Below are 72,089 nucleotides of genomic sequence, written 5' to 3'. Positions count from 1 at the left end.
TCTAAAAGGCTTCCGTAAAATCTAGTATTTACAACATTCAAATCCACAAACACGGAATACAATGAAATCATAAATCTGTTCTTGTCGAGTATTTATAGGCAACACATCTAATATTTTCCTTTCTTTTGATTTCATCTCTTCTATATTTGTCGTAATTGTCAATAACGAAGTCCATCTTTTCTTTCTCTGGCTTACGTACCAGTTGATGCGGGCATTTCTAGAGTTCTTATTTTAACATACGTAACGGCCTGGATTTGTTCATGTCGGTGATGGTAAAACAAGTTCAAGGTATAGTACATGTACAAGTATTCACTCACCTGTTTTAAACTGTAAATGCACTTAAGAGCAAATATATAATCGGCGCCATGAAAAAATGAGATCGGCGCAAATGAAAAAATGAAATCGGCGCAAAAGTCATACGCCCTTTTTGTTGTTAGGAGTACAGAAGTAAATATTTTTTGCAAAATTAATAAATTTGTTGTTCAGAGTACGAGTACAGAAGAGAAAATTTATCGTCATACTAAATATTTATCAAAGGTGGTAATATTTAAAATAATGTTTATATATTCGTTTTTCCAGTGTGTGTTTGTGTAAAACTGATAGTCGAAATTCTGTTTCAAAATATATTTTATGTTTTTCCCGTCGTGTATATGCATGAAATATTTGCCACTGAAACTACACCAACAACCAATCAACCATGTAAGCATCCAATCCAATTAATCAATCGATAAATTTATATCTGAAAATGACGCCAGTTTTCCACATGATAATCTTGTTTATCTAAATATAGTTCAATAGTCGAAGTGAAATCATGTAAAATTTAATATTAAAGGTTGTATTCAAACTGTGATGCTGGTTTCAATGGCGATTAAACCATAAGTCTCATGTTATGCAGTTTGCTATACACGTGTAATAGCACAATATGATTTGTGAGGAATTTGACATTGCAGTCTCTGTAATAATTATTTTATTCCTATTATCAATCAATCAGTTAGTATGAGAATCTTCGCAGGACATCAATCTGCGAAATTATTCTGTGTCGATATGCTTATTAGCGTCACTGTTTTAAAACTTTAACATCTGTTACAAATCTTAAGGTCAAATTTGTTAAAGGTTCCTGTCTGGTGAATGTTATCTTAGTGTAGTGTTAGCAGACTGTAGATTCAATAATAACTTTGTCACGGAACCATTGATACTAACAATACGGTGTAAATGTAATATATTTATTATGAATATTACACTAAATAAAATGAAAACGTATTTTCTGTACTAAATATATAAAACATATTAAATTGTTTGGCCTTGGGAAATCACTCAACTATCTGACGAATAATTTTGCTCCAGGACTTTGTCAGGAAGCGATTCTTTCGTGGAAAGTACACCAGCTGACAAGCCACTACACTCAACTTGAACAACACAACTGACAAAAGAATGACAAAGCGAAGCTTCATCTGACGGCCCATGCGTGGCAGTGGACCAGCCCCCGCGTGACGGTGGGCTACAATGTTTTAAGGTGTTGAGTTGAGGTTGGAGATGTTAAATGAAAAATGCTTGGAAAATGAATGAAAATTATGAATGATAAGTGAAATATTTGAAAAGGTTCACTTGTTGAGTTCTTTCCATTGTCATTGACATATTGAAGGTGAATCATGCGGTGGGGTAGGATGGAGGTTGTTTTGAGAATAAGTTTTAAAAGCTGTTGCCACGAGGAGCAATTACTAAGACTGTGATTCAACTTGTATTTCACGTGACACATTTCTTATTAAACTGCAAGCACGCAACTTTATCTAACCTATATGTTTTGTGACCTCTTAACCGATATTTAATGTCGAGTAACGGGTTATGCAGAAACGGGTTAAGAAAAGTCATCAGCACCATTTAACAGCTGGGAATAATCAACTCGTCTATAAACCATGATTATACAATTCTATAATCTACCATTTATATATTCGTTTTTCCAGTGTGTGTTTGTGTAAAACTGATAGTCGAAATTCTGTTTCAAAATATATTTTATGTTTTTCCCGTCGTGTATATGCATGAAATATTTGCCACTGAAACTACACCAACAACCAATCAACCATGTAAGCATCCAATCCAATTAATCAATCGATAAATTTATATCTGAAAATGACGCCAGTTTTCCACATGATAATCTTGTTTATCTAAATATAGTTCAATAGTCGAAGTGAAATCATGTAAAATTTAATATTAAAGGTTGTATTCAAACTGTGATGCTGGTTTCAATGGCGATTAAACCATAAGTCTCATGTTATGCAGTTTGCTATACACGTGTAATAGCACAATATGATTTGTGAGGAATTTGACATTGCAGTCTCTGTAATAATTATTTTATTCCTATTATCAATCAATCAGTTAGTATGAGAATCTTCGCAGGACATCAATCTGCGAAATTATTCTGTGTCGATATGCTTATTAGCGTCACTGTTTTAAAACTTTAACATCTGTTACAAATCTTAAGGTCAAATTTGTTAAAGGTTCCTGTCTGGTGAATGTTATCTTAGTGTAGTGTTAGCAGACTGTAGATTCAATAATAACTTTGTCACGGAACCATTGATACTAACAATACGGTGTAAATGTAATATATTTATTATGAATATTACACTAAATAAAATGAAAACGTATTTTCTGTACTAAATATATAAAACATATTAAATTGTTTGGCCTTGGGAAATCACTCAACTATCTGACGAATAATTTTGCTCCAGGACTTTGTCAGGAAGCGATTCTTTCGTGGAAAGTACACCAGCTGACAAGCCACTACACTCAACTTGAACAACACAACTGACAAAAGAATGACAAAGCGAAGCTTCATCTGACGGCCCATGCGTGGCAGTGGACCAGCCCCCGCGTGACGGTGGGCTACAATGTTTTAAGGTGTTGAGTTGAGGTTGGAGATGTTAAATGAAAAATGCTTGGAAAATGAATGAAAATTATGAATGATAAGTGAAATATTTGAAAAGGTGCCAAGAAACTCTGACGAAATAGTGATGAGAAATCAGATGAGTCTGAGTGACCCCAAGTATTTAGAATGAGGAATCCCCCGGGATCACCTTCAATAAGTCAACGAATAACACAATAATAAGGTAAACAAAAGAAACAAAATATACATATAAAGCAACCATGCAGTTCTCCTGTCAATAAAATCGAAGTTGACTATAATATAATCAATGATAAATAGATTCAGCAAGCTGCTGTTGTGCATGTTTTATAGAGGTTGGTTGAGTGCGAATATAACGCACATAGCAATCTGAAGACCAACGACCTAATGTTTTGATCATGTGATCCTCTATGTTAGCCTGACCAGCTGCGGTTCCAGCACCTATTCTAAATGAATGACCTGAAAAGTTTTTAGGATCATAACCGCATAACTCAAGAACATGTCTGACTTTTGTTATAAAGAATTCTCTTTCCATGGCTAAATTGCCAATTGATACAAAAAGAGGGTCAGTGTTTTGATAAGACAACATAAACGTTTTCCTGATCTCTAAATATCTTTTTAAAACACGATAAGGACAAATATGACTATTAATTTTGTGTAGCTGAATATCTATACCCTTACGGAATGGATCAGTTTTTGACTGTTTCAAGTGAAAGTTAGCAACATTGTCTGTGAATGAAATGTCTGATATACATAAATTAATTGCAGGTTCAAATTGTTCGGATTTGATAACAGTTATTTCTCCGCATCGGAGAAAGCCAAAGAAAGAAATCACGCTAGCTGTTTCTATCATGAGGTCAATGAACTTTGAAAAAACTCCCTTTCGTAATCTCTTTATAATTTGTTCAAGAATATCAAAAGTGATAGGTAGCCTTACTCTCTTGTTTTGATTTTGAGATCGTTTGACAGAATTTAAGATCAATGTAAGCCTAGGAAATGGTTTGCCGTTATATAGTTCTAAGGGATCACTACAATTTTCCTTCAAGTAGTTGTACCTGATTCCACAGAGATAAAGTTTAATGGTAGAATAATGAAGTTTCAGAACTGTTTGACAATGGGCAACAAAATATATGAGGATTTCTTCCGAAACTGGGGCCAAATTATTTGTAAATGTCACATTATTTAACAGTAAATATCTCTTAAAATGCATGAAACCAATATCATACACGTCCTTAGTCCTTTTAGATATAGATGTCGTCCATAGTTGTTCGACAGTTTGTTTTAACACCATATTACATCTGAGATTTTGGGACACGGTTCCGGAAAGGGGTCTGCATCTGGTGCCAGGGCTCTGAATCGTTGTATCTGAAATCGAGATAAGGCATCACTTATATCGTTTTGTAAACCTGGCACGTGTTTTGCACTAAAAAAGAAGTTGTTTGTACACGCGCACCATGTTAATTTTCTCATTAACTTCATAATATACAAACATTTTGATCTGCCTTTCCTTATAATCTCGACTGTAGACATATTATCAGACCAAAATAACACTTTTTTTGTTTTCCATGAGGCGCCCCATAAAACAGCTGCCACAACGATTGGGTACAATTCAAGAAATGCCATTGAATGTTTACTGTTTGTGATGTTTTTTATTTCGGTCGGCCATGAAGAATAAAACCACTTTCCACCAAAATATCCACCAAAACCTATAGTTGACGATGCATCTGTGAATAATTCCATATCGTAATTAGATATATATGAAGAATTATAAAACATATTAATTCCATTCCAATTCTTTAGAAATCGAAACCAAAATTCAAGATCTATCCGACATTCTTTATTTAAACGCACATAATGATGTAATTCTTTTGCTTTGGTTGATAAATTGATTAGATAAGACACAAATGACCTGCCCGGTAATATAACTCTTGAGGCAAAATTTAAATGCCCAAGCAGCTGTAGAACTTCTCTCTTAGAACAAGAGGATTTGACACTTATACTTGAAATAAACTCACAAATTCGATCAACTTTTTCCTGCGGTAAACGGGCTTCCATTTTTTGTGAATCGAGAATGATGCCAAGATATTCAAGACACGTTACAGGGCCAACAGTTTTGTGCATCGCTATTGGAACATTTAAGCGTTTAAAAATCATCATCATTAATGCCATTGATCGCTCTCCGTCAGCGTGTGGCGGATCTATAGTTAAGAAATCGTCTAACAGGTGTAAAATGTTATTGACCTTGTAATTGTTTGTGGCAATATAACATATTGCTTGTGACAAAGTATCGAATATAATGGGACTAGATCGGCAACCGAAAGTTAATCGCACATAGAAATAATATTTTTCCTCCCATTTAATGCAAAACAAAGGCCATTGTGAAGGTAAAATAGGACAATTTTTGAATGCATTGGAAATGTCGTACTTACATAACCAGGAATTTTTTCCGTATTTCAGGATAATATCTATAGCGTTGTCGATCTTAACGTATGACATAGAGCAGATGTCTTTGTCAATTAATTCATTGATGCTAAAATGAGTATCACTTTGATGAGGTGCCGATAAATCCAATATAAGTCGTTTTTTCTTTGAATATTTTCCTTCCGCAACTCCCAACGGACTGACACGGTAACTTGAAAATGGAAGTGTATCAAAAGGCCCGTACATAAAACCATTTTCACACTCCTTCCTTAACAATTCATTTACTACGTTCGGTTGTGATCGTGCAGACAAATTATTACGACATTCAAGGGTTGGTAAACTAGTCACACAAACTTTAGTGTCAAAACCATATTTTAAACCATTGCATAAATAAAATACAAAAGATTTGTCACTGTGATTTCTAAGTTCATTTTGTAATACTTCTACGTTAATCGGAGTAGTAGCATGTAGGGGGAAGTTAACATTTGATAGTCATTTTTCGGAACCGAAGCTGTGCTTTGATGCAGGAGTACCAGTCTTAGCAACAGTGTTTTTAAAAGCGTGGTTCTTTCTATGTTTTGAGAATAAGTTTTAAAAGCTGTTGCCACGAGGAGCAATTACTAAGACTGTGATTCAACTTGTATTTCACGTGACACATTTCTTATTAAACTGCAAGCACGCAACTTTATCTAACCTATATGTTTTGTGACCTCTTAACCGATATTTAATGTCGAGTAACGGGTTATGCAGAAACGGGTTAAGAAAAGTCATCAGCACCATTTAACAGCTGGGAATAATCAACTCGTCTATAAACCATGATTATACAATTCTATAATCTACCAAGACGAGATATAACACAAAATAAGTAAACATTGAATTACAGAAATGCATTACAAATTGTGTCAACGGGTCAAATTAACACGAAAGTACGAGTTGAGAGTACTCGCAGTTACTTAGAACTAGGTAAAAGCCAAAAACAATTAACAATAACAAATTATGCAGCAGAGACTAAAATCAATTAAAGCACATCCCAGGGATTTGGTATTTTAATGCCATGAACAGTCAAAGAAGACATGACCTGAGCAATGCAAAAATAAATGTATCGACAGGCAGTAGGATCGTTAGGATTTAACCTTATCATAAATATGCATCATGTTATATATAGATAAAGCTATCTCTAAATAGAAAATTAATGTGGAACGTGTATTTATACAGGGAATAAAAAATCGTCTCTTTTGTCGTTAATTTTGGTATGGGGTTTCCCTTTAGAAATTGAAATGTCTAAATCTAGAAAAGGACAACTACTGCTGTTTATGTTAGATTTATTTAACGTAAGTTTCTTTGGGTAAATTTCGGTAGTATATTTAGAGAACTCTGGCTTATTTAACGAAAAAATATCATCAATATAACTGTAGGTATTGTTGAATGTGTCAACCAAATGTATCATTGGATTGTCTTTACTGAGTTTTGCCATAAACTGTGATTCATAGCAATACAGGCGAAAATCTGCTATTAAAGGGGCGCAATTAGTGCCCACAGGAATACCTACTACCTGTCGATACACTTTATCGCCGGAACGTACATATATCTTCCAGTAAGTGTATCTAGCATACACTCCTTTTTCGTGACAGAAAAGGCTTTAAACGAGTAACAGCCAAAAAAATTGCAATGAGATTTTTCAAAAGACATTAAATATGAAAACTTTTTCCTTATAAGATTGTGTGGAAGTGTAGTGTAGAGAGAAGAAAATCATAACTGTCAACAGAATTAAAAGGACCATCAAAAGCACGTATTTTATCTAAAATCTCTAAAGAATTGTTAACACTCCAAAAATGATTAATACCATTATTTTCATAAACTTTATTACAAAAGTTAATAATAAGTTCTTTGATAGTAGTAAGGGAGGTAGTTAGAAACACTGACAGATTAACAGTAGAACACATGCAAGATGCGGAGATGAAACGAAATTTACAGTAGGCAGACAAATCGTCTTTAATGACCTGACGACACTTTTTCCAATCTATAATAGATGGAGGACGGTATTTAGCTCCTTTCTTAAGAACAGTTTTGACCTCACGGTCTTCAAAGATGTTGAGGTCGCCTGTAATGACACGAACATAGGGAACATATCTAAAACTAGATGTTTCACAGTCTCAAGTGGAAGGAGCATTATTTTCTATATTGACGTCTGATGTTACTGACGTATAATTAAAAATCAGACTTGTGCTGGTTTTTTTTTGTACGAATATGAAATAATAGGTGGTTCTGTATTATCAAAATATGCAGTTATTTGGCTACGGATGGTAGAGTCATTGAATATACTAGATTAGTTAATAAAATCAAAACCGCTATTTATATATTTTAATTTAAGAAAATGCCGTTTATGATTTTCAGGTTTATCGATACTAGAAAGCAGCCTGTGATGACAAAAGGCTGTAATGATACGGGTGTATTCATACAACGGGCTAAAAAATGACATTTTATCACACTCCAGAAAAAAATCATATAGTTTACTTATTGGTATATGACCAAGTTTGCATTATAATTGATGTCTACCATTATTTTTTTATTATAGATAACAGATCAGCAAGTGTATAATTTGTACGATGTTTAATACGTATTTTACGGTTTTTACGTTTACCATGAGACCTATTATTTCTTAACCGTTTATCGACAATATTCATGACATCGATAGAAGTTTTAGACATGTTCCCCTGTCCCAATATTTTGTTATTGAGACCGAGAGGATAAGCTGTTTGAAGTCTTTTCATCCAAAATATGCTCGCTAACTTCACGGGATTTTTCAAATTGTTTGTGTGATTGTCCTGGCTGTTTCTGAACTGTTTCGAGTGGTTGGAATTTTATAAATTTTAGATTGTGACTATGCTTATCTAAATGTTAGTATATCAACTTTTGAATTTTTTAGGTCTTCGAAAGCGGTAAAGGTGCTCTTGATTTCTTCTGTAATATTCTCGTCCTGTCTGTGCCACGTGTATACATGTTTACTTTTTACACATTGTGACTTGGATGGAGAGTTGTCTCATTGGCACTCATACCACATCTTCTTATTTCTATTAAAGTAATATTGTATTGATTGGATATTTCTCATTATAGCTCTAACTTACAGAAAATCAGATCAACATGCAGATTACATGTTTTATTTATTCGCACAAAAATCTTCTATCTACTGATCAAGAACAATTACAATTTTCCGTCAGAAATTCATGTTTGTCTTTGATATTGTTCAACATCAATGCAAGATATTTAGAAACCGTAGCTAAGATCAAATAAAATTTACTACAGTACGCGTTTTTATTTGCAGACATGATATGATTTAAAATTAAACGTTATGGATTATAGGTTAATGTTCTAATATAATTTGTAAAATACTATTCCTAAATCAATACAAAAATATTCAAAATAATAGAGGATACAAAGGGGGCAGTTCAACCAAAGGGATACAAAAGAGGCGGTTAAACCAATAATAAGTCGAGAATGATAGACAAAAAAATGACAATTTTAGAGAAAAAAATTATGTGAGCTATAAAATGTAATAACATGTCCACACTTAAATGAGAAGACCTTATTATTCTAAAAGATTATCATTAAATTTTTCATGGTTGCGAAAGGTTGGAGATGTTGTTTGATTTTTGAAATTTTAGGGACAAAAATAGCATATCCTCTATGTTCATCCTCCATTATATCTGGTAATGAGAATATGACGACTGCACACTTTTTATCAGTAAAGTCCGTTAATTAAATATATTTACATACCTTTGCTTACGTTCTGGACCTATCTGAGTTAGGTATGTATAATTCATACTATTAACGGAACGAATTAGCAAGATTTTCAGAAAAGTGTGGCTCAAACTGAAAAAATAAGATTTATTCTTTAAATTGTGCATGTTGTTCCCGCAACAGCATTTAAATCTTTACAAGAATAAATCGTTTTTTGCGTTTATTGTCAAATAAATGTTATATGCACTTTTGAAAATTAAATTCTCTTGTCCATAGAATTTTCTAGAATTCTTGACGACACACATATTCATACTAAGTACTTAGTTTTTTAAACGTATCCAGTGTTTTACTGTTCTTTAGTCTGCAAGTTACATCCATCCAGATCATTTTGTATACTGACAATTAACGAATTAGGATGTTTTTTTTTATACCTAATGTTATTAGTGCTGCATCTCTTTGCATCAAGCAAGTTCTAAAAATATTTTAGACTGGCGGGACAATTCAATTTCTATGGTATTCATTATTGTTGATCACTAATCTTTGATAAACGCTACCGCTGTTTGTTTGAATCAAAATATTTTTATATATACTGGTTATTTTCTTTTAACTAAGATTAAGAAAAAAAAAAGAAAGACTTCTTTAAAAAAAGGGAAATAGTTGACAATTTATACGACGTGAGTCAAAATATATACTAGTCAACAAAAGAAACGATACACAAGTTTGAACTCCAATTTATCATAAATTTTAATAAAAAGGAAACACTGTTAAATTATCCAATGAAAAACATTCTTTTGAAAATCAAATGCATATGATTAAAAGAATCTGACCAAATTGGAAAGTTAGAAAATACCGTGTTAATGAACACAGGGGTCAAATTTATTTTGCGGAAAATAATGACAAAAGTCGGCACTTAGTTTTGAAGATGAGAATTAAGTATTCAAATATGTACAAAGGCATTCAAAATTTTAAGCAGACCATGTTTAAGATCAAAGTTTTAACTTCTAATATTGATTTTTGAATTTTTGGGTGAAAATACGATTTTTGAAATAACAGAAATTACAAAAAAAATATAATCGCGTATTTGCCTTAAATCAATGGTTTTGGTAAGAAAATAACACTCTGAAAATATTAGACCAATTGGGGAATTATTTACCTTGGTACAGTGTATACAATTTCATTATATATGGAAAATACATTGCCTTGTATCGTTTCTTTTGTTAACTAGTACATAATTATTGTTGTAATGGAAAAAAACGACGATTTCGAATTGGTTCCAAGTTGTTTATTTGGTGCTAAAAATTTTGAATAAAGACGGGAACCTTTCGAGAAATGATTGAATCAATGCAGCCAAAACTTGCGTTTCATATTTTAAGTCATCAGAAATGATATCAACACAAGATCATGCATTTCCTAGACTCTTTCATCTAAATCCGTTGGATGTGTACTGATCGATACTTTAGTCTGGGAGAACATGATTTATTTGTTTATTGTAATTGACTTTGAACTAGCTTTCAGTAACCGCGAGTACTCTTATTTCGGTGCTTTATGTCTTGTTGTATTTTAGTGGTTTTTGTGCCTCGTATCGATCAAATTGAAACTTATATTTGAACCAATTTTAAAATACACTAATCAATAATAATACAAGTTTTACAGCAAAGCACATTTGATGGGGTGAAAGTTTTTATTTGATATGATAATGAATAGTTTAGTGCACACAATTGTTTTAGTTTCGGCATTGTAGAAGATGAAACTTATCATTTATCATCATATTTTCAAACTTTGTTCTTGTCTTGTACTGTTATACCACTAATCCAGGTAAGGGGTGGATTGAGCGCTCACAAACATGTTTGACACCGCAACATTCCTTATGTGCCTGTCCCAAGTCAGGAGCCTGTAATAAAGTGGTTGTCATATTTGTTTTTCGTATCTTGTTTTGCTGTAAATTAGGCCGTTAGTTTTCTCGTTTAAAAAGTTAATTCACATTTTTCATGTCAGGGCCTTTTATAGCCGACTATACGGTATATGGTTTTCTCATTGTTAAAGGCCGAACGGCGGCTTACAATTGCTTACTATCACTTCATTTTATCTCTGATGGATAGTTGTCTCCTTGGCATTCAAACGAAATCTGCTCATTTTTATATTTATGGAAAAATAAATATTGAAGTAATTGGAGAGAGAAAAATATTTATTTCTTTATAGCTGAATGATCGTACAATAAACACTAAACTGATATGTTGAATACAACCTTGTATAAACAGATAATTTAGATTGATTGATACAATATGGTGCATTTTAAAGTACCGGAGGCATGCAGTTGTAAAATATGTTCAAATTTTCTAATACAAGCCTTGTTGAAAATGAGAGTGGTAGAATGGCGCATAAAACACATCCAAAGTGAATAAAGTGACCATCTGTCATAAAAGAAGGTTCATTCATCACGCAAGCGCCTTTAAATTCTCTTATAGTAATTTCAGAACTTTACAATGTTATATGTCATAAATGTTGTTATGTCTAGTGCATTTGCTTTCACTCACGGTTGGATTTGTTCAATTTTAAGTTTTCTGTGAAATATTTTATGAACTATAATATAGTCGTGTTTTTCCTTCCTTCTTTTAGTCATGGTATTGTCTGGCCTTCTTCGGTTGATTTTTATTTGGTTATTTGTATCATCCTATTTTCTTGCAACAAGGTTTCTGAAATAAGACATAATTATATTAACTATGCGGTGTTAAAGTAGTTATCTTATAGATCCCAACAAACTCCCTATCGACGCAACTGGTCTCTCTTCTTTTGAAGTCCATGCCATTCCGTCAGTGTTTGCTTTTTAATTTGATTAATCTTCTTACTCGATATATTAGATTTGAACATCGACAAACTACTTTTGCCTTTAAGTGAACGTTTTTCAGATGCCACCATAACTCATTTTACCGTGACGTAATAACTATGTCACAGATTACCACGAATGTGTTTTTCCTGTCGTAGTTACCGTCTCCTTTCCTAGTTCATTATTTGGCTTTGGCTATGCTGTGTCTGTCGTTCGGAAGATGAATTTGGAGTGCATTCTTGATAGCCTCTATATAATAACATATTTAATGTTTTAGTCAATGGTATTTATAGTACTATGTATCTATGTGTTTTGACAATGTAACTGAACTATAAACAACTGCCATTCAAGTGGGAGGTTAAGCTAGCTATAAAACCAGGTTTGAACCTCCATTTCTTCTGAAAATGCCTGTACCAAGTCAGGAGTATGACATTTGTTTTCCATATGTTCTGTTGGTTCCTTAAGTCCAACGTTTGATTTTGTCAGCTTTTATGGACTTCCCCTCTTTTTAAATTTCCCTTGGAGTTATTTTTGTTCTACTTTTTTCTACTGACATGCATATATTGAGAAGAAAAGTATAATTAAATGTCAAAGTTCGTATGTTTGATTAACATTGTATGGTTGTTTTATTTTAGCAGACGAGTATTACTTTGATGATCAATGCGTAAAATGTCACCGTGTTTCATACATCAATTTATTAACATTCCAATCCAATCCAGTATAACGACAAAATCCATTTATATTGAAAGCAGTTTTACAACCAAGTTATGCACCATGATTGACATATTAATACTTAAATTACTTCATCGACATATGCTGGTATTATTTCTTACAAAAGTCTATTGATTAGTAAATTATTCAATAACATTATTAATGTTCTCTTAGAAACAAATGCACTGATACGAGTTTGTTCTGCCATGTAATTGTGTTAATCCGTCCACATGTCTATTTTTCAACGGTAAACAAAACAGTAATTGTTCTGATTTTTTAATTGTACTTTACAATATTTATTACAATATCTCATTAAAAGAAGAAAACAATTGTTCATTTTACTATACAAATATACAGTTTATACAAAATCAATAGAGAGAAAAATGTTTATCACAGACGGGAATCACTTCGAGCTACGATCTCTCTCAATAATGGAACAGCATTACCAGTTGGTGGTGGAATGACCGACTGTCTCCGCTGTAAGATCATATAAGAAAAAGTATATAACATATGTTTATGACTGTAGAAGTTGTATTAGCAATTAGCAAACATATTTTCTTTCCAAAGAAATACAAAAAACTACTTCAATTTGCGTATGTATCTGATTTGTCTAAATGTTATTAATTCATATTTTATTTTATTCATTTAATTTGTTTTAATATTTTTAAGTAAGAAAATATAAGCGTCAATAGTTGTAAACCTTATATAGCACATTAAACATATGTCAGTGAAACATACGATGAAATGTTTATGTTACTTTATGAATAATGTTATTGTATAGCTTACTGTAAAAAACGAGAAGAAATATATCAAGGGGATATTCAAAACTCATTAGTCGACGAAACACAAAAAACGACGAAAAGAAGAAAAGAACAAAGGTACGAATGTTCCTCATGGTTGAAGGTCGTACGATTACTTGTACTTGATTACATCCGTATCCTTTGGCCTTTGATGGATATTTATCTCATTTACAAGCATAACCACATCTTTACTATTTTTATAATCTTATTTAGAATCTGGTTTGTTTTGAAATATTGTAGTTGCATAGCCTTCAATAGGGACAAGTTATCACGGGAAGGTGTGTTTATGTCATTATGTTTTACTTACAGGACTGTATCATATATACTATCAACAACAAACACTTTTTGTTATTGTCTTTGTTAGATTTATTTGTATGATTGTTTGTTTTTTTATTTAATTTTTATAATTTTGAATATCTATGGTGTATTTTTACACTATGTTGAATGCTGTATCCCAGTTGTAGTCACGTTAAACAATTATGTCTGTTTGGGTTGCTCACCCAATTTTGTTAATAAAACGGAACTATCAACAACTGTCATAGATGGGATGTTAAGCTAGCTATAAAACCTGGTTTAATCCACCATTTTCTTCTAAAAATGACTATATTAGGAATATGACAGTTGTTTTCCATTCGGTCAATTGGATGGTATAGTCGAGATTTTGTCAGGTTTTATGGACTTCACCCTTACCTTGGAGTTCGGTATTTTTGTTAATCCTTATTTTACAGTGAATCTGTAAAGAGATTACTTTGCTTGTGGATTCTGTTAATCAACATTTAAGTATATATCTCCCACTTGATACAATATTCCAGAGCTTTCATTTTCTATCATGATTTCCCTGATAGAGGACTGCTGCTTACAAGGAAGCTATTGAAGAGTTCCAAGAGGTGAAATTGAAATCATCCCTTCAAACATTTTACGGACGCTATCACGAGTTGTTGACCGTTATGGAATATTTGTTTCACAGATGATAACGGATATGTTCCAACAATCGTAATCACAATCCCTTACTCTTATCCCCGAATGTGACCTACCGAATTAGACTTATCGCCGGTTGTGTACTTACATGAGCAACACGACGGATCCCCCTTTAGAAGCCCATAAGATCACTTCTATGTTTTGGTAGGGTTCGTGTTGCTTAGTCTTTAGTTTTATATGTTTTATATGTTGTGTTTTGTGTACTGTTGTTTGTCTTTTCGTAGTTTTTCGTTTTTTTTTGCCATGGCATTGTCAGTTATTTTTCGAACTATGAGTTTGAATATCACTTTGGTATCTGTCGCCTCTCTTTTACGAAGTTACGAATAGATAATTCTTATATATGATTTCTATATCTACAAATACTTAAATCGGATTGTCGATTAGAATTTTTCACTTGGCTTACACTTCGATAGACCACGTGTTGCCAAAACTACCTTTGTATCCTTTGTAAAGATTATGTCGATTTCACTGTGATCTATTTATGTGTGATACACATGCATGAGATCCTAGGTTTTCGAGCAAACTGAGTAAAAAAAAACAGAATTCTATTTCATAACAAAAAGAAATAATGCGTTAGAGCTTGGAAAATGTATAACATTAAAATAAAGTGGAATTCCGCTAAATTTCATGAATGGTCTTGGCACATGCACGTCATGGCAAAACTTATGACGTCATACGAATTTAAACTCATCAGCTGAAGGTTATTTCGTTACTTGTATTCTTTAAATTCGGATAATATCTCATTAAAATTGAGTTACATATTTGTAGGTGTTATTTCATTTTAGATACTTTTGCATTAATCGAACATTTATAGTTTTAGCATATCAATATAGCTGCCACCTTCTTTGCTACGACATATCAACTGTGCATTTGACTAAATAGTAGGCAATATACAAACAAACTGTTAAAAAAAATGCAAATGATTAATAAGGATTCAACACTTTTTTCTAGAGATTATTGATGATTGCTATGTAAAATTGGTTGCTGAATCACACACTTTACATAAAAGACCTATGGACTTTTATTCAGTTTGTGAGTTATTCATCACAGTTTACACATCAATGACCTCTTGAAAAAATGTGTTAAATCCTATTATAATGACCGAAAACCTAAATCAAATTGATTCATCGTGAAATGTATTCTTATTTTTTTCTTTTATTTAAAAAAAATGAAATCAGCCCTCTTTTATTTTAAAAATAAATAATATATTTCCTTAAAATAATATCGAGAGATATATTCTCTTTCTTTCTTGTGTCGTCGAGTTACTGTCATCTTGTTTTGTTCATATTCTCAAACACATAGAAAAGGGTGAGTTGTGATAATATGTAAACTACAGACATTTTGATACAACTATTTTCTTGTTTTTTTCTTCTTCATTGTAAATGTTTTTTCCTCAGTCGACCTAAAACAAACGGCCCGACATATTCGTAACATCAAACTACACCTCTAAAACTGAGGCTAGGTAAAAAAAAAAGAATGAATAGGAAATGAAAGTCAAGAGAAACTTGACGGTTTGAATATTCAAGCAGGAACTTCTTAGCCTTAAGGAGTAACTGTGTTTATCCATTGTCTATATAAAAAAGAAGATGTGGTATGATTGCAAATGAGACAACTCTCCACAAGAGACCAAATGACACAGAAATTAACAACTATAGGTCACCGTACGGCCTTCAACAATGAGCAAAGCCCATACCGCACAGTCAGCTATAAAAGGCCCCGAAATGACAATGTAAAACAATTCAAACGAGAAAACTAACGACCTAATTTATGTACAAAAAATGAACGAATAACAAATATGTAACATTTAAACAAACGACAACCACTGAATTACAGGCTCCTGACTTGGAACAGGCACATACATACAGAATGTGGCGGGGTTAAACATGTTAGCGGGATCCCAACCCTCCCCCTAACCTGGGACAGTGGTGTAACAGAACAACATAAGAACGAACTATAAAAATCAGTTGAAAGAGGCTGAAACAGTTACTGACAGCTAGTTCAAAGCCACTAACAACTAATAAAAAAAATGATGCATCTAAGACTAAATTATCAATCCGTACACATCCAACATCCAATGGATTTAGTGTAAAGACGTCATAAACAGTCAGAGAAAAACATGACCTTGTGCAATGCCAAGATACAGGTATCGACATGTTTATACATGAACTGTTTCATTAAAACTGTATGATGTTTCAATATGATTTGTTACATTAATAGAATATAATTATTTTTGTTCATGAAAATCAAAGATAAATTGATATAAATAACTATGCTAAAAAAACATTATATGTAAAACTAATATCTAGTCTATATCTACAATGTTCATGCAAAAATATACTCGAACTGAGCTTCCATGCACATTCTGTTTGCTATGTCACATATACTTATAGCAGTATTATATAAATAACTACACAGAACAAACACTGGGTACAAGTGCTTTATTATGATTTGAAATTGAAGTGCAAGGGGAACATGGACATATTTTTTGAAGCATTTTGCTACATATATGTAATTGCTTGATACCTATCAACCATCGTGTTTACAAATTGCATGGATGAAATCTTCTGTTAGCAAAACCAAAAACAAATGATCTTTCAAAAAGACAATCATTAGATAAGAAATACATTTATTATTAACTGAAACATTGCAAATGGAAAATACAATGGTTGATTATGATTATTTTAGCAATGATAGTTTGACATCTAAACATGAACTGATTACATCTTTCTAATATTGACGTCTAAACAGTCACTATTGGTACCTGGTTAACATTGGGAACTTCTGTTATAGATGTAAATATGGAAAACGATCGGCTACCACGCCTAAAACTTGTTGAATGGACCATTCTATTTTGGAGAAATTGTCCCCAGTGTTTGCGTAGAGTCATTTGTACCTAAAGTTACAACAAACTTGTAAAAAATTTAATTGACTATATCATAGAAGTATTGGTTATCGTTTCCTTATATTCCATTTTATGACCAATTTTATTTCAAAATGTCTATAATGTACTACAATCCCCTAAAAAAGTTCAGTTCAATATAATGGGTACCCTTTTGGGCATTTATTGATTTTGTACATACTTTGTAATTTAGCCAAAAAAAAAAAGGAAAATAAAATCGTTCTACATTCAATTAACCAGATGAAGGTCATTGAATAGAAAATATTTCAAATGAGCCAAATATGATTTAGGCCACATATTCCTTAGGGTAGACACCTTAGCGTTTCGGAGGTTTTTAATGTTTTATGAAATTAAATTTACAGAAAATGACAACATGATATATTCAAACCGATACAGAAGTGCTTACTACTTGACCTGTGATGATTGGAATCGAAACAGTGGTCGTAAAATCTCATCGAAGATACCAGTCTCATTATGAAATATACCAGACGCGCGTTAAGAGAAGATAAAACTACTCTTACTGGAAGACTGGAGTATAGCACATAAAATGGAATATAAGTCAAAAACCAATTACAGCTGGATTTCTCAAGCTACATTATCATATAGACATAAAAAAAACCAATCTATATCTATTTAATATGTACATAATAAGTGAAAATATTTATTTCCAAATAATGTAACGCGAGTTAGAGCATTACATAGCATACTTTCTACTAAACAATCATTCTCTCTTTCATTTCATTTTCAAAAGATATAACACGCACTCATTCTACTGCCAATTTCAACTGACCATTTCTCAAATTTGTTAAAACATCATAAATTTTAGGTCATGTTAAGCATTACTATTTGGAAATATATATTTTTGTCTGAACTCCGAACTATGTGAGTTATACCTGCGATTGTTTCTTTGGTGGTGGGTACATGTAAATTCTGATTGAAGTATGAGATGCATCCCACCTTGTAGGACGTTTAAAGCACAAATGACGCCTTATTGTATCTTGAACCTAGAATTATAGACTCATATTGTAAGAACGATAACTCTTAGTATTAAATTCTTATGCACTAGATATGGCATATTTGGGATATACTTTGAAGGGTACATTCGTGATTCCCTATTCTTCAATAATATTGAAAAATAATTGCCAACTTCATGCAGATACTAAAATATAATGCAAAGACACTTTAATGGGTTTTCAATTTAAAGAAAAAGTCCATAACTAAGAATAAAGTAAATCCAATTACATTTTTGAATTGTATATTACATTGCTTTGTTTTCTTCCATTCCTTACTGCAAAAAGTAAAATCAATTCGTTTGAAATGGTATCATTAAAATAAATTTTATCACAACCTATGCTAATTTTTCAGGTTTTTTCGGTAATGACCTTAATCCTAAAATGAATAACAATCCCACGAGGCCATATGAGGTAGTTCTAAATGTCTACTACCCATCATTCAATGTATCTTTTACTCTTATATAGCAACTTACTGATTGTTTGCAGTCTTTGACCGATCTTTAGAAGACAGAATCGTCGCCTGATCTGTAAATTTACCGATTTTGTCCTATTGTAAATTGACACGTTTTGAATGTCGCATTGCGGGGGATGTATGCATAGCATGAGACATTTACCCTATTGACACACCTGGTTTCACTATTTTTGAGCTGATGCGATTTCCTCATGTGTTTTTTATGTTGATTTGTAAGTTTTGAGAGGATTTATGAGATTTAAAAAAACATAAGAAACTACTGTTGCTTCTAGTTTATTGATTTTTTATTGTTGGTATCATGGTTGATCTCAAATTGTTTTGATTCATGCTTAGTGTAATTTAGACATGCTAGAAACAAAGCTTAGTATTGACCTATTTAATTGCCTTTAAAGAGAAATTCAACTTGATGAAGGTATATAACTTCATTTATATGTGCCCTAAACATTTATGCAAAACTTCGTATTTTACATTTATGAAATAAAGAGATAATTTTACCATTGTTATTGGTCATAGGATTGCGATGCAACAGTACGTACGGAAGTATCGTATGTTATTTATAAATCTAATTAACAATTAAACTTTGCTGCGTGAATACCGAATAATCGCGTAATTGTATTACTCACACTATTACAGTTAACGTTTGTAAACCGATACTTGTACATGTACGTATTTACTTGTAAAAAATATCTAACTTATTACATTTGGGTGATAATTATAGTTACTCACCTCCCCATTCAGGAAACAGTAAAGTAATGAAATAAAGAAGCCTTGGAATGACACAAGGAAATATGTAGTAAACGACCAGATACCAAACGCAGTGACTCCAGACGGTGGATCTGTCATTACAACAAAGTTTGTTATGCCTAATAACGGTAGAAGAATGATTGCTGCTTTAACTGCTTTCCTTTAAGAATAAAAGTAAACAATTTGAAAAAAAAAATCTAAGTGAAGAGTTAAAGCACCAAAGTGCGACATTTTATTTTAAATGTGATAGCAATATTTGTTGCTCATAAATATTTTCCATTACAGTCATTAATAATAAAGTTGCTGTTTACATAATTGTTACAAAAACACAAGAAACTACATGTATATAAGCTGGTTTGATAACCCTTGTCTGTTTAGGGATAAGTTTTGTTTTGCTCAGTCTTTGGGTTTCTATTTAGTGGTTTGAGAACATGTTTGTATTTTCGTTATAGCCGTGGTATTGACCGGTTTTCTTCGATTTTTGATTTTTATTGTCCCTCTGGTGTCTTCTGCTTTTTTATCTGCTTTTTCCTTTTTTCGAGGCTTTAAGAAAGCTGCACCTAAGTACAATTGTAGGTTGTCGATTTCCACAAACCAAAAGATTAGGAAAATCAATTTTTTTCTCTTATCTTTTGTATTTAGCTAGTTTACGAAATGCATTTAAGTTTTATTGCTTCAATCATAATGATATTAATAAACTTAGATACAGTATAAGGAAATGTGTTAACTTACCGTACTTTTGTAACATGTGGTTCATTTGTTTGACTCTTTTGCAACTTTGTTATTAATACTCTGATAATGTTCAACAAAAACAATAAATTCACCTACAAATAAAGGGAAACCATGTAAATTTAGGAAAATTACCAAATCATTTTATACAAGTTTTATGATAAATGACTGCCAACTTGATAATTCTAATATGTAAAGGAAAGAAACTTTATATGCGGTTTTGTGCGCTATGTTTATTTTTGCATGAATCCATATTTTCAGATGAAATAAAATGTCATAGTTGTAAATATTTCTAGTTGCAGTATACTGTTGAGAAACATCTGTAAAAAAAAACTTGAACATAACTAGTGACTTTCCTTATCAGTATTGAATCATTTCGTTAAAAGTGTGATAGTCTTATCGCGATTCTGAATACTAGTAAATTAATATCAGAAAATACACAATTGGAATTAAAACTAAGGAAAGTGAATAAGTCCCCTTTCAATGAGATATGATATTACACCTGCTTCTATTTGTTATCATAAATCATAAAGTGTTATGGAAAAAAATGTACCTAAACATGTCATTTTTCCCCCCTTTTGTCTGTATTGCTTTATTTATTTCATACAAATTCAGGACGCAAATAAAGAATTGAAATAAAAATTACTGTACAACCAAATGTGCCTATAAGGCCTTGCATTTGACTGCCAGTAGGAGATAGATGCATTTTTAGATATATGGAACTTTGCGTTAGTGAGATTCAAACTAAGTGCATTTTTATACTGTCCGAAATCAGACCTGCCTTCGACGTTTATTGACACATTCCCAACACAGCAAAACAGTGTCTAGCCTTAAGGACATGTCAGCACAGGTAGCGTTTTATCAGTTCAACTAACTCTCGCTTAATCATATATAGAGCGAGTATATTTAGTATGTTAAAGTAAAGCAGAAATTACAAGAAATGATATATTAAACTGAATTAACGAAAATTTAACATAATAGATTCTACTTATTACAATTGTTATAATACTTTTTAAAACAAAGCTACTATTTTAATGCAAAACCAATATAAGTTGTGATGTAGTTTTATAGTAGCCAAATTATGTATATTAGCGCATGAATGTCTTTCCAGTATTAATAAATCGGACTGAAGAGTAACAAATCAATCTCTCATTCATCAAATCGGTATTTAAAATCATTACCGTGCACTTTCATTATTCATTTCCAGCATGCATTGATAAATTCAAACAAGATATGATTAATGTTTACCAATTTGCATGTTTTATTATATAATGGTTGGCATTCAATGATGAATGGCTAGCTTAGGTTGCTGTTAAATTCAGTTATTCTCCTAAGTAATACAACCTTTACATTATGACCATTATACAATGTAATAACATTATAAAAACATAACCAATTTTACTTCACCAATTGCGCATTTCGACAAATATTATATCTTAAGTAATGCTCACTGTCAAAATATTTGGATATCATTTTCTTGACAAAATCCATAACAATCATAAAATAAATGAGATCAGGCTGGCAGAATACAAAAATATGATATAAAAACCTATTAATTTAAAATTTCGGGAAAAAAAAGACAAGGGAATACGCCATATCAAATGGTATAGGTTTTAATAGGGCATTTTTGCTCAAAGAAATACAGATCGTAATTGCGTATAAAATAAATGTTTTCGACCAATCTGTTGTCTTGTATAAGGTTTATAATCCTCTTGTTTTAGTTCAAAAATTGTGTCTTACCTTATTTAAGTATATCAAAATCATCAAAAATTCATTCAAAAGGTACTCTACAAACGGTGCACTTGAAAATCAGGGAATATGCGATAAGCAAGTAACACAATATAATTATTAAGCCCGCCGTAACGCAGTGCTTTTGAAATATCAATGTCGTTCGTTTTCACGATAACAATTGTATCCGAAACTGCCTCCTAACCGATTTAAATAGTTTACGTTTTTTGTTTTTTAGAATTACTTCACGCCTAATATATCTTTGCACCTTTTATCCCTTTTAATCAACGGAATAATTTTGCGGATAAACTTTGGGTCACTGTCATAAGTGCTCTCTAAATTACAATTGTACCGGTCTCGGATCAATAGTAACTACTCGTGCTTCGATCAGACCAGATCCACCCATGTTTATGGGAGAGAAATAGTTATCGACACCGTGAAATACCGTCTATACTCAAATGATTCCCAAGATCTCTATAAAAATTGCACAAAAAACAAATAACTCAGAACCCGGTAGTAATTTTTACCTGCGACGCTTAAGGCGAAGGCAGGTCTAGTACGCTCGGCTCTGTCCGTCCGTCCATCTGTTCAAAACACCTTGCGTAAAAAACTTTCCTCAAAGTTTTCCTGGCCGCGTCTAGAGAAAGGAATAATTTTATATTTGGTCTGCAGCTAAATAATTTGTGAGTTGCAGCGCGTATGCTATTTGTACATCTGTCGTGCAGCCACTTCCTGTTGCCGATAGTTAATTTTATAAGTCTTATTGTTCAGGGAAAGTTTTCGTCAAAGTTCGATGCAGGTCTAGACCCGGTATTAGTTTTGTTCAATATAAGAAGATATAGATAGTAAAATTCCAACTTTTTGAATACTCCTATTTTGCATTTAAGAAGAGTCTGACGAATATTTTAAATTATAAATGCGATACAAAGATTTTCATTGGTAACAATGTTGTGTTTTTTTTTATATTGCGTTTATAATGCCACCAAGAATAAATAGTTCTTAAGCACCCAACCTCTGTATTCCTTCTTTTTCTTCTTTTAAAAATATGGAAACTATATGTCTTAGCATAAACATTAAATATTGTCAAAATGCTCCTTAGTTGATCGTCCTTTCTTTACACTAAGTCTTGTTGAAATTATTTTCTAATTGTCCAAACCTAGCCAACGACAATACGATTTTTTTTAATGTCTCATGTAAATTTATTAAATGCTGATTTTCCATTTTACCATACTCCTTACATTTACAGCATGTTGAATCTGGATAACACCATGTACAATAATTAATGTGTACATATTACTTCATATATTTTTTAAAAATTCTGTTGTTCAACTATAGAAAAACATCATATGAGCTAGAATTTGTTTTGAAACAACGGTTTATATTTACACTTTGAGACGACCAAAGATGTAAATGCTACCTGAAAGTGTAATTGTAATCCTAACCGTTAGGTGTATGACAGTTTCCGCAAATGTTTATTTGTCAATAATGATACGTGTGCATACTATTGTTTTATTATAGGATGATGTTGAAATCTATGTCATCAGGTAAAAACAAATAAAAGTAACTACATATTTAATATAATTGGTATTATAACAGATGTTCCTTAGAAGTTTTAGAGAGAATGCAATTTATATCTGCCTGCAGAAACATGCTGGTAATAATGGAGGCTTGATTTTAACTTTTGTTATAAAAAAAAAACAATTAAAGCAAAACATTACTTTTAGCTTAATAGACTTACAGCGATGACTGCAACTCTCGGAGTTTCTATGATCCAATAAAATGGTGTGAACGTGTATGAAAACCAGCATCTAGAAAATAACAATTCAGTTTTCATTACTATGAGTAACAGACAAACAGTGCTAATTAATTTAATAAAGATAAGCATGTACATGTATCACTTATTACAATGCAGAAATTATGAAAGCAAGTCATTTCTGCAATGTTTTACAACATATTCGTATGCTTAAATTATCTTTTAAAAACATTGATACATAGGTCTGAACGGTCATTCTGGTTCTAACTTTAACTTCCAAACTGAAGAATGCATGCATTTATTTACAAGAGACATTAAAAAAATCTTGAATCTTTTTACACATATACGATAACTTACTCTAATGTTTATGGAAAATGTTGCGAAAACATGGGAATTTTCTTTAATTTTTCCTTTCGTGTATTCCAGTCCCACAATTTTATTCTTTAAAACTGATGTTTTCCTATGTCTATAATAAGATGAATACCAAGAGTTGCCTCCTGTACACCATGGATTAAATAAACTATTCCAGGTCTCAAAATTAATTGGAAGTAAATTTCAGTAATCTCCCATTTAGAACAGTTTGTGTGGTGGTCCAATTTTTTTTGGTCACCTATATTTTTATAAGATAACAGCAAATCAACCGACAATGAATGTAAATTGCAGTCAATTACGGATTTTCAAAACTGTTTATGTCAATACATTGACTAAAATTACAAAAATATTAAAATAGATGACAAGGCTATAAAACAGAATACTTTAAATTTTAGACAATATGCGATTCATCAAAGTATTTAAAGAATTCATCTTTGAATATACTTTTGTGTATGTCATAAAAGTTTTCAATGGATAGAAACACATTTAAATTCAATTTCTCCGTTCTGATAAGATAGGATGAAACGAGGGACTGACAAAACAAAATAAAGAATATTAGGTGAAAAAAATAAATAAAACAGAGAATTTATTGAACATACGTTGCTACCTTTTTCGATATCGAATACCTACTTGTTGCAACAAAAGTATTTATCATTTCAACATCAACAGCCAAGTTCTGTTGAAAACAAACTAAGAGGGCTGATTTTTAATCACTATTGTGACAAATTATAAATATCATGTATATACATCGTGTTACTTGTATAGTTACAAACAACACTTGTTGACCATATCTGTTGACTGAATTCGACACTACGTAACTTTTCTGTCAACATCAATAATTGGTTTACCGATACGATATGTCTGTGTATTGTGTTCAATTCCATTTATTTCATCGCAGGAGACACATACCATGTCGACGCACCGAGCTATTCTTTTTGGATTTAGAATGAATTTCATAACAGTAACAATGTAATAATAGCCTTTAAACTGGGTGCACTCTTTTAATGATTTTAGTATAAAAGGTATTGTGCACATATTTAATTCATGAATAGATACTAAAACACAAATTAAAAAATTATTAAGTACAATTCTAAATTAAATCGCTGTGATCCGTCCATTCGTTTTTCAAATCAGCAGAACAGCTGCATTTAACAGGTCGGGCACATTTCCTTATACGGACATGTATTATTTAGCATACTTATGCCCCCGTCAATGCATGTATTAGTGTTTGTTTACAAATAAAGGATTTTTTTTTATTCTGGCGATTGACCAATCCACTGAATGATTTGCAATGCATGATGGACTACTTGTCTATAACTGACACGCTACTTAATTTTTCACTTATTGCCAGAGAAGAATTTTTCTTTATTTTTTTCTCTCTTATTACTTGGTGATATCACCTCTAAACATACTCATTCTTTCAAATGAAACTTTGTGCTGTGAGTATATAAATATATTCAAAACAAATTCATATAAACGTTCATGCAAAAAAAAAAATTATGAATGGACATGTGTAATATAGTAATTATGTATATCCCCATTGAGAGGCCCCTGACATACTGTAATTGCGCGAAGTCTTTGTTGTCGACAGCCAGTGACCTACACGATATAATTTAAATATCAGGTGTCGATATCCACACTGTTATGAAATTCATTCTATTGCGTTTCCCTCAATATGTGTTTGTTACCTTAACTTGTTTTCTAAATCGATTTATGAGATTTGAACACCTATAAAATACTGTTGCTTAAATTAAAACAAGGCTTATGATTGTCTTTCTGATATTGTTTTACATCTAACTAAACTCATCATAGGTACCAGGATTAAAATTTTGTATTTGCGCCAGACGCGCGTTTCGTCTACAAAAGACTCATCAGTGACGCTCGAATCAAAAAAAGTTAAAAGATCCAAGTAATATACGAAGTTGAAGAGCATTGAGGACCACAAATTCCTAAAAGTTTTGCCAAATACAGCTAAGGTAATCTATTCCTGAGGTAGAAAAGCCTTGGTATTTCAAAAAATTCAAAGTTTTGTAAACAGTTAATTTATAATTATGACCATATCAATGATAATTCATGTCAACACAGAAGTGCTGAGTACTGGGCTGGTGACCCCCCTTTTTTTTATATTAATTTTGTATTTACATTGTGTCATAGATCAAATTTATTCGTTCAGTGTATGTTTACTTGTTTTTGTTAATATGTCTTTTGATTAGGTTAAGCCATTTCAATTGATATTTTGTAGTGTGTCTTTCTATGTTGTGATGTTACACTATTGTTTCAGGTAAAGGTTGGCGCCTATTAAAACGTTTAAACCCGCTGCATTTATTTGCACTTGTCCTAAGTCAGGAACCTGATGTTCAGTGGTTGTTGTTTGTTGTGGTTCATAAGTGTTTCTCGTTTCTCGTTTTTTATATAGATTAGACCGTTGGTTTTCCTGTTTGAATGGTTTTACATTAGTCATTTTGGGCCCTTTATAGCTTGCTGTTCGGTGTGGTGAGGCAAGGCTCCGTATTGAAGGCCGTACTTTGACCTATAATGGTTTACTTTTACAAATTGTGACTTGGATGGAGAGTTGTCTCATTGGCACTCATAACACATCTTCTTATATCTACTTACAAGAATATACAGAGTAAAAGCTCATCCAAGATACTGTAAGCAGTACATACCGGTAATAGTGAATAAAGAACATAATAACTTTAAAAACTTACTTTACTTTATGTTTATGCACCATTGTAATGACCCATGCAACTGTTACGGGAATAGGGGAACCTGTAATTAAAAAAATATAGGAACAACTGATATTGAGACTGATGAAAAAGATAGGTTCAAAGATATATATGTTAATTTCTAAAAATTGAAAACGGATTAAAACATACACTCACACATTTCATATAACGGTCGTGCTGCTCTTCGGATAATAAGTGAGCGATAGAGTTATGCGGCTGCAAATCAGGTTTTAAAAAGGATAACGATTTGTGTGATTTCTGTACATATTGTATTCACCATCAAAGATATTTTAAATTTGTAAGGGATTTTTTTTAGATGTCATTGAATCTAACATATATCGAACCCATTTGTCTTTTATGACCACTGATAAAATTCTACTGTGGAGATCCCGAATGCACAGATAACTGTGTGTTCGTTTTGCGCCAAATAAAATCAGTTTTACATAACTCTTACATGCAACAAACTTTCGGAAATATGCTATTTTCCAAGAAACAGAAAAAAGTATTGCAATTTCAGACAGAAATACTTTATAGGAACTGAACAGACTGAATCTTTCGATTAGCCCGTCACAAATCTGTTTGTAATCAGTTATGTCGCCACAATCCTAATAAGTTCTGAAAAGATGTCAACCTTTGTTATAACTATTAATCAATATGTAATGAATGTTTGTAAGACATTGTTCATTTTGGTGTCTACTAGTCTGTGTACATTTGTAGCACCTGACCTTTCATATAGAGTGAGACTAAATAGCAGAGGACGTGAGATTTCTATCAACTACATATCTATACATGTATAAAACACTCTAAATATGTCGAAATTTTGTATGATTATATAATTTATCTTACCTCCTATAGATTTATAGAGATATGATTGGTTAAAGGACTACACGTGGTGACTATGCATATTTGATATAGGGTGTCATAAAAAATATAGGGTTAGCAACCATACATGGTTAGTTACCTATGGGGTTAGTAAGGAGTTACTTCCCTTTCAAAACAAAAATGATGCCACAACCCTTCATAAAAACAACACGGTGTTGAGGAAGAACCTGAAAGGATTCAACAGACGAAGAAATTGATGATGAAAGGTTGAAATAATTTCATAAAACATAATTAAAGCTAACAAGTTGTTATTGTTTGCATAACGGGGTTACTTCCCTTTCAAAACAAAACTTGAAAAAGAAATCTGAAAGGATTCAACAGACGAAGAAATTGATGATGAAAGGTTGAAATAATTTTATAAAACATAATTAAAGCTAACAAGTTGTTATTGTTTGCATAACGGGGTTACTTCCCTTTCAAAACAAAAAAAAAGAAATCTGAAAGGATTCAACAGACGAAGTAATAATAATACATGTAATGAACGATTGAAATTAATCCATAAAACAAATTTAAAGCTTTAAAGTTGCTATTGTTGGCATTTGTTTTCTGTATAGACAAATGGAAGTAGGATCTTAATACTAAGTATTGAAGACTTGATCACTTTGATAGGCTGCTAGTCAAAATACCACCTGTGAAGATAGTCGGTAAGGTAAATTCGTTACACGGTGTGCTAGTGACCTAATACGATATATATGGGGTCAGTAAATTCCATATGGAGTGAGAGCTCTAATAATACAAGACACCTCAAATACCACAAATACAGAAGAGAATATTAAACAACAGTCATGCACACATATTAACAATAGAAGACAGAATTCGCAGATACTGTGATCTATAATTTTACATGTATAGGTTAGAACTTGTACTACAAAACTAAAGCATTTGCATTTTAAAAATTCTTTTATTAATATTTAATCTATGGAATGCTTATTATATTTGCTAAAGGAAGAAAAGGGAATGCAAAAATATGATACAAAGATATTACATCAACCAAACGAGAACTATGTAGTAAACAAAATAACAAAAAGACATGTACAGGACGATAACATATGGTATAGTCTAAAACACTAGACAGGTGGGTTTGCAATATGTAAAGCTTGTAAGGACTTCAACGTATATATGAATTTAAAAACAAATAAAACAAACAAGGCCGTTCGTTTTCTCAATTGGTTTGTTTCATATTTTTCTTGTCGGGGCCTTTTATAGCCGACTATACGGTATGGGTTTTTCTCATTGTTGAAGGCCGTACGATTGTCTATACCGGTAATTGCTTTCCACTTCATTTGAACTTTGGTGAATAGTTGTCTCATTGGCAATCATACCACATCGCCTTATTTTATAAGGACCTGGTATCACGTTAAATTATCAAAATTACAGGCAAAAGCATAATGATTTGACACAGAACAACTGCTGACTTGAGACAGGTTCATGATTATATGTAGGGGTAATATTCCTTTCTTTTATCTTAAAAATTAATGGACAGATATTTTTCTCGGCATTGCATAAGACTGTGTATTCCTATACTGTATATTACATCACTGTATGAAATGCGCGCATTCTTTGATATCGTTTACATATTTGCTTATATAATTATATTGTTGATTAAATGTGTTTGTCATCTATAGTACCGTTATTTTAAAGTTAAAGTGTTACCGTGTTCTGATTTTTATTATATTTTCTTATGTGTTCCTTTTGTTAGTCCACTGATCGGTATTAATAAAGGGGAGGGTTGAGATCTGTAAAAAAAAATGTAACCAGTCACGGACCGCATCAGCAGTTGGCTTATGTCATGTGTTCATGTTTTTTGTTATGGGATTAAGATAAATTAGTATTGATGGAAGATCTTTTAGAGTTTAAGTTTGTGGAATTTTTGACAACTTTAACAACTTAGGGCGATTTATAGCTTGACATATTACATAGACACTTGGCTATTGTCAAAAACTGTATGTTGACCTCATGATCTGACTCCTTGTCCGGTTTGGCTTTACTTTTGGTTCGTTTTTGGTGTTATCCACCTTTTAACGATGGTATACAATTTTGGGTAATCCGATATGTTTGCCTCGAGTATAACTGAAGAGACAAGCATTGCTGACAAGCACATCTGGTGCAGTAAAATTGGTATTGTTAATGTTTAAACTAGATTTCTGTTAATTTTTTGTGCCACAGGATAGCTGTCATACTGTCGTATACCCCACTTCTTCTTTTATTCATAATTGTATTTCAAGCATAAAGTCAGTGTACTAAATGTCAGCTGAGGCGACAGAAACATATACATGTATGTTAACATACAAACATGGGGTGAAAACAGCATTAAACACAGAAATGCCAAATAATGCAGAATAATATGCGTCATATAGCTTAATGTACGATAGGAATTTTGCTCATTGTTAAAGGCCTTAAAGTGACCTAAATTTACATCTACGTCATGTTTTGCTCTGAAATAAGATATGATAGACAGACGTGTTTTTTATGTGTGTTAAAATTTCTTCTAATTATTTAAACAAAGGGTCAATTTCTAACAGTCGTGCATTCCTTATGAAAAGATTAGGGTATTGTTATTGAGGTTCTGGCATTGTGTCATACTTTTATTTTTAATGTGTTGAAATTTTAAAAGCTAAAAAATGGCTCATAATTGTGATTTTTAAGAAAGTTTTCGAAATTATACATTTTTTTCTATTACAAGTATTCATAGATTGTGATACTTAAATATCTAAGATTCGATCCGTTGACTTAATTTGTGAAAGTTCTGTATTCCTTTTTATATCAAAATTGTTAAGCGTTATATTTATACATATTTGTGCGTTTTTCGTTTTATTTTTACTTAAGAAATTTTAGGTGACTGTATAATTATGCATTCTAATGCCAGTGCTTAATTTGTGTAATAATAGTGTGCCAGTCTTACCCCAGCCAAGAAGATAAAATATAAGGTAGTTAGGCTTTCCAGAGAATACGGATACTGCTATCATATTGTGTAAAAATAATCCTTCTATCAACATCCACATGAATTGCACTGTCTTTGTATATTCTAATAATGCATATAAAGCTTCGCAGAATACAGGCTGAAATAGAATGTATAAAACAGTATATAACTTTTGCAAGTTAACGAATGTTATTTTATATACGTACAATATATGTACATTGTAGTTAAATATCAAATGTATTTGTACGAGCTTTGGAATCAGGGGGAGAACAGCTAGGCTCGCCGAGTTTTTCTCCAGTTTCGTAGAGCGTACAAATACTTATATTTCATACAATGTACGTCTTTTGGTGGATAGCAATATACACCACTAATTCGCTAATTAAAGGTGGCTGGGGTGTCTTCCTCCATCTTGGAATTTGAAGTAGCAGATAACAATTGGTCTAGATTTTTAGTAAAATGTGCAAATTTTGAGAGTAGTATGTAATTCATGTGTAAGACTTTTCATTTCAATATAGAAAATTATGTGTTTTATCATATTTACTGCCGTATTTTCTAAAAAAAACACAATATATTTGTTTGAGTAACTTTTTTGTCAACTTTGCCATATAAGGAGAGATAACTCAGATAGTAGGGGAGATAACTCAGATTGAGTAATTTTTATAATAGAATGTGTTGTGAATTTACCTATTTCAATATGTAGCAAGAAAACAAGTCCTGTGACCTCATTTTTTCTTTTTCTTATCTGAAAGCGTGTTATAAGAGCTATCTTCTCACATTTTATCTTAAAATTCTATGGAGTATTTTTCTTTTTATCACATAAAATTGGATTTTCCATGCATAATCTATACAAAATCTGACAAATTTGGACAACCTGTAGCGTGAAAAAAGTCCGGTGACCCATACTTTTTATTATATTTTGGAAAAAAGCATGATAAAAACTACATTTTGACAAATTATCAAAACATTCTATGGATTTTAATTAAAACTCCCAACCACATTAAAGTTTGAATCGATTATAAATATTTATTTTTTATTTATTTTTTTTTTTTTGCATTGTGGTTTTTTAGCTTGTACTGACATTTCACAAAATCGTGTCCTCTTTTTACTGTGTCTGCCTTTGTTGTAGAAATTTTCTAAGGAGTACAGTAACCAATATTAGAATGAGGACGACATGATTCCATATCAGCATGTTAATTACTTTGACCTTAACTTCAATAACTGCGAGCATTCTTTGATACGATATGATATACAAGGTTATTATTCATATCGATTTTTCTTGCGTGTTTGTTGACTAATCATATCATTTATAGTTTTCAGTATTTTTCCTGTACTGATTTTTGGTTTAGTCCACTGATGATGATTAATAGGGAAGAGTTGAAATCTCAAAACTAAAGGTAAACAAGGCACATATTCATATGACTTTCAATTTCTGGAACCGTGTCAATTGTTGTCTTATGCAATCTTTATTTATTTTTATTTGGTTGTTATTTGTAGATTTTCTTGATATTTTAAGATGTTTTATAGACTCGGGACGAATTGATGAAGACTATGTGTCGCCTTTTATATTTTTGTCGTTGGATTGCGGTCTCGTTGACAAACACACCACATCATTTATTCATATGTATCAATATATTGGTATATATACACCTGTAAACAGGCTTAGATTCCCATTATGTTGGAAGTACAATTGTCAATGCAAAATCTTAGTCTCAGAATTGTAATTGTTTAGCTATTAACCAGATTTCCTAACAAAGCAGTTATTTATTCGGTATTGTTATTTGATTGTCTTCAAGCCAAATTAATGTGAATAAATGAATAAATCTTTAATTTAAGGACGAAATAGATTTTGTATCGTATATTTTATTGAAGAAGAAAGGTTGAGGTGTTACAAAGGATAATGCATGTATAATTAATGAAGATAATGCAGATTTAAGGGAGAATGTCAGAGTAAAGCCATAAACTTCAATAAGACGTTTAGTTTAGAACCTTCAGTATGGCAGCCTGCTTTTTACAAAGCATCCAAGTGATTGCAAAGTTGAATCTCATTCTATTACATAGAATAAGATTTGTGAAATTGCCGTTTTTATTCTTATTTCTATCATAACATGGACGTTTTTTGTCATACATATATTACACACAGATATATTACACACACATATTATTGTCCAAGAAAGTCAAGATAATGGGAAGTTTTACAAGTATACACATTTCTTGGCAAAGTTTAAAAATAGAATTACATGTATAAAGATATCTGAGTATTCTTTTACTCAATTTCTTAAATTGCAAATGTTAGCAATTTTCGCAATTGAAACTCATGTAAAGTTATTAAGCAATTTAGTGTAGAATAGTATTATTTACTTTTATAATACTGAACCTTATCTGTTTACATCTTTCCCTAACAAACACTTATATTTCATTCATTTCTAACTGCACAGAAACGTCAAATAAATACTCTTCTATGCAGTAAATAAAAAAACTTTTTATAAAAAATAAGATAAAATTTGATCAATATGTTGTATCAGATCGTTTCCTAGGTGTCAACTACACAAGCTTTCTAAAGTGCTAATTTTTATCATTTTGATTTACGATTAGACAGGTTCCATCTAATTAGAAATACAAGCGTGTTAGTCAATCATTAAGGTATGGTTCCTTCATTTTAAGATATCGTTACTGCAATCTTATTTGTTTCTCAAATGGGTAGAATTGAAGGAATGCCTAACAACTTTAAAATTACACGCATCTATTTTCAAAGATGTGCTTACGTGTAAGTATTAATAAATTATTAGAAAACACACTCTGTTATGAATAAAACGGGGTGATGGCTCTAGTGTTATAATCATTTCAAAATCAAAATACATCATTTACTTTGAACTAAATGGGCTAGTTTTTTCAATGTATTTTTAAGTGATTGGTCTTTTGCATGGTTGTCATAATTATATACCATAGTTAATGTTTATGCTCGCAATCCGTCGGATACAGGAAAAATAAATAGTCTAAAGATTTTGTTAAACGAAGAAATATCATGCGCATTAAAAATCGAAGATGTTTTGTTATTACAAGGATAATAGCTGAAGAAGACATACAACCATTATCGCTGGTTAACTTTTAAAGTATAACAAAGGCATTTATATTACACCTCAATGGTTAAAATTATCAGTATCATTTGAGTGAAGTCGAATACGTACAGTATCAAATATAGTCTGACTATTGGAACCAGCCGCTCCACCAACTTCTCCTCCCTTTAACCGGGCAGCATACTGGTCCAAGTACAAAACAAGTCGAATTATAGTTTGAGCAATTATTGAAACGAATAAGTTTCGATGAATTCGTGTTCGATGACATCTTAAACTCCTGAAAAAGAAACATTTGGATAAGAAAAGATAAGCAAATGTTTGTTTTGTATATTAAAAGGTAAGTTTTCAAACCAAAAACACAAGACAGAATTTTAATCTCGAGTAATAAGTTTTTTTGTAGCTGTTGTTATAACCATGCATTTCCAGTCCAATTCCATGCTTGTTTGATTACCTTATATGTATCATTAGTAAATGAAAGGTTGAATTATAGTATTATAAAACTTCCAAAACCTTTTGGAACTATTTCGGATAAAAAATCTTCAAGCTGTAAGTGTTTTATTAAGTTTGTTATCAAATTATATTTTATCGTAACAAACAACTCATCAACGTGGCACAGTCTTCATGATTAACAGTACTATAGTAATGTCGTCGGGACAGTAATAGTTTTTTTGAAAAAAAGTTCCGTGAAGACCGGTGGTAGGTAACTTATCAATAAAGTAATCTCACCTAAAATAAGTGAATATGAACACTGATATGAGTGACACAACCAAAGATATCGAAAGGCCAACTATTTCCATTGTCCTTGTTCCTGCTGCAATATGTTTCATACACTGAAAAATATATGTTACATTTATTTAATTTAAAAGCTTAGTTTCTCTAATTGTATCTTTGAATATCATTTCCGACTAAATGTTGAAATTCAAACGTTAATAGACCCTTTACCTTCAGTAGATCTACATTTCGAATGATTTTTATAAAAAAAAATATATTGCACTGTTGTACTATTAACGTTGAAGAATTGAAATGGTTCATCAACCATGCATCCTGACAATTCACATCCAAAGCTAAGTAAGTTACAAAATTTAAAATTAACTGTTATTCATTGATCTAAAACAAAGATAAGTTCCAAGACTTGAGAATTGTACCGTTACTTTTAGTATAAATTCACCGAGTTTTCAAGATGTAAACTAGTCGTAATCATAGTTTTGCATTCTTTATGGGATATACATTAAAATACATATTTTAAGTGAAACTGACATTACTTTTTTCTAATTTCCAAAGCAACTTTTCTAGAATGGTCTATTTTTATAAAGTTAAAAACCGAAAGATTGTGAAATGACATCAAACAACTGGTTTAAATGAAAAAAAAACAAACACCCAATAAGTTCAATTGCTGAGTGGTGTTTTCAAAATGTATGTAATGTATTCATGAACTGGTGGCCATTTTATTACTTCAGATGAAGCTATGCCATTTTTATCATGTGTTTGTTTCAAGGCACATAGACAATATAAATACATACCTGTCTTTCTTCAGCTGTTTTGCCTGCCATAAATTTCAGGTATACTTCATAGGCTTCAGGTGTATAACACACTGTATAATTAGTGTAACCCTTTGGCAAACTGTAATCTCCAGGGTTTTTATTTTCCCATCGCCCTCCTGCGCCACATTTACGGAATGCCTCTTCTAATAAAAAAGAAAGATACGATCATTTAAATTATGTTTTAACTAAAATACAATTGAATTAGGAGCAGCAATACACCCCTGTTTCTTTGATTTTTAGCTTTGTAGGTGATGTGAAGGGATTTTGTGTAATTAATAAAAACAAAATATTGTATCCTTATGTCATTCATTCTTCGTCTCCGCCCTCAATTTAAAAAAAAAAAATTTTTTCTTAAAACACCCTTTACACAACAATCAGATATTCGTGTAAGTTTGTCAGTATTTTAAATACATTTTTTTTATCAGGGCTAACCATCAATTACTTGTTCATTAGTATGTATTGTAATAAATCTATCATGATGTTGCTGATTAGCAACATTCCAGCAGTGCATGCATATGGAGTATATATATCCTGGTTGTGTAACGATGTTCTTGAGCTTGCGGTTCCTATAAGGATATCCTTGATAGATAGCTGTTGTTTACAATGAAGTTATTAGAGCAAAGGTTCCAAGTAGTAAAGTGGAAGTCATCACTTCGAAAATGTTAAGTCCGGCATCACAAGTTGTTTGACCGTCATGGAATATATGTTTCACAGTTCAAGATGGATATGTTCCAATTGTCGTAACAACCACAATTCAGTTCCCTTCACGTCGAATGACATCATCAAATGAAACTGATCACCAAATCTTTACTCACACGAGCAGCACACAAATGCCACATGTGAAGCAGGATCAGCCTACCCGTTCGGAGCACCTGAGATTCCCCCCGGTTTTGGTGGGGTTCTTGTTGTTTAGTCTTTCGTTTTCTGTGTTGTGTTTTATAGTCTGTTGTTTGTCTTTGTCCTCCGTTGAGTTTAACAATTATAGTATATGTCCTCTCTCACACACAGCCTTACCAATAAAATTAATAATCTCAGTAAATATTCTTTCATCAATTCCAGAAATGTGAAAAAAAACACTCCTGTACATCAGAGATATGATTGAGGTTTTGAATTGTTTTTCTTGTTACGACAAAGGATTTATAAATATATGCCCAATCATCAAAAATACTAAAAAGTTCTATTTGTGTGCATAACTTATTGAAAATGAAAGTAAAATGATAAGGAAATCCACATTTATAGCAGATGTTTTGATGATAGACATATATTTACTATTCATGATCATAAGATTGTCATAATAAGTATGTTAGATGTGAGTGACTATAATTTTCAAGAACAAAAAATTGAGAGCAAGTATTGAATGAACCTTGTATACTATAGGTTATTGCACTTATATTGAAGACTATTGTGCCGTTTAGTATATCTTATTGCACGAGCTTGCGAGTTTGTTTTGTAAATTAATATTGTAAGACGTACATAAAATGACAGTCCCGTGTAGCATTGAGGTTTTATTAATGTGCATAATTTAAAAACAATTATAAATAAAAAAAATATATATAAAATGACATGAGATATCAAAATATGTAATTTTTATGTTATATGACAATGTTATTATAAAGTAATAGAGCTGATGTTTTAGGATTTGGTATAATAACTATATTTAACTCAATTTAGTTAACCGATTTGTTGTTAAATCATATGTAAATTACTTGAAATTTGTGAAAATGACATAATTATGAGACCTCTACGTATACATATGAATGAAGGAGATTTCAGATAATGTCATGGATTAATTGCCGCATCAAAATTAATACACATCATGATACATAATTTAAAATAATTTTACCTGACCTGACAATGCGCACAAATTGCATAATACATGTATAACGAACTTGTTTCCTTCTCATTTGCATAATGTCACTGAGAAATGAATGACAACAATCCATAACGCCTCATCATTCATACGAAGTTTTCTTAATGGATGTCCTTACGGAGCAGATGATTTCCCTCTTTGGCAGGCTTCGCATTGCTCATAGTGTTGTTAAATGTGTAATGTTTTATTGACTTCATATTTCGAAAAATGAAGGATCATTATTGATGTAACTATTCATTAGATGCCCACTTTCAGTCAGATAAGCCTTACTAATTGTGTAAAAAAAATATTACTCCATATAATAACCTCTAACTAGCACTGTCAAGAACCTATTTGGGATGGGCTGGATATCCATGGACTATAATAAGCTTATTTATTGTTGGCTTAGGATATACATATCAACTAACTTTGTGAATTAATGGACATTGTCAAATTGTACAACGCATTTAAGGACATCTTTGACATATTCATCAGATTAAACGAATTTTGTTGCCACATTAGAAATTAAAAAAACAACATCTAGGGGTCACATACAATGGAACGAGTATGAACATATGAAATGGTTGAACCAGTTTATGTATTTAACGCCATGTAGCGCACATTAAAAGTCATTCTTGAAATATCATTTTATTCGATGGCATCAGTAATTTAAACAACAAATATACACCTGAAAGTTGATAATACCAAACAATGATGTATATTTTAAAGCAAGTATTTATGCAAAGCTAGCACAAAGTATATGTGTGCTTAATATTCCCTTGTTACAGGTACAAACACTCACATTAACAGAGTTCAAAACTTTGTACCACTTTTCATTCATCCTTCTTAACTTAAATTTTACCTTACTCAATAAAGCAAAATCTAACATAAAACATATATTTGTACGTCATTCGGTTCATGTACGACTGAACATGATCGTTCTACATGTATTACCATTACATACAGGGACATATATAAGACATCAAAGACACATGTAGAAATCTGATATATCAAAGAAATTTAAAGAGTAAATTTGCTTTAATTTTTTTTAACAGTTCCATTGCAATTATGTATGTATCTACAATTATCCATAAATATTTCCATATATAAAAAAGCAAAATGGTGTGTTCAAGAGAGGCGAAAGACACCAAAGGGATATTCAAACTCATAAGTCGAAAAAAAATGATCTTTATATATATATATAAAAAAAAAGGAACCGCTTCTTCCCATTTGTAGCATTTATAATATACTAAGTATAATTATTTAAGAAAATAATAATTATCTTTTAAGAGAGTATAACTTTTGTACTAACCCTGGAAAATTCATTTCTGATGGTTTCTTAGAGTGGGAAATATTGAAACAACAAATGACAAGGGTAAAAGGAATAACCAAATATATTGGGACATTACAACAGACACAAGCAACCATCAACACTCGATACCTCTGAGAAAATAGACGTTCCAACAAAGAAAAACTGCACTGAACAACAAAATGAAAATGGTCTAGATATTCTGTGTCATTTGGTCTCTGGTTGAGGGTTGTCTCTTATTTGTGTCTTCTTATTTTCATAGAAAACCTGACTTGGTACTGGCACAAAATGGGATGGGTATAATATATAAATCATGTAATTGCAGTCAAAACTAAACGTGTAAATCGTTCAGCAGAATTGACCTGACATTATCGAATAGACTGTTTAGGGCCTATAAAATTTAACATATCTTGCTTCAAGGACGTTTAATCTCTAAAATATCTGATGAAAGTAATTCCAGACAGAAATTTAGCGCACAATCAAATCAGTTTCATTCGCTTTATGCTTTAACTGTGAGGTTAGTTTTATCACATATTTAGTTCTTGAATAAAACCATTTAATATCTTTAGCTCATGTCCTGAATTTTCCTTCAGATATTGCTGACAATTAACCTGTCAAACTAAAAGATTCTGTATAAACGGTTTACAACAGATAAGGTATAATTTCAGCGGTGAAATTATAATTTTGAGGGATTGGCGTGATAATAACTTCAGGTCTTGTCAATTTGTCCTTAGTACAATATTATATCATACACAGGAAACTTTAATCTAGTATTTTACAAAGAACTTTCACTAAAGTAATTATACTGCAGCTTTTGGGATAATTTAAGCTTTGACAGATGTCTATATCCAAGTAGCTGTCTGCATGGAAAGGAATGGGTTTTATTTTCTTTCTCTTCATAGAATTGATACTACAAGTGCTACAAGTTGGGTTAAATAATGACTTTGAAAAGTTTTTGAATTAAGAGACAGGACAAAATCAGTTGATTACATGTATGGTCAATACATGTATTATAATGTCTTATACAATTTAATCTCTTGGAATCCTGTCAGTACTTCTGCGACTGCAGTTTCGCAATATTATTTGTATTGATCATTTATTAACCAGGATACAGATGGCACAGTTTATAACCTGCAAATCAAGTTAATTCATTCCCCAAGACTGCTATTGTAGTAAAGACGGGGGACTACCTTCATCACAACCAGTCCTTCGCAAATGTTAATTTGGAGCATAACTGCTCATTAAAGGCCAGTTGTAAAGTCATCTTGGATCTGACCTGTTATTCCACAAGTTCTAAAGTTAAGTTGGATGTGAACCGCTCTCACAAGACCCGTTATAAAGTTAACTTCTTTTTTTTTGTTGGCGTCTTTGTTAGTATATATGCAGTTATTGACAATTGTGTTTATTTGTTTTATTATTTAATTTAGTTATGTTATATATCTATAATGTATGTCTACACAATTTTGACTGCTGGATCTCAATTATAGTCATGTTAGCCAACTTTGTCTGTTTGGGTTACTCACACTAGTTTTGTCAATATAATTATATTCAACTATAGTCAGCTATCAAACAAATTGAAGGTTTATCCAGCTGTCAGGAGTATGGCAGTCGTTCCGTTTGTTGGTACAGTCGAGTATTTGGTTTTGTCAGTTTTTATAGACATCCCCTTAATATACCTTGGAGTTCGGAACTTTTGTTGTTCCTACTTTTTGTCATGTCTATTCCACATTGGTTTGGGTTTGATATAAATATACCTGATGAGCGGGTCCATTATTATAGATTGATGAAAATATTCAAACAGTTGGGGTCAGTTCTGACCTCTCTTAAAATCTATTAGGAACTGTCTAGAGAATCGATTAAGAACCGTCTGCAGAACAATCTTACACATAAAGAACAGTTTCTGACAGAAGTGGTTCTACCATGGAACAGTTTTGGACAGTTCTAACCTAGAACAGATTCTGACAGTTTGTTTTGTTCACACATTGTTGTCAATATAATGGATTTGTTTGCGACTGTCATACAAGTGAGAGGTTTATCTAGCTATAAACCAGGTTTAATCCACCATTTTCTACATAAGGAAGTGCCTGTACCAAGTCAGGAATATGACAGTTGTTTCCATTCGTTTGATATGTGAGCTTTTGGTTTTGCCATTCGATAAGGGACTTTCCGTTTTGAATTTTCCTTGCAGTTCGGTATTTTTTTTATTTTACCTTTTTCTGCCCTAGAACAGGTTTGGAAAGTTCTATCCTAGAATACTTTTGAACATTTTGACCCTATAATTGATCTAGAAAGCTCTACCCTATAACTGATTAAGTGAATTATAACAAAATTGACTGCTTTCAGAGTAAATAATTGTTCGAGTTATATTTGATCATTACCACATTTTTACATGTAACAAGTTACTTAAGTAAGCAATTGTGTCTTTTTTTATTAGAAATTTGATTGGTTAGATTTATTACACGATAGATAATATGTTTAAGTTTGTTTATTCCATGTATTCATTTCATCATTTCACTTTTATTTTCACAACTGTTTATGCCTTAAAGTTTATTATTTTATTATCTAGCAAGGTATTCAGAACTAAGTTTTTTTGTCAAGGCCATATTAATTTATTATATACGTTGATCAACAATTTCAATTGTTATTTTTTTCTAAAACAAAGATGAGGCCTTAACTACCACATGCAAACGTGACCTAATTTTTTAAATTTGTTTGTTATACCATTGTCCTTGCTGAAAATTAATCAGACAACATACTTTAATATTCTTGTCACTTCAGAATAAGCTCAACGTTTTCAGATGCAGTTGATATATAACAAACATGAGAAGAAGACTTGGTAATCTACAGATAATTGATGACAAATACGAGGTGAATTGATTTTTGTCAAATTTTAAGCATGAGTGTCTTCTTTTTTATATTGTTGTCAAAGTATATCTTTTAATTCATATTGTCAGTGAAATCTTTTTTAACAAACTAATACTTCGAAAAAGACACATCTATAATCCGTTCAGTATGCCATATCAACCTAGAAATAATGGTATCAATTTTAAACTGTACTGGTAAGAGTCTTGGAAAATATTATACAAAAACTTGTAATTTACATAATTGCTATGGAAAACAGAATCCACCTCCGAGTGCGGGATTTTTCTCACTGCATTGAAGACTCATTAGTGGCCATGGACTATTTTCTGCTCTTTGGTCGGGTTGTTGTCTCTTTAACACATTCTATTTCTTGCTTCCAGAAACTGGATTCAAGCAACTGCAAACGTTTCCCTTGCCAAATATATTCTTCATTATGATATGTATCCTATCATACTTTTATCAATAAGTATTATTGTTTAGATTATCTACAACATCTAAATGTCTGAAATTGACTAAAACTTGAAGAAGTCTATTAGACATGTTACAACAATTCTGTGTCGGAAAGAATTTTCTTTTTAAATTTGTAGCACGATATCCGAAATTAGATCAATGATTCGGATTTATCCTTGTATTTGTACGTCTAATGAAATTCCATTTTCATTTGTTTTTGTCAAGTTTGGCATTTTCAATATACAATTAGAATAAGTCCTTCTTATTGATAGACGATTTGAAGGAGTTTATTGGTTGTTGACATTTGAAAATAGGCTTATGTTTACTTCTGGAATAATCACATTACCATGCGTTGAAATAGAATTCTGTAAAATTGATGGTGTACTCAGAGCCCTAAGAGACCAAGTATATTTAATTGTAAAATTCTATGGTGAAAGATCTTGATACTCCTTTTAAGATCACTTTTAACATCAGAAATAAGTACATTTCAAAATCACCTTTTGGATTTGGTGAAGCACATAGATTTAAAAAAGCAATTGACACGACATGAAATGTTGCAAAAACAATAAATGAATAAGACTTGACAGGAAGATACATTTACATTTAATTGTCAAGGTTAGGTTTAATTTAACAGATTGATTTCAACCATTTTAAAAGTACTAGATGCATGTATGTCCCTTTGTTGTGTGAAGTTGACTGTACTAAGTTCAGAAATATGTCTATTTACTTATTACAATACCATATACCGATTCATTTGTAATACCCTTTCTATTAAAATTTACTGTTTACGGGTTATTCGAGATCATTCAGGTTTCAAATTACTAATCAAAATACAGTTTGACTAAATCTATTGGTTATGTCAAATACATAAAGTATAAACACTTATGATGTATGTTCTATGCATTTCTATGTCTTGTTTATTTTGCTTTTTATTCCTAGAGTATTGTCCTCTTTTCTATGCCCCCGCCATAGGGGACGGGGGCATTAAGTATTACCCTTGACCGACCGTCCGTCCTTCCGTCTTTCCGTCTTTCCGTCCGTCCGTCCCATTTTCGTTTGTTTGAAGCTTGAGCGGGGCCATTCGTGTCCTCATACACATTCTTCTTTTATTTTTATTTTTTTATCCTCTAACACAATTAGATCGGTACAATTTTCTACGTGTTCCTTTGGTAAAATGAATTTAATATTTTATGTTCAAGATATGCGCTTTTATAATTGTCTATTATAACTCCTCCTAGGTTTCTGCATGTAAAAACATTGCTATAGCAAATATTTTAACACATTATAGATCTTGGGTTTTAGATGATGATAAACGAATCTCCAGACAATTTACGAAATGTGAGCATAGAACGAGTTTTACTGATTTGAGATTAATTGTTCAAGAATTCTGCTTCTTCTTTGTCTAGAATATTGCCGTTAGAGTGATAACTTTTTTCATAGAGTATCTGGAGACATGGATATTTGTGATCATTATATAATCTACAAATAATATTTTTGTCAATTGCATAACAAGTAATTTCCTTTATTTCACAACGCAGCTATAGATAATGGAGAGTTTGGTTTGGAAACCTGTGGTAAACGAATGTTGATTTTAATATCAAATTTTTCAATGAATTTTTGATAATTTTGTTCAAAGAACAATGTATAAAGAAAGTTGTCAAATATAAAAATAAGAAGATGTGGTATGATTTCCAATGAGTCCAACTCTCCACCAGAGACCAAATGACATTTAGCAACTATAGGGACCGTACGAAAGGTCAAACAAAACATTGTGTATTACCTGAATCATGATATAAAGTATTGACATTTATTTTCTGAATTTGCGAAAACAAAAATTGCGTTACGAAATAATGCGTGATATACGATTGGGTGATAATTAAAGTGTAGGTTGATTTAATTTCATCAAGAGCGAGAGAGCTCGATAATTTAAAAAAAAACATACATTTGAATATCGGAACGAGATCAGAATATAAAATAGAGACATTTTGCTTTGTTTTATGAGACGAGAAGTAATTGGCCGTACACTAATTGGTGCATTATATAGAAGGAACCGGCAATAAATCAATTCAGACAATCTTTCAGGACCTTATCTTTTCTATTAATAAAAAGTGATAGGATTTTCTGGAAGTGCTCTTGACAAGCGACAACGACTTTGTTTATTCCTTTAGTAGATTGAAAATGGAAATGCAAACGACATTGCTTTTCTTTTATCATGTATATCGAAATTACAAAATATTCTTTGTCAAATTCGAACGTGCTCTATTAAATTTAACATTTCTTTTTATTGATATAGAATTGAAAATGTTTTGTTTTTGCTCTCTCTCTCTCTCTCTCTCTCTCTCTCTCTCTCTCTCTCTCTCTCTTACGTGGTTAGGGGCTTAACGTTTATATATCGATAAAATGATAAGAATAACTTTCATACTTTCGGAGTTATAGAAAATTTATATCCACGTAAAAAAACCTGTTCTACAAATTTTCGTCAATAATTTTGGTTTCACTGATATGAAAATAATATTCGTATTTGCAGTACAAATCATTCAAGTGTATCTGTAATATCTCAAACGTCGAAAAATAAGATTTTGATGCATCACAATGCAGTCACAACATCGACGTTGAATTTTGCAGAATATTCAATCATTCATTATATAAAAAAACGAAATTGGTTGGCAATAAAACAAAATCAGTTGCAATAACATAATTTAAAAAAAAAAAAACATTCGTAGGACAGGAGTTTGAGAAATAATAGTTTAAAGTCAAAATTGCTAAACTTTTGAACGACATTAAGGTGCTTTATATAAGTGCTTTCTTTTCCGGATATTTAATTTAAGTTTTGCAATATCTCAGAAAGTATAAAAGTTACATATATCATTTTTTTTTAGGTTGAATGCATATTTTTTTTTAAATCCGTGAGATCACCCATTTACGCACAGTTGAAAATACCGGTACACTAAGGTACATGTACAGTAATGAAAGTAACTAAGCTGTTTTGACGTTAGTAATATGACCGTTGTCATACAAGGTTTGTGAATTAGTACCATAGACACAGTTGATCATTCATGGATAGTGACGTATCTAGCCTGACCGTTGTTACACAGTTGAGCATGAATGGATAGGGACGTAAGTTATCTGACCTTGCAGACTCAGTTGAACATGCTGGTACATGTACAGTAATGGAAGTACCTTAGCCGTTCTAACATATTTGAAATTGCACGGGCAGTTACGTAAGTAACCTTGCCGTGCAGACACAGTTAATGATACACATACAGTGGCGTAACTAATGTTATCGTTGTAACACAGTTGAACATACATGTAATCTGACTTGTGTGAAACAGTTTATCATTGGATGGTAACGTTAGAGATCTGACTGTGCTCATACGATTGAACATACATGTAATCTGACTTGTGTGAAACAGTTTATCATTGGATGGTAACGTTAGAGATCTGACTGTGCTCATACGATTGAACATACATGTTATCTGACTTGTGTGAAACAGTTTATCATTGGATGGTAACGTTAGAGATCTGACTGGTCTCATACGATTGAACATACATGTAATCTGACTTGTGTGAAACAGTTTATCATATATGGATGGTAACGGTTAAAGATCTGACCGTGCTCATACGATTGAACATACATGTTATCTGACTTGGGTGAAACAGTTTATCATATATGGATGGTAACGTTAGAGATCTGACTGTGCTCATACGATTGAACATACATGTAATCTAACTTGTGTGAAACAGTTTATCATTGGATGGTAACTTTAGAGATCTGACTGTGCTCATACGATTGAACATACATGTAATCTGACTTGTGTGAAACAGTTTATCATTGGATGGTAACATTAGAGATCTGACCGTGCTCATACGATTGAACATACATGAGTAGTGGTGTGGGCAACTAAGCCGTTCTAACATAGATGAACATACATTTTGAGAGACGTAAATACAATGACAGTGATGACACAGTTGAACATACATATATGAATATAAATCCTAACCTGTTCTTATCTAAAAGAGAGTAAACAGATTAGTATCTTCAAATAAGAAAGACCAACACACGTTCAACGTTTTGTGTGGATGTAGGTAAAAGTAAAATAACAAAAATACCGAACTCCAAGGAAAATTCAAAAAAGGAAAGTCCATTATCAAATGGCAAAATTAAAAGCCCAAACACATCAAACGAATGGAAAACAGTTGTCATATTCCTGATTTGGCACAGGCATTTTTTTATGTAGAAAATGGTGGAAAATGTAAGAAAATATACAGTGTAGCATATCTGCATAGTTCTTTGCTATGCAATGTGCTGATGAAAGTCGATTATACGTACAACTGTAATGGAAACAAGTTGGTAGTTGTGGATATTATAGATGCAAGAAAATCATTAATGGCTTATCAAGCCAAAGCACAGGAGTCGAGGTATAATTGTATAATACTCACTTGATAGGCTCGAGTCTAGCCATGTTGAGTACAGTAATGAGTACTTACTGGTTGGGTCCAAGCCTGGTAGTGGCGGGCATGGTAAGAACACGGTAGTTTCAGCGGCCACTGAAGGCCAACACAACACTTTATCCCAGGTGCCGTTACAATACATTTTACCTGCAACAAAAAGAAACGAGTTGCTGACAGGATTTCAAAAATTCAATGTTTATGTCAATGTCCAATCGTTTTACTATTGTAAGCATTTTACAAGAACAATGACAAAATAATCATAACAAAAGTTTCCTGTCAGTTATGTTCCGTTTTCATTTTTTCTAGCATATATTTACCTGTTTTTGGTATTATCAGTATTGCTTAATAGTCACAGACTCCATTATAAGTTACAATTACAAAATCGTGCTGGATTTTTTTTTAGCTCGTCAGCGCGTAATTCTAGAAAACTAAAATACAAATCTTAGATATAGAATATGTTTGTAGATGAAAAGAATAGTACAGGTTTAAGAAGAACGGTAAATAAGTAATCCAAATTAAGTTCCAATAAGAATAGTGTCTTTGGGTCAGGTAAACATAATAACAATTTGTTCAGTAGTTTTTTTGTAGTATTATATGTCTTACAAATTTGACTGAACATGCTCTCCGAACAATACCATTATCATTTTTTTTATTTTATTATAAGTTGATTAAAACTAGACATGAAGGCATCACTGTGACTTTGAGATGAAGAACAGGTTTTTGTGTTTTTGCTGTACACATACTGATTTTGTGTCATTGATGGATACCCCATATCATTTCTTTTCTATTAGAACACATGTGCTCACTAGAGGAATCGTGGTACGTGACTCAAGTGAATTAGTTTGCCTAGTTTTAGCCGGGAATTTTGGTTTTATATAGTCATCTGATGAAATCGCGTAGTGAATAGGGTGGAAGTCTTTATTGCTTGCAATAGCTTTCCATCTGAACCCGCCCTTGTTATATTACTTGGTTATATTACTGGAGTCCGGTCCTTTTAACATGGTAAAGATTGTAAACTAACTTTAGGATATAGATCAATAATGATTGATTTGATCCAGAAGACGGAAAATCCACAAACAAAAACAGATTCCCTCATTTATTTATTTCATAGATTTCACTCCTTTAACTCGTCGGGTGTCTACACATAGTATTTTTTTTTATCTCTAAACACTCACAGACAATTTCTGTAGATAATTCTATTACAATGTTTTGACACGACATGATAATTGTCACGTCGTAACATAAGGTATTTTAAGACTCCTCTAATGTCATGGTCCACGAAACAAAGAAGACCAGTCATCTCATTGAATGTGAGTACAAAATATACTATATCTCCATTAGTCAAACTAATACCGTGTTGTTTTACTTTTTTACAACCATTATTTTGTCAAAAAGGCGAACATAAATATTCAGTTGTATGTTTAATATGTGCACGATTTTTTGTTTTATTTGCTTTGTTTACGTTTTCGGTTAAAACTCACAAGAATTCAAGTTTAATTATTTTATACTATGCCGAATTCAAATACAGTTTACTACGTCAATTTCTATAATTCTTTAGATAAGTTAGTTATCTGACTCAAATTTCGTGTGTTTCCTTAACGACTTTTCTGAACAAACGTTCCTGTGTCATGATGATATAGATTGAAATACACCCAACATCATGGTTACAACGGAACTTGTCGAAATCAATTTTATTTTGAACCAGTAATCCACAGCATCTACAATAATGATGTTGATGTAACTGTGTCCCAAAACTATTACAATGTCAGTATATAAATTATATTGTTTCCACTACAATCGCACGCCAATCTATATCATAAAGGACAGTTGATTGGATAAATGTAATGGATTGCCACGCCTATATTAAACTGATGTCTTATGAACTGACTTCAGATAGCTGTCAATATGGGGGGAAATATTCCAAAACGGATACATTTAGACATTTAGTTGGGAACTATTGTTTGATATTTGAAAAAAAATCATTGATATCTCTAATTGTTTCAGTATTAAAAGTGTTGAGTATTAAACGTTGAACATGAATTTAAAGATTAAGTTGGGAAGTCGTGTACACCCCCTCCCCCCGTTTTTTTTAGTCATTCCACATAAAGAAATGCAAAAAATCTGCAGGTTTTGTGATTTTATAAGAATTGCAACTATTTAACAAATTCAAATTTCAATACAGAATGATTTTTTGATATTTTTCTCAACATTGCCTGCTGAAGAGAGACAGAGAGAATGATAGGAGGAGTGTCATCCCGAATTTCCGTAAAAAACAAAAGCTGAATACCGAAACCCCGAAAAATAAAAACATTTTTCCCGAATCCCGAAAAATTAATCATCGATTCCCGAGTCCCAATAAGTGTAAATCCCGAATTCCCGTAAAAATTAAGGCCCAACCCGACGTCCCGAAAAGATCTGTTCTAGAGTTCAGTTTATTTAGATTTTCAGGAATTCAAATCAAACAAAAACATTTTACACAAATTCGTCTGCAGACACGTAAATTGATATAGGTTACTAACTGGTCTGGATTTTGATAGAAAATAGCCAATGAAATGCATAAAATATCGTATTACATGGATCACGCACGGACTGTCTTACTTTATAGGGATGCGTATGCGGCACATCAAAGATAAGATTAATTTTTAACCAGACATTTAACCATTGTACATTAGAATATATTCACTTGAATACATTGGCCTCTTATCATGTCGACAGACAGTTGGCTTATAGCCACAGTAGTGACCTTATAATGTCTTTTGGATTCAAATTAATTAAATTTGGTTAGCGATTCAAAATTTTACAAAAACATGTAAAATTTGCACTTTTGTATCAAAATATGCCTTTATCAGCGACAGATAATATTTTAGATTGGGAAACAATATTTAAGAAAATGATAGACTGTTTGATAATCAGTTTCCAGTAGGATTTTGGAACTTTTAGATATTTACCTTGCAAGTTAAAAAAAAATACAGGGGAAATTTTCCGCATCTTTTTGTATCGAAGAACATCCGGCGAAAACAATATATGTTTTATCTATCATATTTTTGTTCATAAAAGATATCGTTAATTTTTAGTAAAAATTGACATTTAAGACTAGTGTGTGCCTCTTTTACAAATGCATATTCACGCACGTAGCGAAAATATATAAGTTTCAATCGACAAAGAGAGACACGTTTTCAAGTTACTGACTTTTATCCGAAAGAAATCTTTCCCTTTATACACAATATTTTCAAGCAAGTACAATGTAATCTTACATTCATACAACTCCTGATCACTCTTTTGATCATATTTAAATGAAATCAATGGACCTCATAAATTTTGCGACTCCAGAATATCTTTCACAGTTGATTAGTATTTGAATCATCGGTACTAAATATATCATGCTGGAATTTTCTTTCCTATGCACCGATTCTTTTGTCCTTTTTTGGAAGAGGGATGCATTTTTAAAAAAATAAAATGTTTGACTAAATGTCTTGAAAAATGCATTGCTTGTTTTGAAATAGAATGGAAAAGGTAGTTTATTTCTACTGAAAATTATTTTAATTTGATAAATTTATTTTAAAAATATTTTCATTTAAGTTGTTCCGAGATGACGTTCAAAAGACGATTGTCAATCAATTAAGAAGGCGGGGCAAACAGTCATTGGTATCCAATGAATGGTCCACTGTACAAAGTGTTGAAGAGCGGTGATGCTCAAACACATCGAATAACATTGTCATAAATGAATGACAATGTTGTATAAACAACAAAAGGAGCTACTACATAATCATGATTGTATAATCCTAATTCAAAATTCAAAATAAAGTTGAAATTGACAAGTAGCATTGCAACCACTGTCATGATGATGGGTGTATCATATATTACATGTAGGCTGAAAAATATTGCATCATTCGAAGCCTTATGTGATATTTGGTATAATATCGGCAACATGCTCTTTTTTATTCAATTAAATCAAAAGGGTGTATATGACATCAAAAAGCGCCCAACACACAGTGCACTGTACGTGTTCGAAACTTTTAATTGTTTTTATTTATTTTCTTTTTTTATTTAGGTCTTTCCACTTTTCTGTGAAAAGGCCTATTGAGTTTGTTCAGATTAATAGATATTTCCACTTTTCCGTAGAAAGACATATTGATTTTGTTCTGATTATTGTTTTTTTCTTCTTCTGCCACATTTTTTTCTTGCGGTATATAGTGGTTTCGCAAGATGTCACTTAATTTTTTTGCATATGACATCAAACAGTTATTGCTCTTTTGAAACTGACCCTGGTTAACCGAACACTTTTTATTGTAAGAGTTATCTCCCCAAACACTGTTTTTCTTGTGTGCGCATCTCCTTTGCAACCGTAAAAGTTTACGACAAAATTATTTCACCAATTTGCATGTTATATCCTCAGGATCTTAAGAATAATTTTGACCGAAGCGTTCCGGAGACTCCATATGAGAGTTATTTCCCTTCTCCATTAAAAATAAGTGAAATGTAATTGTAACTGTTAAAGTTATAGAGACCTAGGGTCTTTTGAATTGAGGTCATTGGTTCACCATTAGAAAATGAAGTCAAGGTCAAAGGTCAAGGGCAGCTTCTAAATTTTGATTTTGGCTTCTTATTGCTTCTTTTCAGAAACCGTATAAGATATCGACAAAATATTTTTACTAAACTGTTAGTTGCGACATGTCGTAACATATATTTTGGTAAAACGGTGTGTTGGCATTTGATGGGAATTTTCTCCCCTATAATACTTAAAATTAGCTGTAATAGGATAGAACTCATTTACCATATATAGTGGGAACTTAAGGATGTACTTAGGTCAGGTTTATGATTTTTTTTGTCAGATGTTCGGACTACTTGGGTTTGTTACTACGATACAGGGTAATATATTTTGACCCATATCACCCATTTTCTTTCCATAGAAGACTTCAATAGCTCATAAAAAGGTCATTACCAAAATTGAAGCAGATTGTAGATTTTTTTTCTTCCGATTTGAAACCAAAATAATGTCAATGCTAGATATAAGTTAAAAGTCCGAGTCAGCCTTTTCCCGCCATTTTTTTTTAAATCAAACATCGCAAAAAGGAGTTCCATAACCTATCAATATTTTCAGCTTATTTTGTTCTTTAAATAATGCTCTTCTGACTTATGGTATCAATTTTAAATTCTAGATTTTTTTTAATTTCACCTAACTACATCCTTGAGGTCATTTGATTTGAGGTCCTTGCTTTATGACCTTGAAATTTAGTTCAAAGTCAAAGGTAAATTTGACGTTCTAAATTTTGACCTTTGCTATAGATTCATATTTATACATGATAAGCCATGGGGTCTTTTGCATAAGGTTAGTAGACATATGACCTTGAAAATGTCAACCAGAAATGATCTTTTGTAAACCGGAAGTAGCAACTTATCGCCCTTATTTAAAGCAAAAGTATATAGGGGTAAATTCAGTAAATAAATATACGTCATCAGGGACCGCCCATTTGGGGGAGAGCTTTTTGTATAACATTGAAGTCATATGCTCTTCTGATTGGTAGATAATGTTTGGAGTAAATATTTTTTGATAGATAGATCAAAACTTAGAGTTAAAAAATATAAAAAAATAAATGCTGAATGCACTTAATTTTTTTACTACAGGGTTGAAAAGTAATGGGGGTCAGTAGAGGAATTAAGTGCGAATTATAGTGTTTGTAAACAAGGCCATGTGAATGCCAAAAAAATGCCACATGACCCTATGTTTTTATTGTTGCAAAAGATGGGGCTACATTTGTACTTTAATGAATGATATGATAACTCCAGACATATATATTCGAGGGTCACGTGACTTCACAACATCATCTCGCGCGCGGACCTAAATTTAGAATAAAACATTCCATATCCAAATAAGAAAAATGAAACTTCCAAGATAAAATTTACTCCGTTTTCCTACAAATTTAAACAAAATGCATACACAACAAATAGATGAAAAATGGAAGTCCGAGGTAACATATAAACTAGAGAAAATTTATAAACGAATGATGCTAGGATCAATTTTTATGAGGACATCTCTCAGGCGTCCGTTTGGCTGTGCGGGATGTATAAGTACGCAGTCACGTTCGGTCAGCATATAGACGTTATTTAAGTTAGCTGCGTCACACAGAGAAAGTGCCATGCAGGCAATCAATCAATCAATCAATCAAGCAAGCAATCGAACGACCAACCAACCAACCAACTTACCAAACTCATGCAGGTGTCTGGTCCATGTGTTTAATAAAGGATGAGGGATCTCCTTTTGTTTTTTAGCATGTTCCTACAGTCTAGGTCCAATGTGTTTTTTTGGCAAACCAACCAACCAACCAACCAATCAACTAACCAACCAACCAACCAACCCATCCATCCATCAATCGATCGATCAATCAATAAATTATGTTTTAGAGGGGACAGACCGCCGCTAACAATTGTTTACAAAACAATTGATTTATTAGGTCTTTCCACTTTTCTGTGGAAAGACCTATTGTATTTGTTCTGATTATTATTATTTTTTTCTTCCGCCAAATTTTTTTATCGCGTAAAATTTTTGTTTCGCAATATGCCGCTAAGATATTTCTTATATGGTATCATACAGTATATGCGCTTTTTATTTTCACCCATTCTAAGCCGAACAATTTTCTTTGTAAGAGTTATCTCCCAATTCACTTTTTATCAAGTGTGTACATCTCCTTCGTTACAAAAAAAGATATCGACAAAATTCTTTTTCTAAATTGTTCGTTACATCCTCAGAATATTTTTGCTAATTTGGATCGAAGCGATTCGATGAAATTTTAAAGGAGTTATCTACTTTTACTAAATACATTTGTCTGTATGTTTTTTTAACTCATAAACCGTTAACCGTATAACCCTGGACTCTTTTCATTTGAAGTACCTAGTCCTAACTTAGAAAATGAGGTCAAGGTCAAAGGTCAAGGTCAAGTTCTCAATTTTGACTTTTCCTTGTTTTTGCATTTTCTCAAACACTTTTAAAGATATATATGAAACAACAAGTGCAAAATGTTTGCTTTATTGTAATGAAGATATGTAACATTCGGTCTGAAACAATCTAATGGCATCTTAAAGGAGTTAGTGCCTCTGAAATGTCCAATTATAAGGTTAATTGATTATTACTTCAACTTGGTTCATTATAAAGCCATATGACCTTATACAAAAGGTTGGATGACATATGACCTTGAAAAATGACAACCGGAAGTGACCTTGAGAAAACCGGAAGTAGCCATTTTTGCACTTTCTTCATGGAAAAGTACTCGGAATCCATATATTTTGTAACTTTAATACATTAACTTATCACTGAAGACTAGAAATGACTTTCGATAAACTGGAAGTGGCCAATTATCTCCTGGTTTACAAGCAAAAGTATAAAGAAACTATATATTTTTGGAATCAGTGTAAAAGAAACCATTATATGAGACCGGATGTGACATTTACTTCACCGGCGGAAGTAGCTAATTATCCCCCTTATTTCACTCAGAGGTATATAGAAACCACTTATTTATCGCATCAGTATGAAGAAATTGATGATAAGATGCCAATTTTAACTTTGAGTAAAAACGAACTAGCTTCTTTTCAATAAATTAAAAAATTGCTGTGGAAAGGCCTTTCAATTGTTCTCTGAACAATTGGTTTTTAATATTTATTTGTTTTCTTCTTCTGAAACTTTTATTTCTTGCGTGTAAATTTAGTTTCGAAAGATGACGCTTAGATGAAATTAAAATAAAATTGAGAATGGAAATGGGGAATGTGTCAAAGAGACAACAACCCGACCATAGAGCAGACAACAGCCGAAGGCCACCAATGGGTCTTCAATGCAGCGAGAAACTCCCGCACCCGAAGGCGTCCTTCAGCTGGCCCCTAAACAAATATGTATACTAGTTCAGTGATAATAAACGTCATACTAAACTCCAAATTATACACAGGAAACTAAAATTTAAATTGATACAAGACTAACAAAGGCCAGAGGCTCCTGACTTGGGACAGGCGCTAAAATGCGGCGGGGTTAAACATGTTTTTTGAGATCTCAACCCTCCCCCTATACCTCTAGCCAATGTAGAAAAAACAAACGCACAACAGTACGTACAGTAAAACTTAGTATAAGAGAAGTCCGAGTCCGATGTCAGAATAGGAAACAAAAGAAAATAAAATACACAAAATGCATAAATAACAACAGACTACTAGCAGCTACAGACCTCAATTAAACTGATTAAAAGATTATGTCTTCATCATATGAATATCAGGCACAATCCCTCCTGTAAGGGGTTTAGTATTATACCGTCATAAAATATATGAGAAGAACATAACCCGTGTCATGCCAACAACTGGTTTTAGAATAAATGTGTTTAATTCCGATGCAAAGACCCTACAAGTGAATTAATATTAAAGCCAAAATATGCAATCTTTAATGACCTGACAACAGTAACGTAACTATATCCTTTCTTAATAAGTCTGTTTAAAGGTTTTGTTAGCTTTTAAGTGAATACTGACATGTTTGTGCTTTGTAAAGAATATTACCATAAAAGATTGGAAGTTAAATACCAGAACGTATAAGATATATGCATGTTGAGTTATATTTACGAATGATGTCCTTATACCGATGATAAAATTTAGTAAATGTTTTGACTAGTTTATGATATCGAAAACCCTGGTGTAATAATTTTTCAGTAATACATAAATTTCTCTCGCTAAAATCTAATACGTTGTTACATACACGAGCGAATCGTTCATATTGAGATATATAAACACCATAAGATGGTGACAAGGGAACGTCACCATCTAAAAATGGATAATTAACGATAGGAAATGAAAAATCATCTCTTTTATCATAAATTTTTGTACTAAGCTTCCCGTTAATGATATAGATATCAAGATCGAGGAAAGGGCAGTGGTCATTGTTAGTATTAGCTTTATTTAAAGTAAGTTCAACAGGATACATTTCTTTAGTATACATACTGAAGTCGTCATTATTGAGAGCCAATATATCATCCAAATATCTAAAATATTGTTAAATTTTTGTATCAGATGTTGTTTCGATGGGTCTTTGCTGATTTTAGTCATAAATTGTAAGTCATAACAATACAAAAACAGGTCCGCAATAAGTGTTGCACAGTTAGTCCCCATTGGAATTCCGATAACTTGACGATATACGGAATCTCCAAAGCGAACAAAAATGTTATCAAGTCAAAATTCAAGGGCAGATATAGTATCAAAGCATGTCCCATTGACATAATTCTTTTGTTTGTTGCTACTAAAAAATGACCTAAAAGAGTTTGAACATATGTATTCGCATTCCGACTTTTTAAATGCCCATTTAATTAGGTGTGTCAATTTTTTCTTAATAAGAATATGAGGCAAAGTGGTATATAGGGTAGAAAAATCAAAACTTTGAACCAATTCAAAATCACCAATATATGCATGCAATTTGTTTCCAACATGTTTTTGACACTCCAAAAGTAATTAATTCCACTATTTTCAAAGGCCTTATTTGAACAATTTATTATCAGGTTTTTGATTGTACCAAGTGTACTAGTAAGTAGAATAGACAATTTAGGAGTGGTAAAATGACTTGAAGACGAAATAAATCTATATTTGTAAGGTGATTTGTGTAGCTTCGGAAGCCAGTACATAGTTGGGACTTTCATTGTATTTGGTTCTGCTTGTAAAGAAGTAGCTAATAGTTTATGTTTGTTACAGATATCGTTTTCTGAAAATGAAGTCAGTTGGAATGTTGGTGAATTGGTGATTTCCTTTTGCAGAACCTCAATGTAAAATTTACGTCAAACTATAATAATATTATTAGCAGCTTTATCAGCCGGGACAAAAACATATTCCTTTGCTAGTTCTTTTAGTTTATGTTTGATACGAGAAATAGGATTTTTATGGTTGTTGTTAAGAGTAAAATGTTCTTTAAAATGTTGTATACGTATATCAACTATCTTCATTACTGAATTATGAAAAGAGTCCAAATATTTTTTTGTCAGCTTTTTCCCGTTTTATCCATTTCAAACAATAAGCACGAAGTGAGTCGTTGATGATATTACGACACTCATTCCAATTAATAATTGACGGGGGACGATATTTAGGTCCTTTACTGAGAAATGATTTTAACTCTCGGTCGCGAACGATGTTAAGGTCTCCTGTTATAACATGGGAAATTGGGCCATAAGTGTATTCTGAATTACTACAATTACATGACGTAGGTGTATTTCCACTGATATTTACATCTTTACAGACTTGGCTATAATCACATACAAATTTCCGGGTAGATTTCTAATAAATATAACAAATAAGAGGGAGTTCAGTATTATCAAAATATCCAGGAATTTGTTCTTTAACAGAATGGTCGTTAAAAATACCGGCAATATTTACAAAATCAAAACCTTTATGACATACTTTATTTTAATAAAAAAAAAATTATGATCTTCAGGGCGATCAATTTTGGGAAACAGTTTAGAATAACAATATGCCATTATAATTTGAACGATTTCATACTTAGGACTGCAATATGAAATTGTGTTGCAATCCTCTAAAATTTTATTTAATGCTTAGATGTTTGATATATGATATCGCACAGTTTATGCGCCTTTGGAACTGACCATGCGTAATCGAATACTTTTCTTTGTAAGAGTTATCTCCCCAATCACTGTTTTTCTTGTGGTAGCTTCTCCTCCTTAATCGTAAGAGAAATCGAAAAATTTATTTTACCAAATTGCTCGTTATGTCTTTTGGATGTGTTGTTCAATTTTGACCAAAGCGATACGAAGACTTCATATGAGAGGTATTTCCCCTTCTGTATTTGACATAAGTCATATATTAATGTATCGCATGAATGGTAAGTGATAGAGAACTAAGATATTTTGATTTGAGGTCCTTGGCTCACAAAAATGAATTTGAGGTAAAGGTCAAAGGTCAAGGTCATGTTCTCGAATTTAGATTTTTCCTCTGACATATTTAAAGATATATATTAAAGACAAAGTGCAAAATGTTTGCTTTATAGTGACGAAAATATGATACATTTGGTCTGAAACAATCCAATTACATCTTATAGGATTTATATCCCCTGAAATGTTTTAAAAAATAAAATAACAAAAATACCAAGCTCCAAGGGAAATCAAATTCAAATCGGAAAGTCCCTGATCAAATGGCAAAATCAAAAGATCAAACGAATGGAAAACAACTGTCATATTCCTGCCTTGGTAGAGCCATTCCCTTATGTAGAAAATGGTGGATAAAAAAATAGCTTTATAGCTAGCTAAACCTCTCACTTCAATGACAGTCGCATAAAATTCCATTATATTTAATTTAAGGTTAATTGACTATTACTTCAATTTGGTACATGATAAAGCCGGTAGGGTCTTTTTGCAAAATGTTGGATGACATATGAACTTGAAAAATGTCAACCGGAAGTGACCTTGAGTAAACCTGAAGTAGTCATGATTGCATTTATATCATGGAAAGTACCGAGAAACCATATATCTTTTAAAAAGGCATACATAAACCTATCATTTAAGACCGGAAGTGACCTTAGATAAACCGGAAGTAACTAATTACCCCCCTTATTGTAGGCAAAAGTATTTAGAAACCATATATTTTTGGAATCAGTGTAAATAAAGCTATCATATGAGACCGGAAGTGACATTTTCTAAACCGGATGTAGCAAACTATCTCCCTTATTTCAGACAAACGTATAAAGAAACCATATATTTATTGAATCAGTATGAAAAAATATATAATTGGACACCAATAGTAACTTTGAGTAAACCGGAGGTAGCTTCTTATCAATTATTTAGAAAATTGATGTGGAAAGACCTTCAATTGTTGTCAGAACAATTGTTGTTTTTTTTTTGTTTTTTTTTTTGTAATGCTTCTGTGTCTTGTTGGTAAATATATGAAACACATTTACTTTAATAACTAAACCATGTGTTAAGAAGTACTAATAAACGAATAAAGGGAAAATACTATAAAATAGACATACGTCTTGCTTTTAAATAAAAAAAATAAAAAAAATGATTATGAATATTTTCATATACGATATGAAAAAGAAAGGTTAACATCAACATTGCCTGAAGCATGATTGTATTAATAACGTGTGAATTTATTTCTTGTCTCTTGTGTATAGCTTACAAATTGATTGAAGTTTTATTTCCGACATAAAGCTCAAATGACACATAGAGTAGGAACTGAAACCATTCAAATTCCTTGCTTAATTTCGTGGTCGTAGAATACCATCATCAATAGAAAATTAAGCTTAACGACTGTATATGTCTTCTGTTTTAATAAGTGACAATCAAATTAATCAAGGCAAGGCATATACGCATAAATATTTCTATGACAAATAATATATCGTTCAGAAATAATTCCACTAATTGCAAGGCTGACAGCCAGAATTATGATGTAAAATTTAACTAATGTGTTGTATAGACTTCAGTTATGTATATTGCAATTATAACGGCTGAACAATTATTGTGAATAAGAAATGTATGGCATCTTTAAATGAAACTGAAACAAAACGATTCCAAATCAGAAAAATTCACTGTTTAAAAATCAATATATTAATGGCTGGCTGTTATGAAAATATGAAAAAAAAACAAAGAATCGCATGCTATATTTCTTTGATTTTGAATTCCTCAAGAATTCAATTAAAACCTGCCTGCAGATCACAGAAAAATACACAATTCCGACCAAGATGTCAATTGTAAAATTTAAGAAACCTTCAAGCAAAAATCATACAAACAAGTTAAACGGGAAAAAGAATGAAAATAAAAATATACAGTATATTACGCCGAATAAATTCGTCTGTTTGTTTGGATAGTTTTGAAAAACTTAAAACACCGACATTTTATAAAAACTAGAATATCAAATCGCATATTGAAAACGAAAAAAGTAAGCGACTGAAAACTTTTATTTGGTTAACAGGAAAAGTGCTAATCGCAGATGTTTTTTTTTATGTCAGCTTGAAAACTAAAGGTGACTTAAAACAAAACGTCGGTGAAACAGCAACCAATAAACTGTAAATAATTTGCAAAATCATTTTACAATGCAAGCTAAGTTAACCAATTGTTTCGATAATTTCATCTTCAGCCAAACTAATTTGTACTGAAATGTCTTATTTATTTAAATTCCACTTTATTTGAAAAAAATGTGTTTATGTGCATTAATAATGTATGTGTTAGATTTACTGAGTACATCATGTATTGTTGAAAATTTTAAAGACAACAGCGACTTATTTGTGTTACAATATAGTAGAAAAATCTAACTTTTATGTGTGCAAAACTCATAGCCAGATAGAATCATGTGCAAAACAGTGTAGGCGAGACCATTGATTGGCGCGCTAAAATATCCAATTGACTGGGTCAGATTAGGTGAACGTTCGTCTGTAACGCCCACAACTCACGACGTATTTATTATTAACATTTAAACGGTGGGGTTGCCAAAGGGTCTCAGTATATATACGAACTACAGTGCACAGTATATTATATACATATTTTATTTGCGATCATAAAATGTACGAAGTCATCCATTACTATGTAAATTGGGTCGATTAAAAAAAAGCTGAATATGTTTCTGTTGCCAAGGGTTTTTCACAAGTATAGTAGTTAGCAGAAAAGTTCACCAAACTATACATTTTACCTATTCAAAAACGTAAATGCAAATTCCACAAGGCTTGATCCAAATAGCCTTTTCATTGTCTAATAACTTGCAAGTACGAAAAAGACAGGACAGAAGTATATTTTGTCTATATGTTTTGTGTACGCACACTTTTTAAAGTTGATCATGCATTCGTTCTAAAATAAAATTTTGACCAGATAAAAGTTAAAAGATGACATAATTGGACAACCGCAATTGTTAAATCGCTTTGACGTCCGAAAAAAAAAGATAATAATCAACACATGCATTGTAACTTTTAAAGCCAGTTAAATCCTTTTTTTTTGCTGAAAGAACGTGCGATATCATAAAAATTGATTATCAAAACATAACGAAAACACAAGTAAAGAACGTTTAAGTATTCAATATAAATCAAAACACAAGGTTATTCCTGATTAGTTTTTCGAATTATTTTATTTAGGCGTTGAGACCCTTTGGTGACCCCACAGTTTAAAAGTCTATAATAAATACGTCGTGAGTTGTGGGCGTTACAGACGAACGTTCACCTAATCTGACCCAGTCAATGGGATATTTTAGCGCGCCAATCAATGGTCTCGGCTACACTGTTTTGCACATGATTCTATTAGTAGTACTTTTGCTAATTAATATTCATAATATGTAAATGAGAATTGTACCACGTGATAATAGTTTGAACTGGACTGGCTTGATATCATTAAAATCTTTAAAACACGGATATTATAAGTTGCCCGTCACAGAGTCCTTGTTTATAATCACTCTGATATTTCCGTAAAGTTGTCAGGCGGTCAAAATCAAAACAATGAACGCAAATTTAGTGATTTTTTTGTGTTTTCGTGAGTTTATTCTTCTTGAAATAGGGGCATTTTAACTTTACGTGGAAACATAGAGTTCAACGACTACACATACAAGGTTTGGACTTGCTTATTCTTTGGACATTCAAGTTTCAAGTTTCATCCCCGCAACCTGTTTTTGTAATGACCTTGTTAGCCAATTTTCAACACGAAGTCTGCAAATTTGACGTTTCAGCCATTTTAGCCTGTATTTTATACTGCAATGTTAAAAGCCTCTCGCTTCGATTTTTTAAAATAGCTCAGGAACCTTGATTTTTGCAACGACAGTCATTATGTTTCGTTTAAATGGTGTATATTCTTGTGTATATTTATTTTCTGTCCCCGCAACCTGTCTATCACTTAAATTAAAGTTAAAACAGACATTTTTTTCAAAATTCCCTATCATTTCAATATAATTTCCGTGACCCGTATCCGATTTCTTTAGTATAATATTCAAAGAAGCAAAGTGGCGTTGATTTCTGGATATGTTAACATTTTTTCTTTAATACAAGTACAAAAATACTTTTAAGTAAGTATGTTTTACAATCCTCCTCCGTAAGCTTGTTCTTGCAATAACAGCTGATTAAACATTAAAATCCCCCGAGCGTATTATTGCAAATTTAAAATTGATTTAAACATTTCTTGGTTATTTAAATTTCTGTCTTGTTGACCTATATCGACATCTCTTTAACTCATCTTACACGACTCATTAATTTAGGCACTGGCTTTCAATTAATGAATAAATCTAAACCTATCGTGCTGTCAGATCTCGGATGTGTAGTCACTTATACAGTAAGCAATATGAGTTTGAATGTTCCTTTGGTTTTTTTCGCTTCTCTTAAGCAACATCTATATTGTCGAGTATTGAGACCGTTGATCTGATTGAAATATTTGTGTCCTTCAATGCATATGTATAGCGTTAAAGTTTGTTCCGTGTTAAAGACATAACTGTGCCGTTCGATTGCTTTGATGCATGTTATCCTATATAACTAGACCCGTCTGTTCAGAGTAATTTGATGATGAAATAATGCTTTCATTTTATTAACAAAACTTATGTAAAAAAAAAACATTAACCAATCTAATAGCCCCTTCAAAAAAGAAAATTGTACTTTTCACATTAAAGTTTCTGCGAACACTGAAAAATCACAAAAAGGCATTTTACTATCCATTGAACCCACTTTTTCCTAGACGTTTATTTTACTCATAGAATACATTACATGTAAATGAACCTGCTTAAATATGTTTTAAAAATGTATCTACGAACAAGCACTATTTAGCTCAACGAATATCCTATCTCAAATACAGTGACATGGGCACAATTGGTGTATTGTGTGTTGTTGTGTAGCGGTCTCATTAACTTATATCCTAAACACACTGACACGCATCCCATCATACAACACCAGTTCTAAAACTGCTATGATGTATTGCATTTTAAACGTCTCATCCAGGCTACAGAATTGGTAAAATTTAATATATATTATTTATAAGTCGTTTTCATGTAAACATTACTTTTTCAGTCTTAAAATAATTCACTTGTGTGATTTGTTGTGGATGTATTCATTTAAATCATTGTTTCACTATAGTTTATCAAATAGTTTTAAGTTGTTTGTTTTTATCATTTTTTCATATATTGTAACGACTATCCGTATATCATTGGTTGACACTGTTGCTGTCGTCTGGGTACATATAAAATGCAGTGTCAACGCAATATACTGTTCTGAGATTAACCTTTATCAAAAAAAGATCGTAACAGCAGTTGGAAAAACACCCAAAACAATGTCTTGGACAATACAAACCACGTTTTATTTGTTAACAGGAATTATATGGTTGTGTACTGATTTGTTTTGGCTATTATGTTGTAAGTTTCAATTATACAGAACAAGGATGAACTGTATACAAGTGATTAATTAGTACTATAAACTCAAATCCATTCACTTCTTTTCAAATTGCCTCTTATAGTCATTCATTACCAATTGTTCCAGTCGTTAATTGATAGTTTCCCTGAACTGTCAGTGGACTATTGTTTTCTAATTAAAGTTCATATGGACTTTACATTGAGGACGTGTTTAATTGCTTTAATGTAAATAAATGAGCGACATTAAGGAAAACATACAGGCAATAAGTGGGATAATTACACCTTATGTAAGAATCCTGGGTTTTGATTGGTTGATAGCCAGTGTATTTTTCACCAATTTACTGTTATCAAATGAATATCGTTCATTTTTTAACGCCGCCGGGGTATATGCAAAAAGGATATGCCTTTATTACCCTCTCTGCCGTGGTATTTGCCAAAAAATACTCTATCCGACTGGACGCTTGTAACGTCACGATCATCAATGCGTTTTTGAACGTTAACATTCGGTGTAATTAAACAGATATAGAATGTTCTTGAGGGGTATTTGCGAAAAATACCAGTCTTGAGAATGAATTTCCCTCGCCTTACGGCTCGCGAAATTTAACATTCTCTCGACTGGTATTTTTCGCAAATACCCTTCCTTAACATGATATATCTGTTCAATATAGATTTTTGTACCTAGTGGATTTGATTTCTGTTGATGTCGCTATTTCATAAAGTTGTGTCATAAGAGTTCCTATATAGAAATAATAGATGCGAGATGTATGCTAATAGAACAGCAACCCGACGACACAAATAACCAAAATAAATATAGAGGTCAAACTATAGTGCTCTACAATGGACAAGTGTTAATGCATTTAAATAGTGCTTATATTTTATCTAAAGTTGTTTCCGTCTGACATATATATGCAATAAGGTCACTCTTTTAACGTCTACACAGAATGAAGCTCTACATTACTGGGTCATATGAAGGTCAGTGTATTTCTGAAAAGGAAAGAAGGGAGGGTCTATATATATGTGTGTGTTTCACCTGTTATAAGATCCAACTTCATCCGGTTGAGAAAAGTCCAATTTTAATCATTGTTAACCTTTATCCTTATACAACATATGAGAAATAATTCTATGTAAAAATGATAATGATAATAATAATAATGAAAAAAAATATCCATTAACCTTATTAAATGATTCGTTCTACCTGAAATTTAGCAATCAAATTTGTTTTTTATTGTTAATATATAAGTTTATAAAATGTTATGTGACACTGTATGCGTGTGAGACATTATAGAATCTCGTAAACAAAATTATAGTTTGCCTTCCATTTAGACTAATTACTTGGCTTTGTAGTAAAATTAGGAACATATCCTGCATTCTCTGTATTGTGTTAAACAGTTGTATCCGTTTTATCTGTGAAATCATTTGTATGCACTTTACTCCTCCAATTGCAATCAACTCATAAGTTCTGATTTTGATCCGATTACAACAGATCGCATTTTTGTATTTGCTTCTCTTTAACGCATGATTAATGGAGGTAGTTTGTATCGATATCTTTCTATTTTGATCGTTCTCAAGTCTATCTGTAGAATTTTTAAACATCTTTCAATTTTGTTTTTCTTTGTTGACATAGTTGTTTCTTTTATTACACAATGTTGACTATACCCCAATTTTTGACATTTTTACCTGTTATGTCTGTTTGTTTTACTCACACATATATCTGTTTGTTTTACTCACACATTGTTGTCAATATAATTGAATTATATGCGTCTGTCATACAAGTGAGAGGTTTAGCTAGCTATAAAACCAGGTTTAATCTATCATTTTCTACATAAGGAACTGCTTGTACCAAGCCAAGAATATGATAGTTGTTTTCTATTCGTTTGATGTGTTTGAGCTTTTGATTTTACCATTTAATAAGGGACTTTCCATATTGAATTTTTCTTGGAGTTCGGTATTTTTGTTATTTACTTTTTTTCAACGATATAAGAAGTTAACGCTATAAAGTGAAGCGTCAAACAAATTGAAAGCAATTGAGATCTTTGTTCATTTGGTAAATGTGAATCCAGTCAATCTGATCCTATATTGTATGTGTGCAAATTTTACTTTTGTAATCCTCCATGTACCGTAACGTGTATATTCCATTTTTTAGACTGTAACATGTTTATTTGTTGACATGGTTGGTAACATCTACGTCAGTTGGTCTTCAGTGGATAGTTGTCTGATTGGCAATCATACCACATCTTATTTTATCTTACAAAAATTCTCTCCCCGGTCTCGAAAAGTAAAAATCATAAGACCAAAACTTTAAAATAAGTGAGAATGTCCAATCAAACAAGTGAAAAGAAATGTCACTTAATTTCTGAAGTCTAAGGAAGCCCATTTATGATCTCCCAAGAGTATATCATGAATGAAAAAAAAAATCGTGATCACTGTTTAAAATCATTTCCACTAATTTTATAATTAATCATAGCGAATTTGAGGAATAAGTTATCATGGAATAAATTCTTTATTATTCTTGATAACGCATTACACGATTTGTTTTCGTGGATTTAAAAATTTGTGATCACGAATTAAAATCGTTTTCACATATTGTATTATTCGTTAAAACGAATTATGATTGGATATCATTAAATATTTCATGATAACGAATCTGTGAATTACAAATGTAGTTTTCACAGGTTTTTGTAATTAATCAACACGGATTAAATCCGTTATCACAGATTTGTTTTATTTAATTCGTGGTAACCAATTAAAAACTTGCGATGACTAGCGATTTTTATATTTGTGATAGTGATTTGAATCCGTTATGACGAGTTATCAACATCTGTGATAACAAATTTAATCAGTGATCACGAATAACAAAAATATGCTATAAATAACTTCACATCATTATCAAGAAATTAATCCTCAATAACGAATTATAATGGGTAATAACGAATTAAACAACTCATGATGACGAATTTAATAAGAAATCACGATTTTTTTAATTTGTGTTCTCGAATTCTTATTATATTTTTAAAAGATCTAGATAGGCTTTGGTAGAAATCTATGCACATCCCAAAGTATTTTGACATAAACTTACGATCTAAATTTTCTTGTTTCCAGACATTTCAAAACTTCTAATGTGTAATCCTGTGCTTTGCAAATGAACTATTAATGTACGTAAATTGGCGATTTCAAATTTTGAGTACAGTATATGAATATAGAATAAATGATACATGCACATCAGTGTAACTTTTATCCGGCAAATTGAAGCACAAATGTATAAAATACACGTAAATATCACAAATAAAGCTCAATAATGTTGACATTAACTTTATTATTTTTCTCAAAAAACTTTCCTATGAATTCTCTTTAAAATGATATGCTTGAATTGCTACTAAAATTTTGTTACCGAAATATTATTTTAGTAAACTAGTATATATCAAATCTTCTGAACAACGTGATAAAAGTACAGAATTCAAGCGGCATTGTGCATTGTTGTCTGCGAAATCTTATTTTTCAGCGTATTTAGATATATTTGATAAAGGTCAACGTACGGCTTTCAACTGTAACAAAAAATGAACTTAGTTGTTGGGATTAAGAAACACTTAGATTTTGTTTTTACACACCTTTTATGAATGAAGGCATTTTTATTATTGTTTGACTCAGAACAGAATCTTTCAAAAATGTGTAAAGACGGACAGCGTAGTTGGGAGAATACCTCACACTATCCCTTTGAACTAGATGAGCTAATAGGAGTAAAATTTCAATAAATTGGTGCATTTTAATTGTTTCAACATAGATTATATTTGTCAACATATCATACCTTATGGTTCATGTTGTCTGGATCGAAATACCCATGTCATTCACTTCAAACACATTGCGGGGGCGTCGGTGGCCGAGTGGTGTAAGTAGTTCAACTACTGTATCACTATCCTGTCAACACTGGCGTTGTGAGTTCGAACCCCGCAATTAGCAGGTGTGCTCGACTCCAATCTTAATTGACAAGAATTATCAATTTTTTCTGCCGAAGGTCTATGGTTCTCTCCGGGCACTCCGGCTTCCTCCACCAATACAAACTGACCACAGCGAAATAGCCAAAAGTGCTGAACGTGGCGTTAAACACAATTAAATCAATCAAAACAATTGAAAATACAATGTAAGTGTAACCAATCAGCTATGAAATAATATTATCAGGAGAATAATCATAATCATGCATTGGAGGTTTTATTAATTATTGATATGATTAAAGTATTAGTATAAACCGGCTCTATTGTAATCAGTTTAGATAATAATAAAACAAATGATAATTGACTAGAGATGAAATAATAATCATTAACTTAGATATGTTGCTCAGTTCCAACTATGTACTTGGATTCTTGTAGGTTTTTTTTAAGTTGTAATGGAACAATTGTTTCATGTTGGTGTAAAACAAATAAAACGCACCGAATAATCTGAATCAGATGCAACAACTATGAATAAAATTGGGAATAGAAATGGGGAATGTGTCAAAGAGACAACAACCCGACCAAAATGCAGAAAACAACCGAAAGCCACCAATGGGTCTTCAACACATCAATATCAAAATAAGAGGCTAGTCCAACTTCTTGTAATAAAAACTCTCGTTACATCCAATAATGCATGCAACCAGATTTGTTTGCTCATACTGCCGACATACAACGTTTCATGGACGCCATCAAATAAGTCTTTACCAGTTCAAATCAATCAATGTATTTTATTTCTCAAGTTCTCCAACAATATTATAAACGATAGATTCAAATTGTATTTATCATTCATTTCTAGATTTACGTCATGTGTTTCTTCAATACAAAACAAGAATTAAAATGAATGAATTATGTAATATTCTGTTAATATTTCCATGTGCTAATGTTATTTTCATCCAAATGCACTGAATTGGGAAAATTGTGTAATTGCTTGAATATAGTTTCCTATATACAGTTTAATCAAAAGATACTCTTCTGGGGAATCGGCATTTATATCTTTAAATTTCAATCGATGAGAACTCTACACTATAGAATTATTTCATCATCAGAAGAAACCTTTGCTCCCGTGGAATGGATAAATGAGTTTCACTGATTGTATTCATCCAAAACGTTATTGCATTCTATTTTTTTTATTGTCGTGTCAAACAGAAAGATAAAATAGGTCAAATATTTCAAAAAAAATATGAATTGTGAAATGGGCAAACCTATAATCAAGATTCAAACCCCTTAGATAAGATAGTTTCTTATTTATTGGGGTTCGACAGTTTTGGTCCAAATAATTCCACTGCTTTCAGCCTTCAACAACCAGGCGAACTTTAGCCATTAACAACATGGTTTATTTTTAGCTATTTACTACATAGTGATGAGGGTGTGGATAGGGGTTTACATAATAGAGAATAATGGGCAAAACATATAAAGAATAGAGATAAATGGACCAAACAAATCATAAGGATAGAGAATAATGAGATGCTAAAATATAAAGAATAGAGAATAATGAGATGCTAAAATATAAAGAATAGAGAATAATGAGATGCTAAAATATAAAGAATAGAGAAAAATGGCCTAAAAAATTAAGAAATAATGACCCCCTTCCCCCCATCCAAACCCTCGCTGTTATTTAACAATTAACTATACATGGTGACGTTTCATCCATGGAAGTGCTTCTATTTATTTGCATGTATGTTTTAAATCATTCTCTCTATTGTTAAAACACATATCTCATACAAGTATACACCTGACATTATAGGTGTCAGACCACCAATTAAAAGTCCCTATCTGTTCAACCAAAATTTGCAATTTTCACAGCTTTCTAAATATTTTACCTTAAGTTTAACTTCATAGAAACCAAGTATATCCTGAATTGTACATGTATCAACTTTCTACATGCCAATTTTCAACATACCTTTAAAATCATATAAGAAAGAAGAGGCCTCCCGAATAGAGGTACCACTAAAAATAACCTCTGGTTTTCTGGAAATCTTAAATTAGTATACTATGGAGTGCATTAATCCTCAATGTTGAATGCAAACTCATAGACAAGTAAATTTTGGCTCAAAATGGTCTTAATATATTTCTCTTTCACCAAAAGTTTCATTTCTGCCAATTTGTTGGTTAGTTTAAGTAAACAATGACATCAAATGCACTATTTTTTGTCCGAGTAGGCCTACTTTCATATACGTTCTAAATTGGAGGGAGTAATTGGTGGTCTGACACCTATATGAAAATTGATTAAGATTCTTCTCATTCAAATAGAAATTTTCATAGTTTGGTTGGTTACTTAAATTTACTATTATTTCAATTCTTCAAACTTGGTCCCCTTTTATTAAAATCTGTAAACACAATCCCATAGTTCGTCTCACCAAGTACTTTAACTCTCATTGCTGTCTTTTCAGTTATTGCTGTTTCTCATATTCGTTTTTCGTTATATTGTTTTGTGTAGTTTGTTCTTGTGTTTGGCCGTTGCACCATTTTTCCAGGTTAAGGGGAGGGTTGGCGCCTTCAAACATGATTTCTTCTGTATGTGCCTGACCCAAGTTTGGAGCTTGTAATTCAGTGATTGTCGTTTGTTGCTGTATATCATATTTGTTTTTCGTTCATTGTTTTGTACATAAATCAGGACGTTAGTTTTCTCATTTGAATTGTTCTACATTTGTGATTTCAGGGCCTTTTGTAGCTGACTATGCGGTATGGGTTTTGCTCATTGTTGAAGGCCGTACGGTTACATATAGTTGTTAATTTCTATGTCATTTGGTCTCTGGTTTTGAGTTTTCTCATTGGCAATCATACCACATCTTCTTATTTTTATATGTATATTTCGAGAATGTATGTTTATACATTGAAGAAGTGCATTTAATTTTCTATACATATTTTGGAGCTTTTTTGTCAGTTTTAGATAATTTTTCCAGTGAGACTAGATTCCTTTGTTAAACGAATTTGATACACGTGTATATTATCACCATTCTATCAATCTTTCAACCAGATTTGTCTATATCAAGATCTACTGTCATTTCCATTTGTAAAACCATTCAAATTACAAATCATACGTAAATTTTGCAACACGCCCATTAGAGTCTTTCGTCAATTTCATGATTGTAATTTCTATTTCTAAAAAAAAAATGTAATAATTTTTATGACATGAATGCTGGAAGCGTTTTTAAATATTAGGTTTTATGTGTTCGACGATAAAATTTGAATTCATTGATTTCGATTGCATGCAATTATAGTCATACTGAAGTATACAATTGCCCTCAGCCGATTGTTTAAGCTTTCTGTGATGCCTTGTGCAATCTTTCTCAGTATGATATAACCACAAAACATGGGTAAACTAGAAGGATAATGTACAGCTATGATTTCTCATATCAGATCACACAACGCAAGGCAGAACAATTAATAGACTATTTTCTTTACGCTTATTAGATTCCCTTAAATTATTACTTTCAATTCATTAATAAGCACATATTTTTGTACATAATTGCCAGTAGATTCTTGTTAAATGTTTTCTTTATATTGGAATTAGATTTTTCTCGTTTTGTCTTCTGGCATTTTTATAGAAGAAAGCTTTTAGAATTTGTTCAGATTCTTCTCATCATGCTTTATTATACCGTAATCCAATTTAATTTTGTAATTGCAGTTGATATTTATAGAAGAAGACTTTAAATCAAGTAAATGAGGTTGCACCGATCAAGGCCAGCAATGGTAAGGAATTATTCTCACTTTAAAGGGCAGAAAATGTTTAAATATCTGTTTTAGCATTTAAATCTAAACTTGAGACAGAAAAACATTCTAAAAACTAGTTTGCATTACGTTGAATTCTCGTAATAATGATATTTAATACTTTTAGGAAAATTATTATGGTTTCAACAGACTGTATATAGCTAGTAGCTAAGAGTCGAAGGCTTGAATTTGGTATTCGCAATCTATGATGAATTAAAGCTTTTTGTCTTGTCAAATTATAATTGACTGTGGTTTAGACTAGATGCTTATAAAACAAACAATATATATTTATATATTCTATTTAATGTGCACTATTATCGATTTTGGCCTAAATATCATTATCTTCCACATATATGAACTACATTGTATACGGTAATATTCAAGATTTGAATGTATATCTTTGTTTTATATACGGCATATTCAGTCGCTGTACTACAATTAACCTTATAGTGTGCACTTATTTATCATTTGACTTCATTAAAATTGAAACGTTGTTTTACAGTTCAGTCAGAAAATACACAATAGAACCAATATAAATATCAAGCTAAAGTTACTATTGATCAATAAGCTGTCATATTCTTAAATGGATATATCATGTTAGTTCGTTAGCGAATATGATTATGTTATGCACTCATTTACTTAGATACCTTTCTTTACTGATTCATTTTATTGAGGTAACAGAAAATGTCTAAGTATTTTTTCATTACGCTACTTAAATGTAACTTAACACCATTGTCCAAAGATGAAACAAAACTAGAAAGTCCAATGTCACCGACAAAACACTCCCATGTTGGCATTAAAAAAGGTCATGATTTTCTCACAAGACTATTTAGATTAAAATAATGAGATGTGGTATGATAACTATTTATACATACAAAAAAAACAGAGATATAACAAATAATTGCAGACCACCGTATGGCCTTTAACAATGAGCAAAACCCATACAGTACAGTTTGATATAAAATGCCCCGTAATGACAAAATGTAAAATCTTTCAAAGAGAAAACCATCGTAAATAAAGGCAATAATAGTATACTGCTGTTCAATAGTCATAAATCGATTTAACTGAAACAAATCCGGGTCACAAACCAAAACTGAGGGAAACACATCAACTATAAGAGGAAACAAAACGGAACAACAGAAACACTGAACTGTAAAGTGTTCTGTGAAAAGAGTCGCTGATTTATTTTACAACCACGAACGAAAAACAGTTATGTCGTTTTTGTACTTCATTCATTCGATGTGTACTGATTGATATTATTGTATATATATTCCGGGAAAACATTGTTTATTCATTATATGAAATTGAGATTTAAACTAGCTGCAAGTTACCGTTAGGAATCATTTATGTATTCTGTGTATCTTGATTCTTTTTGTAAGTTGTTTTTACGTCTATCTGTTGATTCAAACCCTTTCCAATTTATATTTTCAGTTTGATCTGAAGTTGTTCTGTTACATGTGCCACTGTCGGAGAGTATAGCGCTCACGACCATGTTGGACCCTGTCAAATTAACTATGTGTCTGTACCCAGCCAAAATCTTATTGATATTGTTGGTTGGCGGCTGTTATACTTACTAGTACTTATCGATTACTACCATTAGCCTAAATTTAAACCAGATAAGACTGTGTTCTTTGAAATGCTAGACATGAATTATTTTCGACTAAACGTTCCACAGTCTTTGTACATCATTAACATAACTAGACTAATGTAAAGACTATAAATACTTTGAGGATTTAAAGTATGCAAATTAGGAAATTTCAAGGATAGATTAACAACGCTTGATCCAAAATATTTCCATAAGAGCAAATAAATACCACATGGTTAACCTTATGTGACTAGAAAAGCGATGTTGAATAGAGAATGGAAACGTGGAAATTCCGTAAAAGACAAAAAACACACATGTTGAGTATACCAAAATGAGACAGCAAC

General features: G+C 31.8%; 1 protein-coding gene across 1 annotated transcript; it reads right to left on the bottom strand.

The window, feature by feature from the left end:
• Positions 1 to 12,930: 12,930 nt before the first annotated feature.
• LOC127728817 (PDF receptor-like) lies at positions 12,931 to 46,288 on the bottom strand. The gene is made up of 11 exons (XM_052236426.1): positions 46,183 to 46,288; positions 35,204 to 35,367; positions 34,410 to 34,513; positions 33,795 to 33,960; positions 30,592 to 30,748; positions 26,790 to 26,850; positions 23,695 to 23,764; positions 20,232 to 20,323; positions 19,482 to 19,659; positions 17,133 to 17,264; positions 12,931 to 13,070 (listed from the first exon to the last, which is right to left on the bottom strand). Exons 1-11 carry the CDS (start codon positions 46,286 to 46,288, stop codon positions 12,984 to 12,986), a joined length of 1,317 nt encoding a protein of 438 aa, XP_052092386.1. The 3' UTR covers positions 12,931 to 12,983.
• Between the last annotated feature and the right edge of the window lie 25,801 nt (positions 46,289 to 72,089).

The sequence above is a fragment of the Mytilus californianus genome, unplaced genomic scaffold (genome assembly GCF_021869535.1).
Source record: "Mytilus californianus isolate M0D057914Y unplaced genomic scaffold, xbMytCali1.0.p SCAF_2, whole genome shotgun sequence".
NCBI classification, from domain to species: domain Eukaryota; kingdom Metazoa; phylum Mollusca; class Bivalvia; order Mytilida; family Mytilidae; genus Mytilus; species Mytilus californianus.
This window is presented reverse-complemented; position numbering and strand designations above follow the sequence as displayed.

Excerpts from the sequence above, each read along its gene's own strand:
- LOC127728817 (XM_052236426.1), bottom strand. The coding sequence starts at position 46,288 with ATGTATTGTAACGGCACCTGGGATAAAGTGTTGTGTTGGCCTTCAGTG. Across the intron at positions 35,368-46,182 it reads ACCAGGCTTGGACCCAACCA|AAGAGGCATTCCGTAAATGT; the intron begins GTAAGTACTCAT and ends CTTTTTTATTAG. Across the intron at positions 34,514-35,203 it reads AAACAGCTGAAGAAAGACAG|TGTATGAAACATATTGCAGC; the intron begins GTATGTATTTAT and ends TATATTTTTCAG.